The sequence below is a fragment of the Episyrphus balteatus genome, chromosome 1, assembly GCF_945859705.1.
Source record: "Episyrphus balteatus chromosome 1, idEpiBalt1.1, whole genome shotgun sequence".
NCBI lineage: Eukaryota > Metazoa > Arthropoda > Insecta > Diptera > Syrphidae > Episyrphus > Episyrphus balteatus.
The window spans coordinates 161,254,803-161,326,891 of NC_079134.1; the positions used below are offsets into that span (position 1 = coordinate 161,254,803).

At 30.7% G+C, this 72,089-nt stretch overlaps 1 protein-coding gene and 1 non-coding gene across 17 annotated transcripts; one reads left to right on the forward strand and one right to left on the reverse strand.

The window, feature by feature from the left end:
• The first annotated feature begins 926 nt into the window (after positions 1-926).
• On the forward strand, positions 927-53,005 carry LOC129921308 (E3 SUMO-protein ligase PIAS2). Of its 16 annotated transcripts, none has more exons than XM_056003079.1 (18): positions 1,289-1,385; positions 10,659-10,912; positions 12,067-12,233; positions 12,328-12,862; positions 12,927-13,167; positions 13,236-13,470; positions 13,537-13,703; positions 16,956-17,053; positions 17,129-17,270; positions 45,265-45,600; positions 45,667-45,993; positions 46,053-46,265; positions 46,329-46,430; positions 46,494-46,982; positions 47,041-47,382; positions 47,448-47,828; positions 47,901-48,095; positions 48,150-49,070. In XM_056003079.1, the coding sequence occupies exons 2-18, from the start codon at positions 10,679-10,681 to the stop codon at positions 48,245-48,247; spliced, it is 4,302 nt and encodes a 1,433-aa protein (XP_055859054.1). In that variant the 5' UTR covers positions 1,289-1,385; positions 10,659-10,678; the 3' UTR covers positions 48,248-49,070. The 16 variants fall into 16 exon arrangements, with proteins under 16 accessions (XP_055859056.1, XP_055859054.1, XP_055859053.1 ...); XM_056003078.1 differs by lacking the exon at positions 1,289-1,385 and adding an exon at positions 4,563-4,684; XM_056003080.1 differs by lacking the exon at positions 1,289-1,385 and adding an exon at positions 4,563-4,684 and having other exon boundaries at positions 45,667-45,990.
• Positions 15,382-15,505, reverse strand: LOC129907938 (U4atac minor spliceosomal RNA). Its single transcript, XR_008771223.1, has one exon. It is a non-coding gene; the product is annotated as a U4atac minor spliceosomal RNA (small nuclear RNA).
• Positions 53,006-72,089: the final 19,084 nt, after the last annotated feature.

Consider the following 72,089-nt stretch of genomic DNA (forward strand, 5'->3'; position numbering starts at 1 on the left):
TTTCAAACCTCGTTTTCTCCGCTTTTTTTTTTTGTTAATATTTTCAGATATTTTTGTATGAACACAACAAATAAAGTACCTTGGCACTACTGTTTTTATCGAGAGAAAGTAAAATCTGGATAATTATCTGGATTTTTCAAAAATCTATACAGATAAAGTTTTTGTTGTTTTTAACACGTAAATTGTTTTGATTTCAAAAATCTCGATGTCGTTTTTTTGCACAAATCTATATAGATAAACAAAAAAACACACCTAATAACACAGCTTTTACCACTTTTATTTGTATTTTTTAATACTTTATTAATTTTTATAAATGATTATACAATTTTCTCAAAAAAAAAAAAAAAATAAAACAAAACAAAACAAATATAACAACCACCCAAAAATCCTCCTCGTCCTGATCAGTCCACTTGATGAAGGTCCGGCCACCATTAGGAGTGCCAAAAGATTATTTTCAATAAAATAATGCTTATTTTTTATGTATTTTATTCCAAATCACAATTAATAAATGGACGATACATTTTCACGAACTTTGTGCTTTATAAAATAAGGACAACTGACAGTGACATTAGGTAAATATACAGTAAAATTTTCTTGTATATAAACCTGAACTGGGGTTCAGCTGACTCTCACTTGATCCACAACTGTACATACAACCCACTCAAAATTGAACCTGGTTCAAGAGTTAACTCGAGTTCAGCTGATCCATGGGTTAACCCTCAATTTGTACAACTGGCTATTAATAGACCGTCAGATTTTGAAGTATTCCTGAATAAACAAGATAGGTAATTAGAATTTGTTTAAGCCCATTCAAAATATAATAGTGTAATCTTACCTCAGCAAATAATATACTGGGAAATTATTAGAATACAAATTAGAATAATTCCCCTTGCAGTTGGTACAACTGCTGTTTGGATTTTTTGAGTACTACTATTTCTAGAGCAAGAGGACACTTTCGCATTAAAAAAAATCAACTGCCTACGGAATGTAATTCCATTTTTTTTTTCATTCTCAAATGAATTAAAAATATCTCAATTAGAATCAATTTTCCAACAATTGCATCTTTTTGTTGTCTGGCGTGAATATAAAAAAAGTGCGCGTCTTTATATCAGCAGTGCCATAATATTACCTGTTGGAAATTTATTTCTCCAAATACAAATCAAATGAGAAAAACTCGATCCCAGACTCAGGCGGAAAATGGCCCTTCCGCTTCAACCCGAAGTGCTCGTTCTGCTGCCACTGGAACGAAGACATCCTCCTCGTCGTCTGGCAGTTCTAAAGACCATGATAAAACCGACAATGCTTTTGCAGCATCTAATTCAACTACAACAAATAATCAAAGTAGTCGGCAACCGCCAGAACAACTTGATTCAGCTAAGCTAAAGGTGAGTGAGGAAAAATCTAATCGCATTTTTCATTTACACACATACTCCTCTCCTGATTTGGATCTAGAATACCCAAAATTATCGAGCGGCATCGGGTAATAATTTATAACGCGTCCCGTCGTCTTTTTTTTATCAAATCAATTGTCATCCATTTGTCAGAAAATTTCACTTTCAGCTGCTACTGCGCCAAAATTGGGAAATTTTCGGTTTTCCCTTTCTAAATTTTTGGTTCCTAAAAATGGGATTTTTTTTTCTAAATTATAATCGTAGTGTTACCAGAGGTATTAAAAATAAATATCCTCACATAAAGTTTTAAAATATCCCATTTCGTTAATTTTTCCTCACGAAATCAAATTCAATGGGTCTTTTCCACTTCTTTCTCATTGGTGAAGCTGCACTGGTGAAGAGGTAAACATACATTTTTTCCAATGCTAGTTACAACAAAAAAGCTTTTATTCAGTACAATAAACGTTTCTTTACTCCTCACCAACCCAGAAATGACATTCACTGGAAATTCCCCATTCACTTGGTTGGTGGTAGTTTACTCATGAGTAGATAATCTAGTGCATTTACTACTAAAACTACTCACACTTTTCTGCCAAGTTGATAGGAATTGCATTGATTCGTTGAAAGTGCGCTCCAATAAAAATCGCTAGTAAACTACTTTTAGTAACTTTGCCACCTCCCAAAGGAACAGGGCTATAAAAAAGGGTCGGTTTGTCAAAGCATTCTCAAATTAATTCCTTCTTTGTAACGACAGAGGCTAAACGCGGTCCAATTCCGAAGTGAGTGAGATTTTGGCCCTTGTTGCGATTGTCGTTTGTCTATCGATAAAAGACTCTTGTCGATCATCGAAAATGACTTTTGGTATTGTGAATGAATTGTGGTGTTATGACATTCTGTTGTGAGTGAAATTTTTCGTTTTATCGTTCGATCTTTTTCGTTCACAATTTTGCTATCGACTCAAATCAAGTTCATAGTTCACAATAGCAAATATTTATGTTGAAAGAGGTACACAATACCAAAATAGATATTTATCTTTTCGATCGACTTTTATCGCATCGAGTTTTTCGGTATCTTGTTCGGAAGGCAATTTACACTTTTTTCGTGTTCACAGAAAAACTCAGTCTTGCAGAATTGGACCCCAGAAAGCGGTGCCATGCAATATTGTTCTAACTAAGTGCTGGGCCTTCACACATTCAGAAAAGTGGTTGAAAAATTTTTGTTGACAAACTTCATTTGACAGCTAAAAATAGATTTTCTAGATGAATCTGCGCACCAATCGGCTAAAATTCGTAAATAATTTTTTTTTAGCACGGCCATTTTTTTGGGAGATTTTATGAATTAAGCCCTTAAGGCACTGGTTTTTTGAATTAGCTTGTATCAGAATTTGGTGGACTTCTTCATACTTCGTGATCGCTCTTACTGACTAGCTGTCAAACATTTTAAAATTTTGCCAGACGCCAAAAATCAACTCGTAAAAAGGCTTAATTAAATTGTATTCCACACCAACAACCACTGATGACAAAAAAGTTACCGTCAGCGTTTTTGTATGAAAAATAATCGAATTCGGTCTTCGTTTGTGTGGGACAGCCTTAAAAGCCCGCGGGCAGCTTTTTTATATGAACCAAATTCCACACCTCAACGTCGACGGTCATATTAGGTTTGTTCGTTATGAGCTCTGGGTCGCTCCGAATTCGTTGTCAAGCGTTTTTTGTAGCTCCTTTTTCAACCAGAGTTTTTTCCTCTGTGTTCGATGTTCGCTCTGAAAGCACCCTGAACAACTCTGGGTATTTTGTCAGAGCGTAGAATTCAGAGTTATCAAAATCAAATCAGCTGTTGTCATTTAAGTAAAAAAAATTGTTTAAAGTGCGAAAAGTGATTTGTCGTTTGTGGATACAAAAATTGTGTGGTAAATATGAGATTTTTCACGAAATTCATGAAATAAGAAACTAAATATAGAAAAAAATGTCAAAACAGAAATCAGCTGATGAAACTAAACCTCTGAGGTGTTCGATGTAAAATAAAACCCGAGAAATTCTGGTTTTTTTGATTGGCATGGCTCAGAGTGGCCTGGAGCGGGAAAACAACGAACAGACCTATTTAAATCTTAATCACATAATTAAAAATAATGATGCAGAAAGCTTATTTTTTGGTTTAAAAAATATTTTTTGTAGTTTTTTTCAAAAACAAATAGCGCTAGAAAGAAATAAAAAAAAATTACTTTTGTAAATTGCCCACTTTTTAAGCCTTAACTACATTGGTTCAAAAAGTGAAAAAGTACAAAAGTGAAAATTTTCAAACGCATTTTTGTATGTTTTTTCGGGCTAGAAAATTAAAAGAAATGATGCAGAAAGCTTATTTTTTCGTCCAAAAATCAATGTGTAAACTCTTTTATGCAAAAAATTCCGCAAGCGAGAAAAAAAATATTTTCACTTTTGTACTTTTTCAAAAAGTGGTGAATGTAGTTAAGCCTTTAGACATAACTACAATAGGTGTGTTTTTTATTACCACCGGTCTTAACTGGACAAAAAAAACGCCTCGGGGCTTAACCTGAAATATTGGCAGCACTGTATATTGAATGTTCCGAAAACAGCAGACACAACAAAAATTTAGAGTTGTCATATTTTTCGCTTTCGTCATTTTCTTGTATTTTTCATGTATGTTTTACAAAGAGATACAAAAATGTATGCTAGCAAAACTATTTTAATACATTTTGTCCTTCCAATCGTGAGTTTTCACGTTTTTAAACAAATTCTAAACAATTTATGAAAAAATTAGTTTGGTAGCACAGATTTAAAACTGTTCAAAAAGTTAAGCCCAGACAAATCTCCGGGCTAAACAACTAAGCCCACGGGGCTAAAGTGTTGTTGTATTTAACATGTAAATTGCTTAGCCCCGACTGCGTTTTTTTTGTGCAGTTAAGACCGGTGGTAATAAAAAACACACCTAATGACCTAAAAAGTGAAAAAATAAAATAAGTGTGGCATGGTCTTTAGAAAAAATTTTCCAAAAAAGAATCAAAATGTCATAACCACCTTAGAAAAAAAATCTGACATCAAAACAAATTTCCCATTATTCTACATGGGACATTGCGGCGCATTGGGCTCTATTACCCCAACCCAAACTATCCGCCATGTTCTTTTATTAAAAAAATTTGGTTTACTTTTGCAACAGACAGAGGCACTTCTTTTTCATAAATTCTTTTATTAATGCGGCTGTGTTGTTTAATTTAATTATTATATCAAAGTGAATGAAATTTAAAAATTTTTATAAATGAAACTCGCCAATAAATTGAGGTAAATTGTTGTGATAAAACTATATAAATTTAATGACTTGTTTCAGAGAAATGGTGATTTTTTGTGTGCCTGCTCAGAGCTCAGTCGCTCAGTCTGTGTCTCGTAGAAGTTGTCTCCTTTTGTTATGTGGTTTTTTTGGGGGCTTTCTTTTGATATATCGTTTTTTTTCTCTACTAGGCAGGGTTTTCTTTTTCTTGTGATGGATTCTCCATCCTTTTGATCGAATCGCAGAAGTCGATTGGGAAGATCTTTCTTTGTTTTTTCATAAAATTGTTTTGAAGATAAAAATCTTAGTTTTTTTGTTTCACCGGTATTATTATTTTCTTTTTTTTTTATAATTTTGAAAAATTTGATTTTTTTTATATTTTAGTATTTTTTTTTTTGGTATGTGCTCTAACCTTAAATTTGTTTTTTAAGTGGGAGTCTGAGAAACTTTCTTTAGAACTTCTAACTCGATCAATAAGGTGGGAATTTTCTTTTTATGCTTGTCATTTTTTTTAATTGAATGGTGGATTTCGTTTTATGTGTTTTTTACAAATGAAATTCTTTTTTGGTGGAATCTTGTTTTTCCAAAGATGTCTGCTGCTATGGTTACTTGGTTTGACTGACCTACAACAATTATAAACTGAACTGATGCAATTATTAGTAGATATGCTTTTTTTTGTGCCAAGTACTAACTTCTGCTTGGAGTTGTATTATATTTACTTTTTTTCGGTGGTCGAAGTACTGAAAAGTACTTCAAAAGACTTTTCACAAAAAAAAAAAAAAAAACACTGCACTACAAAGATGCATTCATAGTATATTGTAAATAATGCACCCCCGCTTGTTGGTGTATGTATACCGGAGCAATCCCGTGTTGGAAATACCTACTTGGCCAAAGCTTTTTTTATGTGCTCTAAATGGGCGAGTTATAGCTATCATTTGGCGCATTAACGAATCTAGTGGCTAGTCAAAACAGGTACCATTGTTTTTGGTCTAAAAAAATTAATTCCAAAAACACCTCTGGAGAGTCTCCAAGAAATGCTACATACCAAGTTTAAAATCAATCGGTCCAACCGTTTAAGTTAAGGAGCTACACCTTATAAAGACAGACAGACTGATAGTCAAACAGACAGACGGACTTCCGGGACCCACTTTTTTGGAATTCTCTATTATCGTAATGTCATGGAAAATTGTTATCTCAACTTTTTTTTTTTGTACGAATGCAAGTAAAAAATTAGTTAAAATTTCCGCTCCGCCGCCGCACAATTGGGCAAAACTTAAAAAAGCTGGCATTTAATCAAATCACGAAGTTGAGCTTTGTTTTAAATAACCTAACTAGGTATTTCTCTTCGAAATAATATATAGAGAATTAAAAATGAGAGCGAGAAAATAAATTTAAATCTCGGGGTATTCAAGAGATTATCTCAAAGGAAGAGAAAGATAAATTTTGGGTAGAGTTTTTACGACTTTTTATCAGTTTGGGTTGCTTCAATAAATTGTGTACTGTTTATTATTTATTACTTGTATTAAGTTGAAATTTAAATAGGATCAGAAAGCTATAGTACGTTCTAATAAATTTTCTTTTTATGAAAAATATGCATTCAAAATATTTTAATTCCTAGTCAAAAATGAAAAATAACATGAAAATGATGTGTAAGTTTTATATGTCATTTTGTTCTGCGTTTTGTCTAGTTTTAGAATATGAAAAGTTTTCTTGCTACTTTTTGCTACCCTGTGAGAATTGTTCATTTTTGGTCGGTGACGTCGTTTTCTATAAAATGCTCGTTTTTTAGTAAAAATTTAGAGTGAAAAAGACATCTAAATTATTAAATTCGTTCATTTATTAAATGTGTACCTATTTATTGTTACTTTAGTCACCTGCGGCTTACGTTCACACGAATCAAAAGGCTTTGCCGCAGGGCAAAAATCGACTCGGCATGATTGAGGATTTTCCGAGAAATTTCGAAAATCTAAAAAAGTGTATGGGTGGTAACCCTAAAAATGGGCGTGGCCATTATAAATTTTGACTATGAACTAACATTTGTATCAATAAGATTTGTTCCAAATTTCAAGTGTCTAGCTCCTTTGCTTGATTTATTGCTAGCTTTTTGCCATTATGCTTCAAAGTTAGTTGACATTTCTCAGTCAGCTGTTTGATGGGAACAATTCTGTTTTAATTTTAAATTTTTGGTGGAAAAAAGCATATGAAATAAAATTATTTGTGCAATATTTAAATATAAATTATTAAATTGAGGAATTACAAGGAAAAAAGCTCTTTAAACCACTCAAAACACATTTTTTAAAATTTCATCTGTCAAATATGATATTTTGCGTTTAACTAGCTTTGTAGTGCAAATTCGCATTCCAAGAGCTAGTTGAAATTCGACAACGTAGTCACTACATTCGTGAATGCGCACATCCGTTTTCATTGAAACCAATCATTGGAATTTTTTGACAGGTCGTTTGTAAGTAGCAATCATCGAAAATGTCTGTCACTGAAAATTTCAAGTTTTCCTGGTTGAAATTCAGCCGATAAATTTTATCTAACAGAAATGTATCATTGAAATTGTAACACAAATCAGGAAAATGAATTTCAGCCCGGGAAAAAAGTAATTGTTCAATTAAACATTTTTTCTCAAATCAATTCTTAGGGCCAGTTTGTTCGCAGTCGATTATCTTTTAACCCCTTGTAGCCCCATGTGACATATCGTCGGTCTCATGAGAAAACCTCGTAACTCCACTTTTTTTCAAAAATTTTGGGTCATTCCGAAAACTCTAAATAGACTTAAATTCAAATTTTGCACAGCGCGTTTCTTCCCAACTACTCTGTTGTTTGTTTACTCTTTCGTCTCTCCTGTAAAATTTTGATTTTGGGAGTTACGAGGTTTGCTCATGAGACCGACGATATCTGTTAAAAACAAACAAAGATCCCACAAAAGTTGCAAAAACTATATTTTTCTTCTTTTGAAGCTTATAACATATTTTTTAGATATTGCTATTGCGAATAATAAATGGCACCAATAGTTTTTAATTGGCAGTTAAAGTTGAAAGTTCGTTTTTTTTTAAACAAGCAAATTTGTGTAAAAACGACGACATTCAGAAAAAAATATTTTTCCTGCATAAACTAACGGGGATTTATTTTTGGATTTAATAAATGCGCCTAAAATACGTGTTTTATTTTAGCTAAAGGCAAGTCAATTGACATTATTAATTTTAAAGATAATCGAGTGTGAACAAACCGGCCAACAACTTTTGAAGTGATTTCAAGATGTTTCGGACCTACAGATCTGTGGTTGCGTTCAAATTATACGAAATTTTATCATATTTTACTAGTTCCTCGAAACAATTTTTCATGATATGCATAACATCCCAAAAAATCTGCAGTGCAGTTATTACTTACACTTTTCCAAATAGTTTTGTTTAAAACTCCTTGGCGTGTTATATCGATTTGTACGATTAACTTTTCGTTGGTCGTTTCTTGGAAAAGAATTTTAGGCCGTTGAAAAGAGTTCGTATTATTTCATTTCATTTATTTTTCATTTATTTATTAAATCAACTTAATTTTAAGATTTACATCTTATTTATAATTAAGTGCTAATTAAGGAAAATTACAAAAGGCATCTTCAATTAAATTTTTTAAAAAAAGATATAAATAAAAGTTAAAAAAAAAAATAATAGAAGCAATTTATAATATTTACATCCCCTAAAAATTACATGAATAAAGTTAATAGCAAAAGAAAACAAGTTAACAGAACAGCAGCAACATCAACAGCAATCATTAAACTGGGGCCCCATCTAGGACATAGAGTAATATAAAAATAAGTTTTTCTTAAATTTCCGTACTGTGTCCACATTCCTAACATGTGTTGGAAGGGAATTCCACAAACGAGCTGCATTAACAAGAAACTGTCGCTCGGACGTAAGGCATGAGAAGCGAGGAATAATGATTTGATTTGATCGTCTTGAAAGCGAGAACTGGAATGTATCATAAAGGTATGAAGGCTGGCGCCTTCTATTCTATGTTCTATGCTATAATCCAAGTCTAATGACAAAATCGATCACAAAGCCATAAGGATGCGATTTTTTTTTTTTTGTCATTATAAGTTTATATTTGTACTCAATCCCTCGAGTTTCATTTACTTTAAAAGTCTAAAACATCATATTATAAGTATGTATATTATTTCTGCTGTCGTGGTCCTTTTCCCGGATCTCCCACTGAACAGATAACAAATGATATCTTAAAAAACGCGAAATTTATGTCGCCCTGAACTTATTTTTAATTAAAATATAAATGTGTTAATGTTAATAATTTTTGAAAAATTTTGATTTGTTTAAAAAATAAAATTCCAGTGAAAGTGAATTTTTAAAATGAATTTTTATGTATCAAAAAAATAAAGGAAAAAATTGAAAGTAAGCCAAATAGTAAAACAATTTTTAGTAAAATAAATGTAAGTATCAAAAAGAGATATTGTTTGATGTTATTTTTTAATGATTTGAACCATTTAAAAGCTTTCAGACATTTTTTTCAAAGCAAGCGAAAGCCAATGGAAAGCAGCATAAAACATCAAAATTTACTAGAATGCTAAAGTGAGAGAAAATTTAAATTAACAGGTTTGTTTTTTGTTATATTATAATAATAACCATGCTATGTCGAATTCATTTAAAAAAATCAAATTTAAAGGGATCTTACAGCGATTTTTTTTTTAAAACTTTGTGGCGAATAATGATTTATTGAAAAAAAAAAATGGCTTTAGATTCGATTTTTCTTAAAAAGAATCCGACATTAATTTTGTTTTCAATAATTTATTGTTTACTTTATCATTATTTACTTAGTTATAAAACTAATTGGAGATAACGGATGAATTCATAAACGCATTAATTTTTTTTAATAGCAACTTTTTGTATGGCACTAAAACACTACTAACTTACTTGCAAAGCATCACCTTGAAATATTTTTGATATAAAAGCATCAATGCGTTAATGAATTCAGCCAACAGTCAAACATGGTCATGATTTTACAATTCATGATTTAAACAAGGTATATGTCCATTTCCTGTGAAAAGACATATGCTTAAACGTAGCCTACCACTAATACTTTTCGAGTATGCATTATATTTAAAAAAATAATATTTAACTACTACGAAAAATACAAATTCAGTTCTGAGAGGGTACAAAAATCAAATAATATGGAAGACTTACCTAATAAAAAAAAGTCGAATTTAAAAAAAAAAAAACATATTTGTTTCCGTTATTTATGGAATATTATCAATTTCATGCCATTTAAAAAAATAAAAACAATTTTTTTACACTACGGTTCATTAAATTAGGATCATGTGATATTTTTGAGTACTTAGTTGGGCAAAAAAGTGATATTTTCTTTAAAGCTGATGCAGCTGAATTAAAATTTTTGAATGCATTTGTTGGCAGGGTTATTCAAAGTTCCAAAACAAAAGAAAAATATTGAAAAAACTTATAATTTGTATTCACGGCACATGAAAGACCGTCACAATATGATAATTTTTTCGTTTTTTTCGAATGCCCATAACTCACCAAATTAATGGCTACGATTTAAAAAAATTATTTTTCTGATAACTGTCACCACCTTTCGTTTGGACGTTGACTTTTGGGACACCTTGTATACATAATTTATTCCCAGCTATGTATTAGTATATACAGTAGATATGCTGCTTTTACCATTGTAACCATCAAAAATATACCAAATGAATTTTCAGCTGAAAATTTCAAATTTCACTAAAAACTTGAAGCATTGTTTGTACAACTGAGCTCTTAAATTTAACTAAGGAGATTTTTTTGTAGCGCGAAGGTAGGTTTTATTTGCTTACATTAACAAAAAATACTTAGTTAGGGGTCTCGTATTTTAAACATAATAATCCAAAATCGTTGCGCTTTTTGAAAAAAGACATAACTTGTGAAATTTCATTTAAAGTTGTAACATTGAAATACAGACTTACTAAATCGCTCTACCATTTAGTTTAATTTTAGATACTCAACATGCCTTACAAAAGATCTCTGAACCCAAGTGTAGAAAGACGTAGAAGACAACAGGCGAAAAAAAAACGGCTAGCTCGCATGGAAAACAACAGCCTACTTCCTTCTACATCCCTGCAAGAAGAACATACACAACAGCCATCTACATCAGAGCCGATACCACAGCCATCTACAACAGAGCCGATACCAGAGCCATCTGCATCTGCTAATCACAATTCATCACAGGACAAATTAGCAGTAAGTTATTGTTGTGCATGGAAGTACAAACGGTATTTGTTGGCTCCATGAATATTACCTGTACCTGTATTTACTGTAGCGCAAAGTTATTTCCATTGGAAGAAGTTATTTGCTGTCACAAGGGAAAAGCTACGCTGACTGACGAGACTGCTCGGGAATATTTTTATCAACAAATACCAGAGCAGCAGTGAGTTTTGTTCACCAAGCAATGTCTTACAGCTGTGGACAACTTTTGAAAAATATAATACCGAATCAAGTACTACTCGAGCTTTGAATGAACTGGAACTTATATTTCGGCAACATGTGAGAACAATTTGGTTTACCGAAACCAACTCACAGAGTAGAACAAGCAGAAGATACTTACAAAACCGAAGAACAAAGCGCTGAAGGTCAACTCTTTTATGAAATGCTCAACGAGATTGAAAAAATGTATATTTATAAAATGATAAATTTGAAAATGAAATAATCATTAACTTTGTAAAAAAAATCTATTATTTTAAAAATTACAAAACTGAAAACAAAATTATCATTAATTTATGTGTTCACATAAAAAATATTACTTTTTTGATTTGAATGCATGCAAATGCAAGAGTTCTTGCATGGTTAAGATAGTAAAAAGAAATGCGAGTTTAAGAGCATTGCTATTCGACGGTTTAATTTCATAACTTCGTAAGTCGTTTTTGTAGGTTTTTCAGAAAACGAAAAAAAACTGCTTACGAGGTTCTAGACTAAACGAAGAGGTTTTTTTGATTCCTGAAAAAACTTAAAAAAACACTTATGAGGTTATGAAGTTTAACCGTCGTATTGTTTCTTTTTTTTTAATTTGTTTTGTATTAAAGATGATATTCGAATACTGGCCAAATTCTTGCACTGTCTATAATGTTTTTGAACAAGATTTGATATTTATTTATTAGCTGTTAGTTAGAGTAAAACGTACAAAATACAGTATGTTCTCTAATTTTCTGAAAGCATAATTATTGTGGTTTTGAAAGTTTTTACTAAACTTAAGACTTAACATTTTTCCCAAAATATCATTGACTGCGAACACGATACGTATTTTGTTTGACCTGTCCTCTTTTTCGATACACGAAACACCCAAAAACAGTTTCAAATCTAATTTCTGTTTTATAATTTTTGTTCTTTTTAATTTACAGGAGTTCCAGGATATGATCCAGATCTTTCGAGTTGTCGATCTACATAAAGTTCTACAATTTCTAAATCAATCAGTAGCTGGCAGAAAACACGAACTCCAACAGAGAGTACTTGACTTATTAAAAGGAAATTTTGAATTAGTTTCAGCAAAACTTCGCGAAATCTACAGGTACACAATAAAATAAAAATCCATTTTAAAACTTTTAAAAACAAACGTATAAATGTTTCCACTGAAATAAAAAAAATAACTAAATTCCTTACAGAACTGATTATTATTCTGATAGAAACACTCAATACGGACCACCAGATCCTAAAAGAATGTTTTCACACATGCAGATGCCAACTGTTCAATCAACGGCAGACGTTCGCTCTGCCATGGTCAGTGTTGGCAATGTAGGTGGTCCCGGTGTTAATACAAACCCTGGCAACGGTGGTGCTGGCGCAGTTCCTGGTACTATGGGTGTTCCATTTCAACATGCAATTGCATCAATGCCCATACATCCGGATGTACGTCTTAAAAAGCTGGCATTCTACGATGTACTTGCTACCCTCATCAAACCATCGTCACTATTGCCGCGAACAAATCAACGCATCCAAGAATTGCCATTCTATTTTACATTAACACCACAGCAAGCCACAGAAATTGCAACAAACCGTGACATTCGTAATGGTTCAAAAGTGGAACATTCCATTCAAGTTCAATTGAGGTTCTGTTTGTTAGAAACTTCATGCGAGCAAGAAGATTGTTTCCCTTCGAATGTTATTGTCAAAGTTAATAATAAACTTTGTCCCTTACCTGTAAGATCATAATACTGGAACAATAAGATCGATGTTATAATGTTACTTTATTTTGTTTTTTAAGAATCCAATTCCAACAAATAGGCCAAATGTAGAGCCAAAGAGACCACCTCGTCCGGTCAATGTTACATCAAATGTTAAATTATCGCCCACCGTTACAAACACAGTTACTGTCCAATGGTGTCCGGATTTTTCACGAGGCTATTGCATTGCTGCTTATTTAGTAAAGAAACTAACATCGTCACAGTTGTTGCATCGTATGAAGACCAAAGGTATCAAACCTGCTGATTATACCAGAGGGCTGAGTAAGTTTTATTTTGTATTTTTTGTTGATATTTAATATAATCTATAATCAATGTCTTTTCTTATACAGTTAAAGAAAAACTAACAGAAGATGCTGATTGCGAAATAGCCACAACAATGTTAAAAGTTTCATTAAATTGTCCGCTGGGTAAAATGAAAATGTCCATACCATGTCGTGCATCGACTTGTTCACATTTGCAATGTTTCGATGCTAATTTATATTTGCAAATGAATGAACGTAAGCCAACATGGAATTGTCCGGTTTGTGATAAGGCGGCAATTTATGATCATTTGGTTATTGATGGGTAAGTGTGTGTGGAGTACTCAAACGTGACCGAAAGTTGATTATTATATTTATATTTTGTTTGTAGTTACTTCCAAGAAGTTCTTGCCTCATCATTATTAGGTTCAGAGGATACAGAAATTCAACTACACAAAGATGGATCATGGAGCACACATAATTTAAGAAATGAAACACAATTGGTTGATACGCCATCTAAGCCTGTTGAGAAAGTCGAGCTTATCTCCGATGATATTGGTAAGTTTATATTATTTAAGTAATACAATACGCAATACGCATTATGGTGTCGAACAAATTGGGTTAGATTGGCGTTCCAGATATTATTTTGACATTATAATATATAGCGATCTAAAATAACGATGAAATACGAGAAAAAGAATAAATTCTGCACTAAAAAATTATAAAAAATACAAATTTGACGAAAATCCTCCCATCCTTTAATGCTCTTATTCGTATGCAGATTGGTTCACAGACGCACCAAGAATTGAGTGCTTTCCAATCCTAGTTTTTAAACATGATCTCATGTTCATTGTCAATTCTCTGTATCAGCTTGAATTTTTTTTAGTTAAAAAAAAAAAATACCTAAAATTAGAAATAAACTTCAACATTTTTATAAAAAGAGTACATTATACGTTTTCTGTGGAAGTCTGCATTTGAGATTAATTTGGCATAATTGCAGATTTCTTAAATTATTTTCTTCTCAACACTCGTCACACTCGGATACTTCTAAATGTTTAAATAAAAAAGAAAATGGATTTTATTTATCTGCCGGAGCTTTTCTTGAGCTTATTTTTAAACTCACTATTCCAAACAAAATTTGTATCTTTGCTCTTAAATATAAATCCATAGTTTTACAAGACTCAGAAAGTTTGAGGTAAAAGTCTTGTAGCAGGATAAAATTCCATTTAAAATTTGTCTCAAGATGACATTATCATTAAACCAACCTATCGTGTCTCACAATAAGTCAATTGATGAGTCCAAGTGAGGTTCACCGGGAAAAAACCGCCATATTTTTGTATGGTCTAAAAAGCCGTAAAAAACTATATTAAATCAATAACTTTTTAACAAGTCCAATGAATATAGTGCTAAGTCTTCTACTTGGATGATTTTTTCAGTAGAATATAGAATTTGTATTATAAAAGCAACCTTCATTTTTATCCTATCCATTCAACACAAATATGGGAAAAGTCTGTCAAGTGTCATATTCATACCCGTCTTCTTTTCTATCTTTGAGATCTCTTAACTTTATCACCACCAACTTATCTTTCGCTCTCTAATGTCGTTTTCTATTGACGAGATTCAGAATCAGATTTGTGAATCTGACAGATGAAAAAGGGGTTGAAGAGGGAAAAAATCTCAGATTTCATGATCTACTTGCGACTTGAGATTCATAAAAATGAATCTGAGATTCAAAAATCTGTATCTGGGTTTTTATCAAGATTTACGCATACAAGCTCAAGCACTTTAACACACACTCTTCTGTTTGACATTTGTTTGAACATTTGTTGTTGTTTTATTTTTTTTATACGCACAGATTTCGTACACAATTACAAAACTAGATTTCATATTCTATTTGCAGTGAAAAATCTGAGATTTTTACACAAAAATCTCAAAAGCAAATAGAAAAAGACATAAGATCTTTTTCAAGGAACAAAATTTAACTGTTTAGTTGATGTTATTGTTGATCCTCAACGGACATGAACTTTAACCATCTTTGGTTTGACAATCCAAAACCGATTTGTTAATCTCCTTTCATCCCCAAACTTCTGGTTGAATTCGTTAAAATTTAAAAGAAATAAAATTTTTACAAACTCGGCAATAAATTATAATAATTACTTAATTATAACTAAGTTAATTTGAACATTTACAAGTTCATAATTGTTGATTGATTAAAACCCCCTATAAAGTAAGAGGGTTATCCAAAAATTCCGACCGACAGAACTGAATCATCGGCCGGGGGTTTATATTATAATGGGTGTCAGCATCAATGCCCTCACTAAACGTTCATTGGACATTATGCTCCCCAGAACAAGGAAGGAAGATTGCTTAACAATTTTTTACCTTATAAATATTATTGCCAAAACTAACTGTGAATTGTATGATTGTAGAAAAAACATTGCATTGCTAAGGGTAGAGAAAAAAAGCACCCCTTTTGAAAAGAAACTATCCTTTTGCAATGCTTTTTTTTTCGTGTTGAATAATAAAATCAGGATTTTTGCATATTTTTGATCTATAAACAACTCGGTGCTGGTAGATGATGATCATTGTATGTAAATTCCTAACATCGTAAATTGAAAAGTGAATATGGGCAAAGAATCTGTCCATGAACTTACTAGCTCTTATTTGAGAATACATATCAATCGGGTTATTGCATCTCAAATTTATTTTTTTTTTCTCTTTTATTTAGTTTTTAATCGGAATAGTTTGTCGGCTTCTATGGTTTTGTTGCATATTCCTACCACCAGTATGTTATTCTTCTTCTTTGAGGCAAAACGTGTGAAGAATGATGCAGGAACTCCAAACAAAAAATCGACTTAATAATCAAACAATAAAGTTCATATCAAGGAAGCTTCTTGCTTGTATTTTTTTGCTTATTCGAACGTCAACTTTTCGTGTTCAAGGAGCAATTCAGATAGATTTTTTTTTTTTTTTTTTGAAAAATCCAATTCAACCTGCTCCGAAAGTTTGGACGAACTATGCTTTGATTTGGGCAGTTGGATTTTGTTAAAAAAACAATCGGGATTTTTTCGGAAAATTGTATGGTAATCTCGCAAAATGTTGAATTTTATTCAAGTTCAATTAGAAATCGTATCTATCTACACGTTTTATACATAAGTAATCACTGATATCGTGTTTTTTTTTTCTTCACGTGACAACTTCCAACAATGGTAAGAGTAATGTCGGTTGTCCACTTGATGCTCAATGCTTTCAACGCGAAATTTAGAAATTAATTTTATGAAAGTACAATGCCACTTTTTAATCAAATCGTTCAGGAAGGATCTCATAAACTCGAGTTGAGTGAGTTGAGGGCCAAGTGGACGCCGGCATTAGTTAAAGGGTTTAAACAAGCAGATAGTCGACTTTAATTAAGTTTCAAGTCTTTTCCTTAAAATTATATGGTATGGTCCGTGGAGTTAAATAAAAGCCAAATTAATACAAATCTATCGCGCAATATCTAGATTTTTTGTTGGTTATCGTTCCTTTGTTCCCTATTTAAGATTACAGGACGGCACATCCCTGATTAAAAGCAAATGATGATAAACTTTAAATCAAAGTAGACGGTTTGAAATATAGATAAAGTTAAAAATGTTCCATGCTTGTATACTAGACTCATTTTTCAGTCATCAGTTAGGTTAGACTAGACAAATAACGTCAATATAAAAGAAAGGAACAAGATCCCTCTGAGGTTAAACTGACTATTAAAAAATTAGCTCTGAATGAACTTACATCTTAAACATGTCTTAATCTGAAATAATTTTTTTTTTGTAGAATTAATCACAGATGACGTCAAACCATTAGCAGCAAAATCAGCACCTCCACCACCAGTGATTTCCAACGAACCAACATCAACTACCAACAGTGAAACCGTAAGTTTTTTCTTTTTTATTATTTTCCCTCATAAAATGATTTTTTTTAAACACAATTTGTTTTTCTTTATAAAGGTGGATCTTACATTAAGTGATTCAGATGATGATATGCCATTGGCTAAAAGAAAGACAGCTACATCTAAAAATGCAGCCGCTTCAGCTGCCGCCGTATCTACAAGTAATGGACAGAGGTCAGCAACGGCACAATCCAAAGGCGGTACGTCCTATAAAAATGCGTATTAAGTGTTTTATTATTATAATTTTTTTTATTTATTTAAGTTTGCATCATATCTATTTTTTTTTTAATTTCATATTAATTTCCATTAGAAGTTTGTAGTTAGTTTATATATGGTTTTTTTTTTTTAGATATATATTTTATCATTTAGTTTGGATTATTTTTTTTTTAAGTGAAAGCCCAAGAATTTTAGTTTTTAATGCAAAAAGTGAAAAAGGCAAGACAAATGAAGAAAATCATATCTATTTTTTTTAAGGATTTATGATAGCACCCTTCATATTCTTCTATCCACAATTCTTGTATAAATTGCTTGTTATTTTAAGATTTTTTTAAACAGGCAATGAAATTGAAACTCGTTTACAATGCCCAAATAGAGAACGTTGAATACGGTAGAATTGTACAAATCTTTGCGTATCAATATTGATATTGATATTCTGAAATATTTGAATTAGTAGATACCCATACTTTATGATTTTAAACTTAAATTGATATAAGTTTCATTGCATTGAATGTTTTTTAACCCTTTCATCAAAAAATTGTTAAAAATTAAACATTCATTGAATTGAAGTGTTTTAAGTGCAGAACCTCGCAAAAATCAGTAATATTTCATTGTTTTTTTTTTTTTTTTTTTTAATGCATGAACTTAATTAAGGTTTTCTAATAGATCCCCAAAACATTATGTTTCACAAAACTGATAATATAATAATTCTACTTCATTTCATTGTAATTCAATTTAGCTTAAACAAAAAAATATAAAAAAAAATCATCATTGTTTAACTGACTTTATACAATTGTGTAAATGTATGTCTTATGGACAAGTAATGACCTTAAGACAAATGCAAACATTTTGTATTGCCTTCTGAACAATAACAGAGTTATAAGAATCTAAATATTTATTTACTAAAAACGAAGAACAAGTTTAAAGAAGTATTGGGATCTTGTGGACAAAGTGCGTTAAAATCAATGACAAACATCAAAATAAGAGGTTAATACGAGTAAATTGAAACGAAGAATATTTTACAAAAATCGTGTGTGGTGATTTTGAGATGTATTTTCCAGAAAATGCGTTAAGGGAATATTGTCGGCCTGATAAGCAGAACTCGAAACTAATAAATTTCATGTCATCTGAAAAGAATTGAATTCTTTAAAATGTGTCTTATAAACCGATTATATGCCATCTTCATTTCTTTTCCATTTCTTTAGTTTACAAATTATTCCATGCTTCCATACAATTATCAAAGGCATTTTTTTGTTCTCATTTTGTTTCGAACAATTTTTTCACATCTTCGTATGAATTAAAGGGATGCAAGTAAGTGACTTATTTTTTGCGCTTGCCTACATACTTTGTATTGCGAAAGGCACTGTTCTTTAAAAGCTTTCATGCAAACTATTGCTAATAAGTTGAACCGTATTTAATGTCTCAGCGTTTTTAGCGTGCTTCTTGAAACGCGAATAGTTTTGAGATTTCTTCTTTTCGTTCTCGATGTATTGGAAGATCTTAGAAACGTTCTAGTAGTTTGATGAGTTTTTATATGAATTCAATGCTGTAAAAGCACTTTGGTAAGAGCGATGGTATATGAATTCAGAGGTCTGGGTTCGAATCCTAACTTCCAGTACCTATACATTTTTTTTCATGATAAAGTGAATCTCTGTTCAGACTCGGCGGTAAATTTGAAAATTTATTTTTAATGCTGTCGAGTCACCTGTTATTTTGTATACAATTCTATTTCAATTTGAATACAAAATTATTTCAGTCAAATATTCATTTTAATTTCAATCAAGAGATTTTTCGTTTTATCTTTTTTTCTTTCAAAAATATACTTTCGGCCCGAAATCTTTAAATTTATTCTGAACATTTTTTTTATCGCGAAAAATATGGACACATTTGGAAATATATTAAAGACCATTATCATTGTTGGAAGTGGAATTTACATGCACTCAAACCGCATCAGTATTATCGATCTTAAGCAAACAAATTTACCAAATCTTAAACCAAATTATGCTTCAACAATGTTTGTCTTTTCGACGCTCTGCGTTTTTTCAAAATTGCGAACTTTTTGGTGGCCCGAAAATCTCAAGAAACCAACAAGATTATTTTCATTCTTTATTGATTTGAGTTTGTCATTGTATGGAACTGATTTTCTAGTTCGACAATTATGGATTCCTATGGTTGAATTTTTGCATTACTTTTGCTTATTGGTTGAACGATATATTTTGATGGCAAATGAAAAGTTTTTATCAAAAAATGCATCAGTTATAGCAAATTGGATAACAACAGATGGATATTTTTGTGGTCGTTTTATGTTGGCATTGTTTGCTTTCTTCTTTATGATTCAAGTTACTGGAATTGGTGAGATATTTAAAAAAGATACGTCATCAACAAAGAATTTAACAACATTCAGTTTGATGGATGATTTTAATATAAATGATGTGTTGATGGAAAATGTTGTTGACAATGATAAAAGAAGACAAGAAAAACCAAGTTCAAGTAAGAAGAGTAATAATACCAAAAGAATAAAATCTGCGAGAGGAAAAATTTCATTAAATTCAAAGACAATAAATGAATATCATTGTTGAAAAGAGAAAAATAAATAAATTTTCCAAATTGTTTTTTTTTTTTTTCAAATTTAAGTGTTTTAATATGAGTTCAGGCATACCAGGCAGTGTGACAGGTTGTAAATAAGATTTACGTGAGCGTCCGCAAGTTAATGCTTACCTCACGATGGACTTGACCACATTCAGGGTCAATTCAGGCCTTGAACGCCTTGACATAAAAAGCTGCTAGAAAAATCGTAATATGAAACCGCATGTCCTCACTCCTTTTTTGAGGAGGGAGGCCACGTTTGCAACGTGGAGGTCAGTTAGCACCATCTGGAGGGAGTCTGAAAGTTTTCAAGTACAAAAAGCCACGTATTCTAGAAGCAACACGCCTTTCTTAATGTACAATTTGTTTTTCTGAAGAATCAATTCTAGCTTGCAGAGCCAATGATATTCTTGTAGTTTAAGTAAACGAATTTGATGATAGGGTAACGTTTACTTTTAACATTGATGTCCAGGTTTTAACAACTTGCATTATTCTATTTTGTTGGATGTTTTTTGTGATTTATCACGACCCCATTCAAATAAATCTGAAATTGAAAACATGTTTTGAAATTTACTTTGCACATTATCGATGTAATGGCTTAATAATTTCCATGACTTCAATTCACTTAGCTGGACCATTTTAAGCGCAGTCTGTCTTAAGTCGATCTGAAAGCAAAGGCAATAGTTACAGGGTTGTAAGATGAGGAAGATTTAGGGATCCTAACAATAAAACTTTATTTACTCAAACAAATGCCGTATTGGAAATACACTTTTCGGTTTCGGTGAAAGCGATTTCTAACTCAGCGTTTAAAAAGATTTATAGTGCTTTTTGAGAAACAATATCCATACATCATGGAATTAGAAACTGATCCAGAAACACCCCATTCGAGCGAATTAGCATGAAAATTGCTTACTAAGCAACCGCTGCAAATGTAACCATAATCCTATGAAAAAAAGAAGGGATAATTTGTATACAGCTAAAACTTAAGCTTCAGCCTCGTAAATGGTTATTACGAATTTTTATAGTTTCTAAACTTGGCGAAGCACTCACCTTAAAAATAAGAACCCTCAGATCCATTTTTTTTGTTGACAAAGTTTATTAAATGTTTGATATTCGATTCCGAAAGTATTCTGAGGAGAGCAAAGGTTGAAATACATTTGCACCACCAAAAGTTTCAAACAACGAATTGTTTGGGTCTCTCGTATTACTTTTTAGAACTCCTTAACTATTTAACCACAAAATATACAATAATAGTGCACTTACAGATAATGGATGTACAAATAAGCAAAAGGACAGCAACAAAATAGAAAAGCTTGCTTTAAGAAAGTGCTATGGGAAAGTCCTAGCTTCGCCGAATGTTCTACTATTGTACTCATGGAATCAATGAAGATTGCAACGATCTTGGCCATCTCTTGTCTGGATTTGATTTATCTACGTTTTCATGCTGTTCCTAGATTAAAAATTTCTTGCCAACATAACTCTAAACAAAATATTTGAGGAGTGACTTTTCAAGAGGCGATAAAAACAATTTTTGTCATTTCTCAGAAAATGGGGAAAAAAAGGAAAAGCAAAACTGTGATTTTTCACAATACAGTTTTATTTGATTTTCAGAGCCCGATTTGTTGGGGAACGAAATACTTAGTTTTTAAAAATGAAAAGTGATCAAAATGGGATTGCCTTTTGAAAAGTCACTTACCATTTGGTTTGTTGTAACTGAAATATGAATTGCAACTCTTTGTTAATTCTTCCGACTATTCGTTTATTCCAAAAGTTGCTATGAGCCAGATCCTAGTTCATAGAATAGAGTGATCCTATGACTAGATTTGAAGGTTTTATATCAGCTCGGCAATGCTGAAAAAAAACCACATAGTTTTCATTTAATCAATTAGCCCTTTTCGGAATACTTTCTCATATTAGTTTTTTTTCAAGTAATACTCGTTATTAATTTTTATTTAAAATCCAAACAGGCCAGACAATAATAAATGATGTAGTTATAAAATAGACTGTAACGTCCGTCATTAGATTGAAAGTAATTAAAGTCCAACGTCTCGTGTACTAGTAAAGTGAACTTGTCTCTTAGTTTTAAATGTTTCTGTCTCAACGAGGATGCTAACTTCTTGTTTTTATTTTCATTTCATTTTCCCTGACTAGCAGAAGACTTCAAACTATTGAGATCATTTTTAAATAAAAAATGATTTATAACTTCAAAGCTCTCTGGTAACAGAAAAATTAACAACTACAAGAATTTAGTAACACAAAAAAAAATCGTGCCCCAAATTGACAAGAAATTCCATTTTGAGTTTAAAAAATATAATATTGTGAATTTTATGCGATTTTAAAATAAATTCCTTTACACTTTCTTTTGGAAGATCTATAAAAAATAATTTACCCATTGTCCTTAAAGAAATAATTTCTTGTTAACCTTTTGTGGTCCCGAGTCCCAATGTGTGTCTTTGTAAAAAGTTGTTTGTTTGTTTCTGTATAGCGTGTTCTAGTCTAGCCTATATACCAACCAACAACAATTTCAATTTTTTACTTCTTGAAACCTCTCTCTTCCTCGCAGTGGTCCTACGACGAGCCATTATTAATTTAAACAGAATAGACTCTAAACTCGATATGCTTGCAAAATCAATTGGTGTACTCGAAAGAGCAAGAAAACAACAAAAAACCTTAATTGTAAAAGGAATTAATTAATTTGAAAAACAAACTATTTAGGTGCCTTGGCATAACATTTGTATATTAATTTTTTTTTGTTGTTTTTTTATTTAAATTTATTTATTTTTTTGTTTGTTTTTCTCCATTTTGTTAAAATTAATTTATTTATTTCTTCTTCTTTTTTTTCTTTGAGAATGTTTCTTCTTATTATTTTTTTTTTGTAATAATTCGCATGTAGTTATGAGATTAAATTAAAATTTTTAGAATCGAATAAAATTTACAATTAAATTTATACAAATTTCCTCTTGTTTCGGCTGTTATTTTCTTGGTCAAAATAACAAAATTAAAAAAAAAAACAATTTTTTTTAAAAACACACACAACTTTAGTGGATGATAATAAAGTGGAAGAATGTGAAGAGGGTGTACAATTCATGGAGCATGATTCAGCTAGTAATAATTAGTATTAATTATATATATAAATTAAGCAAATTTTTTTTCTTCGTTTTTTTAAAATCCTCTTTCTAAAAATCTATAAATATTTTGTTGTTGTCTTTTAGAGAAGAAAAAGAAAGAACAATGAACGACAAAATAAGCGTTTTTATATTTTTAAGTATATAATTTTAAATCACAGAAATGTGCGAAAGGAATCAGAGAAGGTTTTTTTACTTCTATTAAGTTTTATTTTTCTATCCACCAAAAATTACAAAGTGTATTTTAATTTAAACAAATTAATGAAAACGAAAAAAAAAAAACAAAACAGAAAATAATTCCCAAATGAAATCTCATTCGAAAATATTTTTTAATTAACAAAATGAAAATAGATCAATTGTTTATTCTTTCCTTTGAAATTATTTATTATACCATAATGTTCCTCGAAAATAGATTAAAAAGCAAAAAAAAAAAAAAACCAACAACTGTAAATAGTTCATTACTTTTTTTTCCATAAAACTTATGTTTTTTTTATTTTTTTTGTAAGGATTTAAACTGTAATGAAATCATTTCTGTAACTGCATATACAAGTATTGAAAAAAAAAAATTGAATATTTTGTGTAAGAGAAGCTTGTATTGCAATTATATAAAGATAAAAAGAAAAAACATTTATACTAAGTAGCGATTATATTTAAATTAAATTAAAAAAAAATATATATATACATATTTTATATGTTTTTTGTGTAAATAGTTTTTGTTTTTGAAAAAGCGCATTGAATAAAATAAAATTAATTAATAAATAAATAATTAATTAAAAAAAAAAGAAATAATAATTTTACCTTAAACAAAAAAAAAATTGTTGTTTTATTTATTTTTGATGAAGAGAAGGAGTGAGGAAAAAATAGAGAGACACACACTACTGAAATGGTTTCTTACAGTTTAATTTGATACAAATTATTAAATTACATAATATTATTGTTAACTTTATTCATTGAATAATCTAAATTTTTGTTTTATTTGTTTTTTCTTCTATAAAAAAAGGAATTAATTATGGTTATTTACAAAAAAAAAGAAGAAATTAAGAATTAAAAAGAAAGATTTAACAATATTGTTTTATATTTATTTTGATAATTGAGTATTTAATTTTTGAAATTGAAAGAATCCATTTTCATGTGGTGTCCTACAAGGACTTTTGTCTCTTTTTGTAAGATAATATGTGTAACGTACAGTGACAAGCAAAAGTGGTAAAATGTTTTGCCTTCTTTTTGAAAAAGTTGTTTAAACTTAGTGTTGTTTACATAAAAGAAATCGTTTTAATTTTTTTTAGTTTTTCTATACTATACCACCATTTGTTTTCCTCATTTAAATTTGAAAAAAATTCTCCATTGTACAAAAATGGCCAGTGTCAAATTTGTTGTTTGGACTTGAGCTTTTCATTTTGCCAACATGAAAATAATAAATTAATTTTCGAACATAATTTGTGAATGATTTGACAGATTTTAGTGAAAAAAATTGCTTTTTCTAATCCGGAATTAAAAAATAAAAGAATATCGTTTTTTATTATTAATGGATGAAATACAGCGAATACAACGATACAAAAGGCGAAGTTCAAGAGATAATTCAAATCCATTATAACTGATAGAAAAAAAATGATTTTATCTTTTTCTTCTACAGATTCCATCGCTGTTATAGAGTAAGCAAACAATTGTTTAAACATTTTTGCTTGATATGCTATCTGATCTCATACCTCAAACCAAGAAACCAATATAGCCATTCATCCTTTAGTCAAGCTAAGCGCATGGATGCAAAACATCATGGTTATCAATATTTATCACCTACTTTTTTTGCATTCAGAAATAGATTTTGTTGGTGGGCCCAAACTGTAAAGTTCTTTTTCTACTTCTTTTCAAGATTTTTGCTATACATCTTCTTCAAATTGATTTGTTGTGAAACCATCAATATCTGTTACATTGTTTGTTCCGCTTTCAATTCCGACAACTAAATAACGGTGAAATATTCACACAGAAAAAGATTTTCCATAAACAAAGAGATAGCTATTGAATTTTTTTTCCCAATTTCGAAAAGTTCTGGATACCAATTTTTCGAATATGGGAAAAAATCCATGGGAAAAAAAGTTCCCGATAAATCCAAATGTCTAAAATTTCTGATTTCCGACGCGTTATTTGAACATTTTATAGAATTTGGTTGGGTTTTCATCTAGTTAAAAAAAAAAACGATATCAGACAACACGTATGTACACTGAAAAAAAAATTTGATAATAACAGCTATCAAATTAACATTTTTCAGTGACAAAAGTCGTCCAATAATTAAAATATCAATTTTGATTTATTTTATCATTATCATTTTGACATTTTTTAATTTCAGGTGGGATAGTGAAAATTTCACTTTTACAATCAAAATATCATTTTGACATTTTTTTAAGTTTAAGTGGATAGTGAAAATTTCACTTTGACAATTAAAAATCAATGTTGACTAAATTTTACCTTTTAGTTTATTATAAACCTATTTCTTTCCTTTTCTTTTTTATTATTTTTATTATTTTAAGAATTTTCTTTCTTTTTTCAAAACATTACTGAAAGGGAATATTCTTTACAAAATAGTGATGATATTATTTTTACTTGCTCTATAGGGCAAGTATTGGTTTCGTGTTTTAATTTTGAGGTTTTAATCAAAACCAACATTACGATGATGGAGAATTCCGAAAAAGTGGGTCCCGCAATTCCGTCCGTGCATCTGTGCGTCCATCTCTACACATTTCCACAGCCTAAACGGGTGGATGGATTTTCTTCAAATTTGGTACAGATGATTTTTATGGAATTCTGAAAGTTGTTTTTTTTTTGGTTTTTTTATATCTCGTTTAGAACGTATACCTCCCAAACGAAAAAATACGATATTACGAATTTCTCGAAAACGGCTCTAACGATTTTGATTAAACTTTGTATATGTAATATTTAAAGCAGTGGCAATAAAACTGCATTTTTATTTTTTCTCAAAAAAGTCAAATAACAAAAAAAAATTTTCAGTTAACAAAATTTTGCCCTAAATGTCGGCTCTTCCCCAATATCAATTTTTTTAAAATTTAGATCCAGCTTTTAAAATCTACAAGTAGACTAACATAAAAGTGCTTTGAACTGCAAGAGCAAGTACGTGCGACCCCAGTCGTGCATTTTATTTCTATTATAGGTGATATAATTGTTTTGTTATTTTCTCCCAAACTATGTGAAGTAAAATCTTAGTGCCGATCAAATTTTCTCAGTAAATCATACATTTTACTTCGAAATACAAAATGTACTTTTGATTTTTTTCATTTTTATATGCAAATTGCGGTATTAGATTTAGGGCGTTTTTATTCATTTTTATTATTAGTTGGTCAAATTGCTGTTTCAAAAATATCCTTGGGAAATTTGTGACGTTTAATGAAAATGCCTTCAATTTCCAATGTAATTTTGAACGTTTTGTTATTCTAAATGAAATTTCTGACTTTCTTTTTTTTTTATTCATGATTTCAGAGGGTGGAACATTTTTAACGGTTGCATTACTGCCGTTTGAGAACAATATTTTCTTTTAGCTGTGCCTATTTGCAACGGGAATAAAATACATAATGATTCCCGAAAAACAGGAACCCAAAGAAAGCACGAGGCAAACCTGTTTTTTTTTTCATAGAAAAAATCCACTAGAAAATAAACATACATTTTTGAAACACACATTTTTTATTAGCATTTATAAACAACGATGTTCTCGAGCTTGGCGTCGCAGAATATTATTTTTATTCTTTTAATACTCAAAAAATCTTGAGACATCTTTATTTTTTTAACAATCATGACCAATTTTCCAAAAGAATTAATTTTTGTATGACAATATTATATCTTCTATATTTCCTAATAATAATTTAAACAAGCTTTTGAGTTTTGACACAAAAATAAAAATAAAAATCTGACATTTAGAACTAGAATCTCAAGTTTGCTTGGCAAACTTCTCATATTTTCGGGAGTTGAAAAAATCTAAAGTTAATAAACTCTAGATTTGAAAATTGACAGTTGAAATCGTAAACTTTCAGTAAATGAAAACAAATTCTAAAGTTGAAACTAAAAATCCTCAAGTTCAGTTCAACTTTAAGTGAATAAAATCGCAGTTAGTGTTTCGCTCTATAACTCAGAAGTAAGAAAAATGTAGTTAGGGCCTTTACTTTATTATGGGCAGTATACTTTTACTTCTTATTATAAAATTTCGAAAAAGAAAAGCCAATTTCGTCGAAACATTCGAAATGAGCCTTCTTATATCTTTATCTCTTTTTTTTTGGTATCGTTTTTTAACGATAGTCGATTTACACAATCGCAATTTGACAAATACGCAAATTGCGTTTTACGCAATTTTTACTTTTCTTTTGTTATTTAATAATTCTATTAAAAAAAATAATAAAATTGAAATTATGGACATATTTTTCTTGATTTTGACTATTTATTTTATGAGTCTAATGAAGAAAATCATCTTTCCGAGAATTTTATCTCTGCCATTGCCAATTGAAGATTGAGATCAATTGTTTGTTTTATCGTTTTGTTGTGTTGTGGTGGTTTAATAATAATATTGGAGTATATTTATATTTTTTATGTTCATTGCAATCAGTGGAAATAAAATTGGCTTCGAAGTTTGCCAAATTGTTTTTCTAAGCAAGTAAAACGAAAGTCAAACGATAGGCAAATGACAGCTGTAAGCATTAACGAGTATCGTTGAAATAAAACGATTATCGTAATACCTAATAGCAATTTAACAAGAACGACGAACAACGATAATCGTTTTACAAAATAGGGCCCCTGGGGCCCTATCCATCGCGGATGTGTTTTAGGAAATGTCTGAATTATCCATATTATTATTTAAAATAATGTGAACAATACCTATCTGTCTTGTGAATTTAAATTTCCGTTCATAAACGATTAATAAAATTTTTAATGATCGTTAATTTATGTTTATGACACAATAATTTTATAATCCGCCCCAAAAGATAATTTCTATGTCAAAGGAATACGTGTTTTTCTTTATTTTAGAACTCACAATTAGTGAAGACACTATTCCTTTTGGGATAACATCGTCGCTTATAAGCCCTTACAACGATGATATGCTTGGCGAAAAAACAACTGCCGCAAATGCTTACAAGCGAGGGAATTGTGACCAAAAAGAACACTTGTATCAGCAAACAAAAAATTCCATCAGGGCCATAAAAATGCAAAAAACTGTTAAAGCTGCGAATATCAGACTAAAAAGTTTCCAAAATATATCCGAAATGCAAACAGTACCAGAACCAGAAACGCTTATAAGCAGAAATTCATATAAAACACCTAAAGTAGAGGCATTCTTAAGTTCTTCAACTTCTGCCACAGTAGTAGAACCAACAATTTTTTATAAACCGACACAATCAGAACCGCTTATAAGTCTAACACCTTTTACAGTGCCAACATCAGAACCACTTACAAGTGTAAGGGAAGAGAGAAAAAAGTCAGAAAAGTATACTATAGCAAATTCTAAGAAAACGACAAAAACAAAAACTGCAGAAATACTTGCTGAAAGAGCCGAGTACATGAAAGAGTATCGTGCTCGAAGAAAACAACGTATAGCCCTTTTAAGTTTAACTTCGCACAGAACGCTCATTGAAGAGGACCTTAAACAAAAGAAAACTTGGCCACGAAAAAAATCCAAAAAGTTTAGTTTAACAAATTCCGACAAGGCGACCGAAACAGCTACAAAAAAACTTGCAAGAGCCAAGTACATGCGGGAGTATCGTGCCCGACATAAAAAAAAACAAAAACGAAATATACGTTCCTACGGACCGTTCAGTAAAGAAGAGCTCCAGCAAAGAGAAACCAAAAATTGAATGATGATGGATGGATTGAAAAATGAAATTCCTTTCAATGTAATGAAGTGAAAGTAAACTATGTTGAAGAATATAAATTTTCATTTTTCTTCTACTTGCCAAATATCATTTTTAAAACATAATCTTTATAATAAAGCTAAACTTTTGGGCCATAACATTTAACTATATGCGATTTATTTATTCTTAAAAACTACACGTAAAAAAGCACCCTTTACTTTACCGCTGATGGTTTCAAATTTTGATTATGTGGCTTACCCACGGAAAAACTACCAAAGTTTTGTGTGGAATTATTTTGTATTAGTTTCAAGGGAACTTCTAGTTCAAAATTAAAAGAATAGCATCAATTAATTTCACGTAAAGCTTTTTAACACCATTCGTCAGCTTTGAAGTTCTTATTTGAGATAACTTGAAGACTTTGAAGGCTTGTTGATAAATTTTTTTTACAGATTTGGGTTCAGTTAGCTCAAAAATCATATTGGTTTCTTTCTAGCAGCTCTAGTTTTTGAAATTTCGACTATGTTTATTTTTTTGGTAGCTGAATCTGAATCCGAAGTCCGTTTTACTAGATCACGTCAGGTTTTCTAGATAAACTCAAAAAGAGGTCACAGACAACCTGACTCAAACACCTTTTTTGGGGTTATCTCGAAAACCTGACGTGCTGGGGCAAATTTGACTTCGAATTCGGTTTCAGCGACCCAAAAAACATATAAAGATTAACATAGTCGCACACCCAAGTCAGAACTTTTTTTAAATTTTTGTGTGGCTGTGTTATTATTTCTATCTTCGTGACGTTTTTATGAATATATATTGAATCCTAAGCGGGCTTTAGGTCGTTATTTAATATTCTAAAATTACTGTCAACGTTTCAAACGTGTTTACGTTCTTCGTCAGGACTCTATAAATTGGAAAATATAAAAAAAAGAGTTTTCTTAAAATTGTCGGTTTTGGTTTTTTATGCTTTTTTTTAATTTCAAATATGTATTTCAAAATTCTAATATTAAAGTCTTCAAAAAGACTTAAATTTTCAAAATTTCAAAATATAAAAAAATTTTATTTAATTATTTGATAAGAAATTCAAAATTTGTTATCAAATCTAATTTACAAGTTGAATAAAAAGTTTAACCCAAAATGCCTCTTTTACAAACCAAATTCTCTACTAAAGTGTTCTTATTTTTTGATATTTTGAAACGTTGACAGTAATTTTATGGTGTTTTCGTTTGGTAAAAAAATCAATTTATTTTTTGATCTAAATCTGTCAAAAAACTGTTGTCGCGACTACTTTATTGTAGTTGAACAAATCAAAAATTGTTTTTTTTTTTGACAGATTTAGATAAAAAAATTAATTGATTTTTTTACCAAACGAAAACACCATTAGAATACTCAATAACGACCTAAAAGCCGCTTAGGATACAATATAAAAAAAAATTAACAAACAAAAATTTCGGTCAAATAAAATAAGTTTTGTGAAAAAAATTGTATTGCAATAAGAAAAAAAAGTTTATTTTCAAATGTCAGTGAATAATTTCGTCGATAGAATTATTTTTTGGAGAGAACGAAAATGATGAAGAAATTCGATTTAAGGAAGCCATTATAAGAAACAAAAAATACGGGATGCTTCAAATCCATTGGACTTAGGAGAAGATATGAGTGTTTTTTAATTACAACTCACTGTCCGCGAATCGTTTTCTTTAGTTTTTTACTGCATTTCTGACTTTCTAAAAAAGCATTCGAATTCTAACTATTCTAGTCCTAAATCAAGTACCTAAATATTTTGTTTAAAAAATTTTAATTAGGTTTTTTTTATTTAATAAAACAAACCTAATTAAAAAAAAAATACATACACTTTCTTTGGAATAGCAATCCTCACGTTAAAAAACCAAGGCCAGCAACAAGAAATAAACTTAAAACAAATGAAACGTGATAACAAAAATAGCCCATTCCCAATTGTATTTTGATCAATGTTCACAATAGAGAAAAATTTATCAATTGACAACCGTAATACCAAAATGTCCATCAATTGATAAGTTTATCGTTTATCTATTGTATACGCAATTTCACGAATACGCGGTTTTAAAAACGATAATCCTTTTACGCAATAGGGGCTATGATAACGATCTATTCAAGGATAAATCGTTTTAAAGAATAGGGTACTGATACTGCCCTAGTAGTACCAGCGGTCTAGAAATTAAAACTTTCCGATTTTATACACTATGGCCAGAGATACCCAAAAGAGATGAGAAACTTCTGACGTCATACGGGTTTGCCTACAAGCTGCTTTAGACATTTTTGGATAAGTATGCGTGAAAAAATATACATTTTTGGCTAAGTATACGTGAAAAATCGTAGATTTTTGCTTAGGTGTGCGTAAAAACACCGTGGCTACACTATGTGTGTTTTTCACATTTATTCACGAATACAAAAGAGATTACAACAACACGAAATAAACAAATGGGTTTTGGGGGGTAAAACGTACGAAAGTTTCCCATCTCCTTTGGGTATCTCTGCTATGGCTATCGCTATGGCTGATTAGCAAGTGAAGTGTATCGGTGGAAAATGATGATTAAGGTTCAGTTAAAAAAAAAAAAAAAGTTAAATACAAAACATGTTTTTTAAGCCAAAGCTAAGTTTTACGTCAGTTAAATTAAGCCTAGTTTGCGATACAACATGTTTTCAATGTGAAATCATCGATTGATTGTCGTCAACATATATGTAGTTTAGGCCATTTGGAATAAATAATTCGTGGATTATTTTCTACAAAAATCTCGTTTATTTTTCATCGCAGATAAATGTTTTGAGAAATGTCGGAATTATCCATATTATTCTTTAAAATAATATAAACAATTGTCTATTACCTTACTGTCTTTTCGTGAATTTAAATTTCCGTTCATAAACGATTAATAACTTTTAATGATCGTTAATTTATGTTTATAACACAATATAAATTTATAATCCGCATCACAAGTTAATTTCTATGACAAAGGAATACGTGTTTTTCTTTATTTTAGAACTCACAATTAGTGAAGACACTATTCCTTTTGGGATAACATCGTCGCTTATAAGCCTTTACAACGAAGATATGCCTGGCGAAAGAACAACTGCCGCAAAAGTACCAGAACCAGAAACGCTTATAAGTAGAAATTCTTATAAAACACCTAAAGTGGAGGCGTTCCTAAGTGCCACTTCTGCCACAATACCCGAACCAACAAATTTTTATAAACCGACAGAACCAGAACCGCTTATAAGTCTAACCGCTTTTACAGTGCCAACATCAGAAACACTTACAAGTTTAATTTCTGAAAGATCGCTCAGGGAAGAGGAAGAGCTTCAGCAAATAAAAACTGTCAGGGCCGAATACAATCATGAGTATTATAAACTTAAAAATTCAGAAAAGTATACTGTAGCAAATTCTAAGAAAACGACAAAAACAAAATCTGCAGAAAAAAATGCTGCAAAAGCCAGGCGCGAGAGAGAGTATAAAGCTAAAAAAAAAATAAAAGCTATTTTAACTTTAACTTCGCTCAGAACGATTATTGAACAAATGCCGACGAGGCGACCGAAACCAGATCACTTTTAAGTCCACCTTACGTACCACCAAAATCAGGAAAAACCACTTATAAGTTCAACTTATTTAACAGCTTTTTCATACGGAAAAGTTGAATCAAAGAATAAAAACTGATACAGCTGCGAAAAAACTTGCAAGAGCCAAGTACATGCGGGAGTATCGTGCCCGACATATAAAAAAAAATAAACAAAATACGTTCCTACGGACCGTTCAGTAATAAAGAGGAGCTCCAGGAAAGAGAAACCAAAAATTGAATGATGATGGGTGGATTGAAAAAAAAAAAAAATTGCTTTAAATGTAATGAAGTAAAAGTAAATATAAAGAAGTAAAAGTTGCTAACTAAATTTTTATTTTTCTACTTCAAAAACATTTTAAAAACATAATGGAAAACAATTATCTTTAAAATAAAGCTTAATTTTGGCCATTATGTAAAAATATTTGTGATTTATTTCTTCTTGAAAACTACATGTAAAAAAACATCCTTTCAAATTTTGATTATGTGGTTTACCACGGAGAAACTTTACCAAAGTTTTGTGTGGAATCATTTTGTATTAGTTACCAGGGAACTTCTGGTTCAAAATTAAAAGAATAACATCAATGAAAAAAGCTTTTGAACACCAGCTTGTCAGCTTTGAAATACTTATTGAGATAATTGTCGGGATCGTACAGCATCACCGAAGGCTTGTTGACAAACAGTATTTTTGGAAGTTCTTAAATTTATAAAATGTACATTTTTTCCCAAATCACATGTTTTCTACATTATTGGAAAGGTCTTTTTAAAGTAATACATATAAAATAGGTCAAAATAGCTGAGTTCCAAAAAAAAATATTTTGGCCATGTAATCAGGTTAAACATAATCCTTCCAGTCAAATGAATCTTCAACTAGCTGTATCAAATTTTGCATCTTAAGTTTTTTACCTGGTCTCTCCATCCATTCACTGGAGATAGGGTTTATTCTCTTCCAAGTAACCCCTTGTACCCTGGTCTTGAAGACTACGTGCTGAAGTGGTGATGTTCATTTTCTCATGTTACAATTAATGATGTCATCTTATGGTATAGTTCTTGGTTATTTTCGCAATTATAATAAAATCAAGTCCTTGAATCTCTAATCTATAGCTGCAACATTTTGTTAAGAAACATTAAAAAAGTTGACGAAAGTTGATTATATTGGTTTCTTTTTAGTTGCTCTAGTTTTTGAAATATATTTGGGGAATATTCACACTGATTTTTAAGTTTTCCTTATTTTGAGCGTTTACTAAAATTTTCCAGAAAAAAATTATACTAAACTGAATGTATTTGCGGTCAGTAAATTTAAAAATCACATTAATTTATTTCTTCGAGCTCTATTTTTTGAAATATTTTTGCTATCCACATTTTGAAGGTTATTTCGTACTTATTTTAAAATCATGCTTATTTTGACTGTTTGTTAACATTTTCCAGAAATTTTTGCATTTATAATTTGATCCAGCAGTTTGTACCACCCCCAATTTTTTTTTTTGCTTATTCGATAGAAAATTAGGAAAATATCATAACCCTGAACTCTCGACTTCTGTTCATTTTAGGTAAAAGTTGGTTACACAAAAAAAAACGTAGAAAATTAAATTTCGCGTTTTTATGTCGAAAATATTTCTTCGATATTCTAAATATTAAAAAAGTTACAAGCCAAAAAAGTAAATAAAAAAACGAAAAAAATAAAAAAAACTTCTGGGTAAAATTATAAATGCACTGGACTATTTCGGAATCAAGTCCTTGGATCCTTGTTGACAAGCATTTAATAAAGTTGAAGTTATTTATCAAAATGTAGTATATTTCTGCTTTTTGATATCCGTTTTAATTTTTGTCCATTTATAAGCATTATTAATTAAGACCATTATGATTATTTGCCAAAACATTTCGACAATGCTCATAATGATGTCCTAATAATTGTGCTTGGTAAATCATTTTTGTTATCTCTCTTTTTGTTGCAGCTTCGGAGGGATCCTTAGTAAATAATGAGGAGCAATCCCTCACACCATCATCATGTGATATCTCGAATAAAATTCGATTATATTTAAAGAACTCTCACATCCCGTCAATAATTCCCACAGTATCTCAGTCAGTCGAACAGGCAAAGGATAAAAACCAAAAACAACAACAAACAACAACACAATCACTGTCCAGTTTGACAGTAGTTGCAGTGGGTTCGAATTCTATCAATGACGCTGATCAATCGAATATTATTTCATCGTCTCATCAAAAAGAAACAAACCCCCTTGAAGATCAATCAATTGTTGTAAATTATTACACCAGAAATACTGATTCAATGGAAATTGATAGCAATGTCTTGGATGAAAGTTTAAGTACAGATGTCGATTCATCATCAGCAAATCAAAAGAATAAGAAAGTCGAACCAATATCGGGAGTACTTATTCCAAGAGATAGGAAACCCAAAAGCCTAAGAAATAGAAGAAGAGACAGAGCAAGAAGATTAGCCCATAGAAGTAGATGGCAAGCTGATGTGGTGCCCTTTGAACGAATTCTAGAAACTACTCTTGGTCCTGGTAGTGACAAATCTGATATAAATAAAAGTGACAAAAATAAGTTACGCAAAATGTGGGCGATAGAAAATCGGTTACAAGGTACAAGTAGCGCTACCGTAACCAAATCATCTACTAGAAACCGAAATGACAATGATGTACAAACATCAGATGAAGTTCGAGGCTATTGTCCTCCACCTTCAACAAGTAGTCAAAATGTGGGTAGGGTGATTACCACAATTGGCAGTCATACAATGGAATTTCCTTCAGAACAATCAGCTGAAAACCAATATGCCATGAATCACGATGGTATGAATATGCCATTTCCTAAAGTTGACAGTCAACAGATGGCGCCAAATTTCAGGGATGGTCAATTTGGTGATCCAAATATGAACTTTGGCCCACCACCACCTCATGAAAGATTGGTTTCCGATAGGGGACCACCTTCAACCATGAGTAACAGCCAATGGAACAAGTTGCGTTCCTCAGAAAGAATTGCAAATCTTTTATCCCGTCGCGATGTGCACGTATCTCTTGTAAGTAATATACCTAAGGATTTTAAACCTCCACCAGACGCTCCTCCAACTGTGTATCTTAGAGATCTGTTACATCTAGTCAGTTTCAATATTGACAATATAATTGAATTGGATGACTTTAGAAGATATCATTTGAAAGAAAAACAAAATTATGCTCGCCATTTACTTCAGCCATGTAAGCAATGGCGAAAGCCACCAGGGAGTGTACGGAATGCCATCATGAAAGGATATTTTTAAATGATTAGGTATATAAATATTTGTTGTATACTACCTTCTGTAGTTTGCATGCATTATAGAAAGCATGCAACTTTTGTTACTCATATAAAATTAATTATTTTGATGAATTTTCTAAAATTAAGAAAATAAGATACTATTTATAAGATAGTTGTTAAGGACTAAGTTCTTGTAAAAAATAAAAATATTAATACCTTGTTCAACATTTTTGTCAATGTTATTTAAGTGAATTATTAAACATTAATAAAAAGAACAAATTATTAAATGGTTATCGTCTTTTAGTGTATTTTATTTAAAGATACAAAATATTTTTGATTATGTATACGATTCGAAAGCTTTATCCCATCCCAAAAACAAAAATTAGAACTTTGTCAAAAATTTAATTAAAGTTAATTTATTACTGGAAAGTGAAAACTGAAATTTTTCTAAATAGCGGAAGGAAAAATTGGACAAAAATTATTTTTCACGTGCTAATTTGGTAATATTTGTGACCAAAATATAATTAATTTGTGAAATCTTTTAAATTCAGTAAAAAAAAAAAAACACCAGACATTTCGAAATTATTTCAGTCCTAGCGGTCGTGTAAAACGTCTAAGAACTGAACTATAAAGATAAACGTTTTATTTGTCATCAAAACCAACAATAAAATGAATCATTTTCTTTTTGGGACCAATTACAGATTTAAGTGTGTCTTCGAAAAAAACACCCTTTCACCAAAATTTTTTTTATGAAAACTCTTTATTTTTGCTTTCTATCCCAAATTCAATGTTTTTACCAAATTTCATTAGGGTGACCCATCATTTTTGTTTCCATTAAAAAAAAAAACATGATATTTTTATAGACACTTTAGATTCTTGTTTCTTATTATAAAAGTAACATAATTGCTGAATTTCAATAGGGTACTAATATTACTCTAGTATTACAGACTTTTTCAAATACACCCATATTTTCTCTACCTCTAAAAAAAACACCCTTTCACATGAAAAAAATTTAAAGATTTCCTTTATTCGTAATTCCTATGGGAAAGAGTACATATTAATGATTTTTGTAAGGATACCTTTTATACATACCATTGATTTTATCGGACTTATCGCGAGTTTTCCCTATTTCCCAAAAAAAAACACCCTTTCACCTAAAATATTTGTATAGACTGTTTGTGTTCTTGGTTTCCGTTATAAATAAAACAGTTTTATTAATCTTCAGTGGTGTAACAATTTTTTCCCAGTTCTTGTGGTACAAATTCCAAATTTCATTATTCCTTAAAAAAAAAACTTAATTCTTATACCAACTATAACTTTTCCACCAATTAATAAAATTTAAGTCAGCTGTTATGATACCTTTCTCACACATAACTCAACCCATAAAAAAAAAACACCATTTCAACAAAAATATTTTTAAGAACTTTTTGAATCCTTCGTCCCTACTTTATTTAAAATCTCCATCCCGAATTTTATCAGTGTATGTAGCATGTTTTTCACATGGGTTTCGGTTATATTTAACCTGTTGAGGTCAAAAAATGAGGACCCTTGTTTTTAATCTGCAATAATCTTAGAGCAATCGTATTGACTTTATTTTTATGTCATTAGATTCAGCATCAAAAAATACCTGAAAAACATGTGTCATATGATGATATTTCACAAACAATTTGTTTCACTATTTTTTTGAGCTTCACCCCCTCCCTCTTGTCTGAGCAAAACACCCTTCCACACATCTTTTTTTTTATAGACTTTTTATCCTTGGTTCTTATCCCAAAAGCAAACTTCATGAGTGTAACAATTTTTTTTTTCATTTGTTGATTTTGTATACTATTTTACCTGTACTAATTAATCTGGAAACAATGAAAATGGTTTGATAAATAGTTAAAATTCTCGCTTTTCAACATTTTCCAAATCTGTAGATTTATTAAAAATTGTATTCTCAATTTGTTTGGAATATTGTTTTCAATTTCGAATTTTATTTGGAAAAAGTTTTGAACCATTCCCGAAATTAGTATTTTTTAACCGATATTGATGTTTCATCCGATTGAAGAGATTTTGAATCTCGATTTTGACAATTTGTTTAATACAAAATATAATTCTTTTAATATAATAATACGATAAAACGTAATGAAAATTGTATATAAAAGGTTTTGAAATTATGGGCGATATTTTATTATTTATGTTGTTATTTTGATTGTAGGTATTTCATGTTTTATCCTAACCATATGATCAATATGTATGTAAATGTGACACAATTGATTAACGACTTAGCTAACACTAATAGAAGTTCTTAAGTGTCTTTTAACAATTATTTAATAACATAAAATTTATTTATGTTAAAAAATATTTAAGAAAAAACATGCCCTTATTGCGAGTGTAGTTTGTACTTTTACATTACTTACATTGTATTAATAAACTTCGAAAGTGTTTTTTTGGCATGTTATGAAAGTGAACATAGGATATGTGTCAATATTTCAAATAACTTTTAGTTCAGTCTTTAACAGATTTTGTAATTAAAATTAACAAAACAAAAAGTTACAAACAAAAATTTAATTTAACTTGATTCGAAAACTTTTGGCCAATATGGCCCACCAGGCGGTAAATTGGTCCACCCTGTCCAATGATTTTTGGGGAACAGCTAAATTAATATACAAAATACTCCATCATATGCTTCTTCCACTCATTCTTTCGTGGTTTGAAATATTTTAGCCTTCAAAATTCAAAAAAGAGAAAACGTACCATCTTCCCCATCACTTAAGACTGAGGCTAAACTGATTTGGAGTTTTTTGCAATAAACAATGGAAAATACACTGGTGGTCCATATTACCCAAGTGGGCCATATTTGCCACACTAATCATATTTACATAACAAATTATGAATTTTGTTTTGTGTTTAATGCACTGTACAGCGTACATAAAATTTTTACTAAACATGCATGTATTGCTTTGAATTTTGTTATTGAAATTTATGTAGACATGGCAATGATGACATTTCAATGAAAGCTGCTTACCATGCGAAAACAGTTTAAAAAGTAATCGAAATCGAACTCGAAATATTAATACAAGATGAAACAATGACCAATTGCTCATTATTTAACTTCATTTTGCTTGAAAAGAAGACATTTGACCTATCTAGGACACTCATGCAAATACTACTAAGGACCATATGATAAATTAGAGATTCATTCAAAATAAAAAAACTCGTCTATTGTTCACAGTTTAAAATATTTATGTAATTATTTCCATTGAAATACTCGATCAGGTTCATTCCTTCTCTTCAGAGGCACTCGCAATAAGGGTCATCATTTGCTCCATATAGCTGTTAATATAATTCCATGCAATTTTACAGAAAATCCGATGGTGTCCTCAACAACTACTCAAACGAGTGTACCTCACTCATCGATAAAACAAACGAGTGTACCTCACTCATCGATAAAACAAGAAAAGAAATTGAATAAGATGCCAACTGTTTCAAGTGCTAAACCTACAGTGACTTCAGTGAACAAGAACAAGAAAACTAATTTAAATTTATTGCACAACCTTAATAATGCACATAGTCTTCTGTGCAATCTTTATTTTATAGAAAGTATCGCACAAAATGTTTGTATGACTCATTTGACCATTAATGAACGTCCACAACTCAAATCTTTGACTTATCTTTTGAAATTAGTCGAAACAAAAATTGACAACGTTCAAGGATTGAGCTATAAAAAGAAAGTAGATTTGAAAAGAAGTCAAATGTTTGCACGTCAAATTCTTGAAAAGGCCAGAGAATGGAAATTCATACCAATAAATTTAAAGGCAGCAATCAGGAGTGGAATTATATAATTAATGTTGTATCTAGTTTTTTTTTTAATATAAAATTATCTTGCATATATACATGTTCCTACTGTACAATGTATATTACATTAATTTTTATACTATTATGAAAACTTTATTTGATATAACTTTGAAGTCTGAATTCATCTGTGAAAAGAAATTTATTGTTAAAGTTTTAGAGTTTTATAAAAAAAATGGTGAAAAAAAATCGGTTCCATTTTTATAACAAATGTTATTGAATTACAAAAATAAAAAAAAATTTGAATAGAAAATATTTCTATATATTTTTCTTTTGTGAGAGACGATTTTTTTTTGGATCGAAAAATAAAAAAAATACTTATCAATTGTTAGAGTAATGTGCACAGTTTAAAGACCCTCCATAACAAACACCCCATTCCTCCATCCAGATCTGGGTTATGTATCAAAGTTTTTCGAAAATATGCATTTTTTCTTCATATTTCGACCTCCAATCCAACCTTCCCTCCCCATTCTCTTTTTTACCAAATGCCTTAAACTATTTTTCGCAGGAAAATACTTATTCTAAGTAAATATTCAACTTAATTGTAATGTAAAGTTTCATAGCTCAATTTAGCATTTTCTAGCTTCTTTAATCTTTTATGTATTTATAAATTGTTAAAAATTTTCATTATTTTATCTTTATTATTTTTTTTTTTTTCAATTTAGAAATAACTTTTTTTTTGTACTTAGTCGCCAAAACTTTGATTAAAAAACTCATTTCAGTAAAATTTCTTACTACCATAATCCAACATCTAAAAATGATTTGTTAGTCACAAAAAGCATTGCAATATCACTCGTTCTTAAATTAAACATAATCCCGGTTGGTAAGTCTGAAAAGTATAAAAATTTTAATAATGCCAGAAAACTGCAAAGTCTATAAGCTAAGTTGTTGACCTCTGTAGGTACTTATTTATCGAATAAAAGGATCAAATTAAAGTAAAAACGTTTCGGTGTTGGTTTATTTTGCTACAAATGATAAAATCGGCACACATAAAAAAGTGGCGTGTACAACGACCTAGAATCTTAATACGAGGTCTGTTTGGGTCAATCAGGTCTTGGTTTTCAGAAAAGTGTAAAAAAAAAAAAAACAATAAAATACATTGTTCGGCGGTTTTTGCACTCCATTCAAAACATGGACCTTTACGGGACAAACGGACTTTTAAATTATCCCACGCCTCTTTCCCCCCCAGATACCGCACGCGCTGGGGTCCATTTACACCGAGTATGATGGCACTTGCGGTGGCAAGTCATATCGGCACTTAAATTAGAGTTTTTTGAAGAAAAAAAATAAACACGAGATAAGAGCGGGGCTGCTTATTACAAGCAGATACAAAATGTAAAAATAAATATGTAACTATATGGGAGCATGGGGAAACATACAACCATATAGAAAAAGAATTAAAATAAAGTATTAAATAAAGTTAAAATTTAAAAATAAGTAAAAAAAATTAAAAAAGTGTAGAAAAAAAAACAATAAATAAAATAAAAAAGCATGCTTATGCACTTGTTAGATCAGTAAAAAAAATAAAAAGTCCAGTTTCAGTTTCTCTTTTACTATTTCACTATTTACTAATCTTTACTAATCTTTAGGTCCAAGAGGGCTATGAAATACCATATAGTAGGTTTTTTTGTGTGATCTTGCTGTTATTACAATCAAAAATATTACAATTTTTATTAACATTCCTTAACATTCTCGTAATCGGTTCATTTTTGCCATAATCAGTTCTATGAAGAGCTTGATGAAATTGCGGGGTCGTTCTGAGAGAATAGGAACTTACGTTAAAACTAATTTGCTCGAGGAGGGTGGAGTTTTCAATTACATTACATAAAACTTGGTGTATGAAAATAACATCGGCAACTTCGCGACGTTTTTCTAAAGATTGTAAGTTAATGAGTTGCAAACGTTCTTGATAAGGGGGCAAGTTGAAATTATCAACCCACGGAAGTCCTCTTAAGGCAAAACGGAGGAATCTACGCTGTACTGCTTCAATTCTCTTGATGTGGACTTGGTGATAAGGGGACCAGACTTGGCTAGCATATTCAAGTAAAGGCCTCACAAACGTGGTATAAAGTGATTTCGTAACGTAAGGGTCAGAAAACTCTTTAGACCAGCGCTTGACGAAACCTAAAGCAGAATTAGCCCTAGATATAATATTGTCATAGTGGGATCTGAAGTTAAGTTCATTATCACAAATTACACCCAAATCCTTAATGGTTGTTACTCTTGAAACAATACATTCATTGATAAAATAGTCACGTGGTGGAGGACGGAGTCGTTTGCGGGAATATGTGATTGCTTGGCATTTTTCAACATTAAGATCTAAATTATTTTTCTGACACCAAACAAAGAAATTGTCTAAATCAATTTGCAAAAGCAAAGGGTCGTTTGACGATGAAATTGTCCTAAAGATTTTCATATCATCTGCGTACGTAGAGACTTCACAATGCTGAATGACTGATTCTACGTCATTGATTGTCAAAATAAAAATTATGGGGCCTAAATGACTTCCTTGTGGGACGCCCGACTTTGCAATAAATGGATCTGAGATTGAAGATCTAAAAAGTACTTGATATTTACGATTATAAAGGTATGAATTCATCCATTGAATAAAACCGGGAGGAAATCCTAGAGCTTTAAGTTTAAACGATATAATTTTATGTGATATTCTATCAAACGCCTTGCTAAAGTCTGTAGCAATGACATCAACTTCGTTCTTATTTTCTAATGATTTCAAAGTGTACGATACAAACTCGGTTAAATTAGTGGTCGTAGATTTGCCTTTCAGAAAACCGTGTTGTCTGGCTGAAAACAATGATTTACAATTAAAATATAGTGTGTCGAAGATAATACTTTCAAAAAGTTTTGGGATGCACGATAATTTGGCAATTGGTCTATAGTTAGCAATATCATTTTTGCATCCCTTTTTGTGAATAGGGATGATGAATGAATCCTTCCAGATTGATGGAAAAAACCCTAGAGTTATGGATTTTTGAAACAGAGTGGCAATAGGTGAGGCTAAATGGGCTACACAATTTTTTAGTACAATCGCGGGCAAGCCATCAGGACCCGATGAGAAATCATTCTTAAGTTTATGAATTTTTTGTATCACGTCTTCAACAGTAATATTAATTGATACTAAAGATGTTTGGTTACAGTTATTCATGTAGGTGAAATAGTTACTATCAGGCACAAAGTTACTATCAGAAAACGCAAGACTGAAAAAATTGGCAAATAAATTAGTTATAACTTTAGAATCACTAGAAGAGTGATTTAAATAATTTAAGGTATTAGGATAACCGTCTGACTTTCTTTTTAGATTAATAAATTGCCAAAAACGCTTAGGGTTTGAAATTAAATCAATTTGCATTTGATTGATGTAGTCATCGTAGAGAAGTTTTGAAAGGCTCGAAAATTCATTGCTTACATCCATATAAAGAGAAAAATCCATGTCTGATCTAGATCTTAAATATTTCTTCCATAGAGCGTTTCGGGAGTTGCGTAGAGAACGAAGCTCCTTTGAATACCATGGGGGTGAAGAAGACATATTTTTCTTTTGTGAATATGGTACTGACTGGTAAAAACATTCGAAAATGGCTACGTAAAAATTGGTGGTTAAACTATCGATACTATCGTTGACACTATTTAAAATAAGATCAAAATTTATATTACTTAGAAGCTCATTCAGTTTGTTAAAGTTAGCCTTCCGGAAATTAAAACAATATTGTTTTTCAGACTCTACTTCTGAGTTACAATGTTCATAGGCGAAACTTAAGCATAGTGGTGGATGATACAGGTCAATAGTTGAGAGAATAAGGTTACTTTCCTTTACGATGCAGTTATGAGCATCATTGGAGAAGATCAGATCGAGTTGCCTATTCAAGTTATTTTTTATATCGCTAATCTGAAGTAAGCCGCAATCAGACAGATTATCAGTGAATAAAATTTCTTTTTCGGTTGTTGCGTTAGTTGCAATAAAATGTGAGTCATCATCGGACTTTGACCACGACAGATTAGGAAGATTAAAATCACCTAGGACCAATAAGTTATCATGAACTTCAATAGTGTCATCCAAGAAGTCAACTGCATTAATGAGATTTTGATAAGTTTCGATGGGGCTGCAAGGTCGCAAATAGCAGCACATAATATAAATGTTTTTTCGCATAAGTTTAATTTTTACACAAATCATTTCAATGTTTTCGGTATTAGGAATTTCAATCAGAGAACTGTCGTAACTAGTGTTAACAGCAATAAGAACCCCTCTTCCAGACCTATTCCCTAATTCTAACTGACCATCTTTACGGTAAACATTATAGTCTGATGAAAAAAATTCATTACTATTAAAATCATTAGTTAAATTAGTTTCGCTTAAAGCAAAAACATCAAAAGGAAGCTCTTGCGACTTTAAGAATACATCAGAAGCTTTGGAGCGGAGTCCCCTTACATTTTGATAATAAAGGGACAAGCATATTAGTTTTTTGGAGCTGCATTTAAATGGATTTTTGACCCTTGTGTGTTTTTGTTTACAAATTCTTGAATAAATGTGTTATCAGGCCATGATGAAGGGTGCATCAACAAATTAAACATAGGTTCGGGAACTGAAACTTTAAATGATGCTACTCTTCCATTAGACCTAGTAATGTTTTTACATTTCACTAAGTTTAGGTCATTAGAAACGTTATTTTTAATAAGGACAGACTTAATGTGATCTAAAATGTCTGTATGAGATGTTGAAATATCAAATTTAGAGATAAATATATTTTTGGGACAGGGTACAACTCTAGGTTGAAATATGTTTACTGGAGAATTAGTATTAGCAATAGGCAAAGTGATGTTGGTTGGGTTTTGAGTTTGAATTGAGTTTACATTGATGTTATTATTAGATAAACTTTCAGTGTTTATTGTAAGATTATTGTTGTGAACATGAAACTGCATTTCTTCCTGAATAGACATTGAAACAGGGTTTTCAAGAGCATTGACCGAAGTTTGGTTGGTAGTGGGAATCGTGGAATTAGAAATTTCAATATTGATCAATTTATTTAAACTATCTTTGGTACTTTTTAACTCATTCTCTTCTTACTCTAATTCAGCGCATCGAAACACAACCCTAAGTGAGTTTGATCAAATGTACGCATAACATTCTGAGTGCTGTGCCCCAGTTCTGTAACTTTTTCACTGGCGATAAACGTTTTTCAACATCTCTAAAATCCATTCTTTCAAATTCAGAATTTATGAATTAATAAATTATGACTTTGAACGTTTTTATTTTTATTTTGATGAGATAAAATGGATTTAAAAGTCATTCAAATATTCTATCGTCAGTGGTAAAAGTTACAGAACATGGGCACTGGTGACACAAAAAGAAATACAAACATAAAGTAAATTTGACCAGACCCACCTAAGGTTATGTATTGCGTTTGACCCTTGAAACTCCAGATTTTGAGAGAAGTGTAAAAAAAAACATCAAAAAACATTTAATTTAGCAATTTACTCAGAAACCGGGACCTGATGGGTTCAAAAACGGACCTTATACTCGGATTCAGCGCATCAAACTACATAACCCATGATGGGTCTAGTTCGTTGTTCACGCCACGTTTTCTTTTTTGTGTGCCTAACTTCCAAGCTTTATCTGCAAAATTGAAATTTTCGTCTCGCTATAATTATAAATTTTTAATCTTTTTATCAATTTTACTTACATAAATTCTACTTCGACAGTTCAAAAATATTTTAGCTCCATATGCAATTGTATCTCTATTTTAGTATTCGAAATGTCAATGAGTGTTGCTGAAAAATATTGTTTGCGTGTACAGGCAGCAAAAGATGCTAGAGAGGAAAAACATGAATTACGAAGGAAAAAACGTATGGCAATAGAGGAACGCCTTCGAAAGATAAGAGAACAAGGACGAAAATTAAGAACACAAGCGAATAAAAATCCAATATCTTCAAGAGCCTTAATGACTCCTGATGTAGATTTTTCGAAATCACCAACTCAATCAGAAAACGATTCTGATGATTATGTGGATCCTTTAAGTTCAAATTCTAATGATGATCAATCTAATCAATCAAATAATGAATCTGCTCCTCTTTCTGATCCTGGTAGTATTTGCTTGAACAAAAATTATGACTCCGCTAATATGTACTTTTATTATTTCTCCTTTTAAGTTGAAAAAGTTGCAAATTCTACTGAGGAAAGAAGATATCCAATGGTAATCAGATTAATGGAACGAATTCGGCAACATAGAGAAAAGCAGAAGAAACTAAAAACAATGTCATCATCTTTACGGAATTCAATTGAGCAAATTGGTCCTTCTGACAATGTCGATAGTTCAAAACCAATGGAAGTCGAGACGTCTGAACAAAATTCTAACCAATCTGGTAATTCATCTTCAACTACTATCGAAATGGAACAAGAACTTCTCGAACCTGTATCTTCACTTCACAGCAATATGGAAGTTGAGAGGCAAGAAGAAAATTCTTCCAAACCTGGTAGTTTTATCCAAATAATTTGGACCCCCCGCTAATGATTAAATTATATTTCTCTATTTAAGAACTAGACAACGAGAGATGTCAGAATCTTAAATTAAGGAAGAAACCACCACATCCAAGTGCTGAAGCTCAAAAACAAGAAGTTGCAATGAATTCATCATCTTTGGACAGTACAGATAAGGACAAAAAGGATCAACTTAAGTCAAATTCTCACGTGGAGCAGGCTAGTGAGGATATGCAAGTTGAGATGTTAGAAAAAAATTCCTTTGACAACGGTAGTTTAACCCAATCAAATATAGGTTGGCCGCCACTAATATAAGTTCATTTTTCTGTTTAAGAATGCTTATCGAAGGGAATGTCATTAAGGAATGTACACAGTTCAACTTTTTCTTCTAGAGATTTAGAAGAGGAAAGTCTTGAACAAAATTCTCCTCATGATGGTACTTTTATAAAAAAAATATGCTTCGGACTTTTCTAATACGTAATTAATTTCTATATTCAAGAACTTGTGGAGTCGACTAAACACAAAAGAAGTTCGATAAATACTTCAACTGAAGCTCAAAAACACAATGAGACAGTTAAAAAAACAATGACATCATTGAATCGTTGTATATATTATACAAAACCAGGCCACCAATTAGAATCAGAGGCGGTGGTTACAACTCCTCCGGGACCTCAAAAACAGGAGGAACCAGTGCAAAAAGCAATGACGGTATTGAACCGTTGCATAGTTTATACAAAACCAGGACCAGTGTACACAAAGGAAGTCGAAAACCCAAAACCAATAACGAAATCCCAACCATCATCTTCATTGGGTCCAGTTCTAGATATGAATTCGATAATTTCTGGACCTTCTGTTGAAGCTTTTTTGAATGATACAAATGATTCAAAATCATCTAAGGTGTCTAGTCCTATAGTGGATCAATTAAGATCAACTAATTCAGCTGTTGATGTGAAAAGTAAAATGCCAGAACAAGTTTCTTCCGAGTCTGGTAATATCTATTATAAAAATCAGTTGGGACCTCGCTAATATGTAATTGTTAATTTTAGATATGAAGCCGGTAAAGACCAAAGGTGAAAAAATCCGAGATTTCTTTTTGCGAATAAAAGAGAAAGTTAAACAGCAACAGCAAAATGGAGAAATAATAACGAATCAGAATCCATCATCGTCAAAGACTCTAATAACCTCTGATTCGGAAATGTGTGAAGCTTTTCCTGAATCACAAATTGAATCACTGAATGTTACTACCAAGTTGGATCCTTCAAAATCATCTAAAACTAGCAAATCTTTTGCGGATCAAAACAAAGTACTCATGAGTGGTTCAACATCATCTGCGATTGATGATGGAAAAGTTCAAAAACCTATCCTTCAAAATCCTCCTCAAGCTGATGGTATTTTTATGAAAATAATTTTAAAAGTCGTTAACAGCAAACAAAAATATATTTTTCTTTTTAAGGATGGAGACCAATTCCTAATGCCAAAAAATGCGGAAAAAGGTATAAAAAGAGAATGGCCTTTTTGGCTGCAATGACACCTGATTTGCCTATTGCTGAACAATATAAAGAACGATATAAAAAAAGAATGAAAGAACCACCAAAAGAAACAGCGAACTGTTCAACGACAAATACTAATGTTAAATTGCATGATTTGTTTTCGCGTATAAATCCTACAAAATATACTGAAACTGAGGAAAAGGGACAAATTCTTAATTCAAAATCACTGACGTGTTCTGATTCAATTGTTTCAAATAATTCGACTGGTGAACAAAATAATAAAAGCATAAGTGAATCAACTTCAGCTGCTATTGAATATCTTGACAAAAAATCTCCGGATTCTGGTATTTTAATTGAAAAAAAAAAATATTTTTTTAGACCTCGCTTATCTTAAATTGTATTTTTAATTATTTAAGGACAAGTGCCAAACGCTAATAACAAACCTAACAATTGGGAAAAGCCTATGCCCACTGCTGAAGAATATAGAAAACAAACAAACACTTTGAAACATTCAAAATTTCCTAAGGCGGATATTTTAAGGAGAAATACTAATGTTAAGCTCCAGGATTTGTTTTCGCGTATAAATGATACGAAAAGTACAAATGATGCTGGTATTTTATTGTTTTTCATTCATTGGGGTCTAACTAATATGTATTTTTTTAAAGAATTGATCCCAAAGGCTTGTGTTAGATATACTCAAGAAATTCAAAATCATCCATTAAGGAAAAAGGCGAGAGTAGAAACTGATACGAATTCTAAATGAAACTGAAGATCTCAACAAAATGCAAAACTCTAGCATAGATAAAACCAAACGATCAAAATTAATAATTTGTGAATATGTCTCAGTGGCAATGAAAGTAAACAAGACTTTCGAAAATTGTTGTATTTATTTTTTGGCGTTTGAAGTTGTTACTTCAGAGACAAATGAGATTGTTCATCTGCCGCTTAGATTGTAAAATTGAAATTGTTAATTATGTAGATCATGTTTGTAGTTCTGGCAAGTTGCAATCTATATGAAATTTGAAAAAAAAAAATATAAAACAAAATTGTGAAGGTTTTCTTTGGTTGAAGTTTATGTACATATATTAGATTTCTTTTACATTTTTGGTAGTAGTTATTGCTTCAAAATAACATCACTTACAAATCAGTTTAACTTCTGATAGTCACCACCAAAGAACACCTACAAAATATAAATATAAATTTCTATCAGAGAAATCCTTGCTCATTTTTTTTAGATCATTTCAGTAGAAACAAAATAGATAGATACCAATACGCCATAGTGAACCACTTCCAAAATTTAAAAATATAGTTAAAATATAGTTTCTCATAAATGTCTTCTTTCATTTGATAACTTATTGTAAAAATAAAACATTATTGTCCTATATAAGGTCCATTGTAAAGGAATAATTATAATCGAAGTTGGACACTGTGGCGTATGTGTAACATTTTTTTGTTGGAACCATTTTTTTAAAACATTTATCGTTTTAAATCAAGTTGTTCTATATTTATAAATCCATGTCAGAATTCGGTTTGAGGTCCAATGCGTTTATTGCGCGAAATATTTTTTGTTGATGCACTACAAAATTGTTATTTTTTTTTTTGTTATTTTTTGTTTACTGAATTTAATAATAAATGACATAAGTCTCATAAGACCATTTGGAATTTGTTTTCATTAATTGTTTAGCTTTCTCGAGAAGAAAATATGGGCAAAAAGCATTATCGATTTAAAACGGTTGAGGAGAAATTAGTATCAGTATTATATTATGAAAGGCTTTCTAATTAAACAAAAAATAAAATAACAAATTAACTCATTCATTCATTCCATTAACATCAAAAATACCTATACCAAACATTTGTGCATTACTATTACAACTTTTTTTTTGTTTGCCTGTCTGTAACTAAAGTCCGATAAAAATTTTATAGAAATGGCCAATTACAAGTGTTACGTGCCATTGGCAAGACGATTTGATGGTTTAATTGGAAACAATGGAAGACGATCTAATCAACAAAATGATAATCGACGGAATCCACGGCTTAGAAGGCGACGACGTTATTGGCATTGATCTCTTAATAATATAATATAGATTAAAAGATTATTATTATTTTTTTTTTCTACTAAATAATGTTACCATTTCATTATAAAACAAAATGTCATTTACCTAAAAGTTACTTTGTTGTAACACAAATTTTGTAAATAAATTTAAAATCTGCATTAAAAAATGATTTTCTTTTCTACAAAATTTCCTTAGTCGGATGCGTTTGGAAGTTTTATTTCTTAAATGGAATTGAAGTAGAGTTTAAATATACTAAAAAAAAAATTGCAAGTCTAGTTTGTTTAAAGTTCTAGTGACAAACAGTGACTTTATTGTTTCCATTTTTTTTGTGACTTTCATTGCGAAATTTTATCACGATTTTGACACGTGTTCGAATAAAGTACAGATACAATTTTTGTGAGTTAAAAAAAAAGTGAGTTATGACGTCAGTTAAGCGTTTCATTGGGACTGATTATTGATTAATTTAACAAAATAATTGTGTTTATTATTCAATTAACAAATCTTTGGTATATAATTGGTTTTAAAGATATTTTTTGGGAAAAGATACAAAATAAATGTTTTCTTAGCTTTGATGGAAAAAGAAATAAAGAGGTTAAAAATTATGTTATTATAACGAAGGAAATCATAGGCAAGCGCATGATTCCAAGTTCAACTGTAAGGTGTGTTATGGACTCCAAACCAAGACAGATGCTTTATTGGACTGCATTTTTATTTTTGTTGCAGAAAATATCTAACTTAGCTTCAATGACGATATCCTGACCGATTTATCACAAAAAAAAGGGAGTTATTCTGTAGTCTGATGGGTCAACATTCTGTATATATAAAAAAAAAATGCGTGAACTTAGTTATGTTTTTCATTATTCACTAATTCGGAACCAAAATTCGGACCCTAATTCGGACCCCAAATTTTGTAAACCTTATATTCTGTATTTAAAAGTTCTATAATTAAAAAATTACGTAGAATGTAACTTAATTACTGATTTTTTTAATGTACTCTAATACTTCAAAAAGGTGATTGAATTCTGTATTTATGAGACTGGATTCAAATTCAGGACCTTAAAAGCCTTTCCAAAGTATATGTAGACTTAGGCTTAGGTTAGAGAAATTAATTAAAAACATGTATTTAAAACTTTCTTAGTCTTAGTTCTTAAATATTTTTCTTTTCAATTTCTCATAATACGTAGACATTTAAATATTATTTTATACTTTTAAATTTTAATATGTTTTAGTTTATTATTTATTTATTTATCACACTGTTATAATTAATATTTTTAATATGTAAATAATATTAATTATTGTATATAATAATATATCAAACGTGAGTTACAATTTTAAGTTTTTAAAAATTCTCTTAAAATTGGTTTATATTTAATTTCTTTTCACAGAATCATCAATAATATCACTGGACTCACCATCACCGCCATCAAGTCCACTACAAACATCTGATGAAAATACAGGTAAAATCCTTAACATTAAAATTATAACTTAATTTAAAATTCTGTTCTCTAACACACAGGTGTGTCATCAACAACAACATCATCAAGTTCATCTGGACCACTGACGGTGAATTCTAGCGAAAGTGCTGGATCTGGGATGTTATTGAATCCTTTGGCATTGAACAAGTAATAAAAAAAATTCTTACATCTTCAATGCAAAATATAATTTAATTAATTTTTTTTTATTTATTTTTAATTTACAGCAAAAACAAAAGATTAAAACTGCACAGGAATCAGAAGTAAGCTGCCAAATGGACGAATTTTTGTTTTACCTATATGTTAAGTTATACATCCTTGGTTATGAACAAGAGTGTTAACTTCCTACTTTTCGTTTAAATCTTTTTTTTGTTTTGCATAGTTTTATAACGTTTTTAAAATACAAACACTTGAAAATATAATTTTGCGAAATAAATATTTGCTCCATTTAGACTAGGATCCATGACAACAATTTTTTTGGTGAAAGGTAGAGCAAAAATTTATTGGGTTTTTGGATAGGTTTTTAAAAACTGAGAAGAAAAAAAATGTAATTCAAAGACATATCCAAAAACACCCATTTAATTATTTGCTATCACTCATGTCCAAAAAATTGATGTGTTATCTTGGTTAAACAATTAAATAGATTTAATTATGAGTAAATATTCACATTATCTCTAACATTTTGAATATTATTTTTGTACGTATATTTTAATGTGCTTACCTATTTCCTAACATTTTGACTATTATCTTTAATTATTTGTTAAACTTTTGTTATAAAAAGTTTTTCTTTGTTACATAAAACACTGTTAAATAAAAGAAAAAAAAAAAAACATTTGAATTACTAAGCCAAAAAACCTGATGAAAAAAAATTCAAAGTACAATGATTTATCTAAAACAAATTATTAAAAAAAAAAATCCCTTTAAAATATTGACAAAAACAAAGATAACTAACTTGAATCTTTCGAATTATGGATAAATAATTACTAAAAAATTTTGAATTCATGACTTGGTTAAGTTATAACCGGATAAAGATATTTTTGCTGACAAAATTGATTTATGTTTAAAGAACAAAAAAATACAATTTAAAGAAAAGTAAAAGCTGAATAAAATTTTTCCTATAATAAAAACAAGAAAAACAAAAAAGATGTAATTTTAATTAATTTTCTTTTCATTTATAAAAACTTTACACCAACTCATTGTAAATACATATAAACAGAAACAAAAACAATTGTTAAATTCATAACAAAAATTGATTCTAAATTTTGTGGACTAAGTAAAAAATCATCAATATACAAAGGATCAAAGAATTTTGTGAAAAAAAATTGAGGAGAAAAATAAAGAAAAAAATTATTGTTCTTTATGATCTCTGGCACTATTATAACGATTTTGTATAAGTTCAGTTAAAGTCAAAGATTAAAAAAAAATAAAAAAAAGAATTCATTGATATAACAAATATTTTTTCTATGATGAAAATAGTTGAAAAATATTGAAATCTTGATGGAATATCTATTCCATTCTTACACCATTTAATCGAAGAACTTAAAATGTACGCTTAGTTTCATCACTGAAATGGTCCCGACCCAAATATTTGACAACAAGTCGAAATAAAACTGGACCCTGTTTGGCTTCTGACAAAAAAAAAAATCTCGTACAAATTTTATTTCTTAAAAAAAAAATTAATTGTAAAACATGAATAAAAACGTAGTAGATGTTAGTTTTTAAATTTGTCTAATCAAAATCAGCTTAAAGTAAAAATATCGATTTGAAATAAAATTTAAAAAAATAGAAAAAAGAATTAACATATTTTTATATATACAAAATTGAAGAAAATAACAAATATATTCCAATATTTTAAGAAAGTTTCGAAAACACTTGAATTATTTGCCTAAACAAAATTGAATATTTTGAAAAATTAACAAATGAAATTCTAAAATAATTATTTTTATAAATTTTAATTTACATCAATGTATAAAAATAAATATATGTAACTCCTTATACAGGCATTATAAATAACCGAAGAAAATTTTTGCTGTTATTTTTTGTTGTGCTTAATATCTGAGCAGGAAGATGTATTCGTCGTTATAGTTCGTGGTAAGTTTTTTTTTTGGACAAATTCAGTGCAGTGTAGTAAGTTGAAAATTAATTTAGCTGCAATTTACTCAAGATGTAAATTGCTATCAAAATGAAGAGAATCCCATCAAATGGAAGAGAATCCTAAAATCTTGGAGAGTTGATCATCAGATAAAGTTTAATCAATTGATTAAAAAAGTTGAATTAATTCGGGGCAGTTTTTCGAAAAAAACTGAACCTAACTGTGCTACAGGGGTTATGTATGAGGGTTTTTAGTGCCCACTTTGAAATCTTCCCGTAATTTTTTAAACTTACTTGAAAAATATTTGGAACTCAGTAGGTAAACATATTTTTAAAAAACTTTCGAAAATCCTTGAAGTTAGGCAGCCATATCTCATTGTTAGCTAAGATTATTCCTAACTTATAAAAATTGATTCTATAAGAGCATTTATAAATTGAAAAATGATGAAAAAGTAGTAAAAGCGTAGATTGATTCACGACGGTTGTCAAAAGTCACATACAAAAGTTGAAATAGTTTTTCAAAATAATCTTGAACTTTGCAGACAATTTATTTGCTCAGGTTTGGACAGCCACCAAAAACCGCAAAAAAAAAAATAATTTAACAAATTTTCGACTTTCGTCACCACTATTAATATTATTAATGCAAACAATTCAGAAAATTCAGAGCTATCTTTTGGTATATTCAGTTTAACAATGTTGTTTTTAACATTTTTCAGGAATGACGAAATTCAAAAGCTCGTATTGATATATCCCATACAAAAACAAGAAACACAACATATTGTTTTTTGATTTCTGAAAAACTTGCAAAAACGACTTACGAGGTTATGAAGTTTAACCGTCGATTTGTTCTTTAAATCCCATAAAATACCGTTAATTTAAAAAAAAATTCCTGATCCGTTTTCCTGATCGCTATAGCCGCCCCTAAGAAAAATAAAAAAGAAACACAAAATATCGTTAGAGCCGTTTTCGAGATATTTCAATTTTACTTAAATCGGTATATGATAAGTACCGTTATTTTTGGTCCAAAAAAATTAATTCCAAAAACCATTCTGGAGAGTCTCCAAATAACGCTACATACCAAGTTTGACATTAATCGGTCCATCCGTTTAGGCTGTAGCTCCTTATACAGACAGACTGACAGACAGACTGACAGACAGACAGACTGACAGACAGACTGACAGACAGACTGACAGACAGACTGACAGACAGACTGACAGACAGACAGACAGACTGACAGACGGACTTCCGGGACCCACTTTTTGGCATTGTCTACCATCGTAATGTCATGGAAAAATGTTATCTCAACTTTTTTTTTGTACAAATGCATAACTTGATATATAGTACCTATATCGCAAGTAAAAATTAAAGGCCCAAAATACGCACTTTGGGGCTGTCCAAACCTCAGCAGACAAATTGACTGCAAAGTTCAGGATCATAAAAAAAAAGATTGAAATAAAAATTATAAGTGAGACACTTGAAATTTGACTCTTATAAACATACGAGCCCTTTCCGACATTGCGTTTTTTGTTTCAGATATGAATTTGTGGGGAACAAGACCAACCATTCATTTCGGCACAAAAAAAAAAATAAAATTAGGTAAATTAACAAATTTAATTAATATATTTCGTTTTTTGTATTGCTGGATTAAGTACTTATAATTCTTATTTTACCTTTTTTTTTTGCTTCTTTAAATTTAATTAAATTTTTTTTCTACAAAAAAAAAAAAAAAAAATACAAAAGGTACCTTATGCATTTAAAAATATGTCTCCATGGAGTTAAAATTGTCGAAATGCGTTTAAAAAAAAAGTTAGAACACCAGTTGTGTTCAATATGAATTTTGTTCTTGCTTTCTTTTTAACTCGTTTTAACTTTATAGCAATTCAAATAAATTGATTTTAAATGATGAAATATTTCGAAAAGAACTGCAAGTCTAAAGTCTTGTTAATGAATTATTTACTGTTATTTTTGAGGGTTACTTACAGTTAAATAAAACTCATTACAATACTCTTAAGGAGAATTCAACCAAAATTAATCACTCAAGGGAATTGTAACCACGCAACAATAAAACTTTAATCATCTTTTACTATCTAACCTAAAACAGTGGTATTCCCCCAAAATGAAGGGATCTCGATTTTAAGAGTTATTCTAACAGAATAGGTAAGGTAAGCTAACGTCGTCATCGGTCGTAGTGTACCACAAACACCCTAGTCACAGAGTGTAATTACACCCCATTTTATCATATAGATTCCATATTTAAGGAGAATTTCTAGAATAAAATGTACACACACGTGAGCAGCATAATTAATGATTCGTTTACATAAAAATATTATAGAAAAAAAGAATCTATTTTGAATTTGCATGAACTTTAAAAGTGTGCGAGGAACACACAATTTTTTCAATTTTTTTCAAATCCCCCATTTTTCCTTTTCTTTTGAAAGTGAAGTATGCGTTGAGGGTATATTCTTAAAACTTGAATGCATGTCTAGTTGGGGTGTTTTTACTTGGTTACAACAAATACTGCATTTAGAAATAAATCAAGTGAATTATATTTACATTCGTGAGTGGTGTTGAATGTGTTTTATTAAATTTGAATTGTTCCATCAGGAAATAATTCCCCACTTGACATAACCTTAATGAAATAAAAAATAACTGTTTTTTAAGATTTCAGTTTTGAACACTTTTTTTTTTCAAATAAGCCATTTAAACATAGTCATTTATTTCTTTTAGAGCCAATTTTTCAATCTTCTAATAAACAGTCAGTTAACTGTTCGACGAATAAAGTTATTAGGCTCATAAACAATCAGATAAAAACATTGAATTTTTCAATCAAGAATAATTTATTCTACAGAATAACAAAAAAAATTGTCAAATTCAAAAATATTTAAAATTAAACGTCATGATTGTTTTTGTTTTCTTGTGTTCCACTGTATTTTTTTTTTAAATTCTTTCAAAACAGCTTTGACAACTGACACAATATTTTTGTTGAGATTATTCCTTAGAATAATTTTTATTCGTCTCTGAAAGAAGCAGATAGTTTTATTCATAGGAATAAGCTATATCTGCCTGTTGAAAAATTGTTTTTTACTCTATCCTCAGGAATAAGTACTAACTGACTGTTTATCTGACTATTGAAAAATTGACCCTTAATAAAAAAAAAGAAATAAATAATACATAATTTAGAAAAAAATAGTACGTATACGCCACAGTGCACAAAGTTATGAAAATGCGTTTTTGATATATTTTCTCATCCGACGATATTAAAAACTTAATCAAGTGTGATAGAATAATAAAATCTTTTGAGTCCCTAATCGATTGGAATTTCAATAAATCTTCATTGGCTTTGAGAAACAAAAAAAAAAAAAAAATACAAAAAAAGAATAAATTTAAATGGCAATCATTCATATCATTTCTAACTCTTCTCAACCTGAACTAAACTACTATATTTCAAAAAGAAAATCCATTTTCCACACAAGACTTCCTCTTAACCTTCTTCAAAGTAAACAAAAAAAAAAAAACTCAGCCAACGAAAAAAAAAAAACAAAAATTGTATTTTCTTTTACTTAATCAGTTCCGCACCCAGCCAATTTTCTTTCATTGCCTTTCCATCCTCCATTTCATACAAATATATAAATATTAAAATATCTTTTTCTCTATTCCTTGGGTAAGTTAAATACAAAAACAAAAAAAAGAAGGAAAAGCGAAAAAAAATCCAAACTCAGCATAACAGAATTTTATTCGAATGGCCAAAGGATATTATTTGTTTCCCTGTCAGTGCTTCTTGGTCCAATATTTTCTATGAAGAAGTTAAACTAAAAAAAAAAAAAAATAAAATTATTTTCCTACTTTTATTTTTGCCTTACAGCTTTATTCATTTTTTTTTCTATTAGGTAGGTATTTTGAGCAGCATATTTGGGTTTTTCGTTTTATTATTTTTTTCTCTGCAAAGGAAAGAAGTATTTTTGTTGTTGTTGTTGTGTTTCTTCTTATCCTTAGCCTGTAAGTAGATATACTTTGTGTAACAATACGATCTGCAATGTAATTTTCTACCTTAAACGATTTGAAAAACTTTGAACCTCAAAACACCCAAACGCAAGATTAAGTCTATGTGGTAGTTGAATGTAGCAGCTCATAAAATTTTTCAAAGGATTCGAAGTAATTTGCAAACAAGTAATTGTCAAACTCTTATCCTATATGTTGATAGACTCCAATCCACAAGACATCCATGTGGATGAAAAATGTTGATAGTTGATTTGTTATCGGGGAAAGACTGAAAAAAAAGTTGTTAGTTTCCGCGTTGGCCCCGAGAACGAATTCAAGACAAAATCCTATTAAAACCTATTAAAACCAAATGAAATAAATGCACACATTTCATTGAATTTTTTTTTCAACTTGTAGAACTTTTTGTACTTGCCATACATTTATTTTTTTATTCTAAATATTTTTATTTGCAATAAAAATTTTAGTTTCAACGCAAATATTTTTCACTTGCAATAACATTTTGTTTTTCAATGCAAAATATTTTAAGTTGCAACAAATATTTTTCAGTTCATTTTTTCTAGTTATTTTTTTTTTTTATTTTCAATAAATATTTTTTTTTCAAATGTAATGGAAAACAAATGCATTTAAAAAAATGATGTTTTGCGATCCTGATCCAGCTGTGAAAATTTGAAAAGATGGATGTATTCAGAACAAAAGTATAGTTTTTTTACGTAATCTAAAATCTAAATCTAAATCTAATCTAAATAACTGCATATCAAAAAATCAATACATTTTTCGGTAACTTTTTTGATTGAAAAATAGTTTTTTTTTTAATTAAATTCATCAAAAATGCAAAAATTAACTTTTTGCTCAAAAAACATTAAAAATAGTTTAAAAATATAACAAAGTAACTTTTAGCAAGGTTTTGTTAAAATCTAGCTTTTTTGTGAAAGATAAAAATAAAAAAGCAAAAAATCGTATTTGTGAATTTTTTCAATATTTTTGAAGTTATCTATATAAAAAAATGGTTTGATTAAAAGTTGTAGCCATTTTTACTACCTACAACTTTTGCATAACTTTTTTCTACACCCATCCAACTTTTTCGGCCACCCACCTTCTTTCCCCCAATTTGTTTGTATACAATTTATTTTTCCCCTTTCATTTACGATTTATTGTTCGCCCCGAATTTTAAGGGCGAAATTCTGAGATGAGTTTTCTGAGTGTTTGCTGTCGCACTAACCTCAAAATTTCCTCAGTTGGTATTTATAAGCTAAAATCAAAGAAACCCTTAAGTTTTCTGAACGTGAGAAGCTTAAGTGGAGCAAACGCAAGAGCAAATGTTCACTTGAGTAAAATTTTTACTTGAGTGACGACTCTGAAAAAGCTATTGCGAGTTTCACTCGAAGGGAATTTACATTTTCCGCTAAACTAAACTGTCGATTATCTCTAATATTGGCTGTAAAAATTTCAAAACACCAAGAGTTTTCCGAATGTGAGCAGCTTTGCACCCGGAACTCACAACAGGTGAAAAGCGAAATTTGAATTTTCCAGGTGCAATCTTGTTCACGTGAAATCTACTCACAATAGGACTGAATATGAAAAAAAAAAAATGTTTCAAGTTTGGTTGAAAAAGGGCATAGGAGAGTATACGTGGCTCAAAAAGACCACCTACAGAAAAGCGGGTTCGACATTAAATTAAGCGGATTTCTGCATGGTTTTTTGCCAAGGAGACTGCCGTCTTAAATTAAGCGGATTAATCTTCTTAATATCTTGAATGCCCTAATTTAAAAGAAATCCACATAATTTAAGCGGAAAATGTTCTTATTTTTATGTGGAAACGTTTTAATACAAAAAAAAACTGGGGATCGCACCTAAAACTGTTGGTCACTAGGCGAGTGCTTTACCGTCAGGCTATTTCACTGTTTAAAATAAGTATAATTTAAGTGCTGGATTCCACTTATTTTAAACGGAAATTGTATTAATTTAATAGGATGGGATTTAAGGTGGGCATAATTTTATTTTAAGGTACCCTTTTTTTCTTCGTGTACCTACATTTTACGTGTACGTTTCTGTTTTTCGTGTAGTGTTTTTGGGCTAGGTCCTACTGATTTGAAAAAAGCTTTCCGTGTATACCAATTAAAATAAAAAACAGCAAAATTCAGCGCCGGTTTTTTTTTTTTAATTGATAGCTTAAAATGGGGACGCCTTTGCAAAAATAAAAAATATTAAATAATGAAAAAATACAGTTTCTTAAAATTTAATTCAAAGTAAGCAAATAACTTGCAAACAGTTTTCATTAAGCTTGCATACAAATTGCAAACTATGGATGCAGTTTGCTTACAGATCCCATTAGGCTTACAAAAGTAGAATTTGGAAGCACTTGCGCTTTGTAATAAAACTGAAAAGTGTACGGATAGTTAATATACATTCCCATTCAGTTTCAGTAAGCAAATATTTTAGCGGGAGAAAGTTTGTACGGAAGCTTAAATTAAGCTCCGTTTGCAAGCGTGTGGACAAGTTTATTAAAAGGCAATCAGTACCAGAAAACTACATGTATAAATTTAAAAAAATTCTTATTCTTTTTGAATCCAATACAAAAACTTAACAAAAAACAATCTTAAAAGAAAAACAAAAAAAAGCAAACACGACTTGCCTTTGATTTTCCAAAGTACCTTTCTACATTATAGAAAAAAAAAGAAAAAAAAGGAGAAGAAGGAAACAAAAATGATTTTTGTATGATTTTCTTTTCTTGGCTCTGCCGACGTGGAAAGTATGATAGTAAACTTTTCTTTTCAAAGTGAAAAGCATCCTTATCAACAAACAGAAAGAGGTCCTGTGTGTGTGCTATAGAATAAGTGTATGAGAGTTTGTATATGTCTCTTACTTAAACTTAAAATTCTATCTTTTTAAAATAGGTTCACATCCTTTTGCATTTTATTTTCTTATTTGCTTTTTTTTTTGTTTTTTTTTTTTTTTTTGTTATGTTCATCTTTTTATCCTTTTCCATAGACAAGACATTGACGACGACGCTCTTTCTCTAGCTGGATATCCTCATTTCTAGTGTGTGCGCCACCCTAGAAGACTTTTGCCTTTGGTGTTTCTTTTGTCTATTTTCTAACCAAAAAACGGATGTGGTGATGTGCGGGACACGTTTAAAATTCACTTTTATGAAAGTGATATGTATGTTTGTGTATATTTGTGTGTAGGTAATAGAATAGTGTATATATACGTTTGTGTCCTTAGATGTCTAAAAAAAAGGATATACGTGCTACTTTTTGGGTGTGTGAATGAATGTGTATGGAGCCGTGTGGGTGTGGCATTTAGATCAATATCAGAGTTTTCTTGTTAAAAGCACACAAGAAAAGTCCTTACACAGGGTTTACTTTTGGGAAAGGTAAGAGTAAGAGATATTAAGTTGCTTTGTGGGGTGAATTTAATTTTTTTTTGTATTAAAGGATTTTTGTGCTTTAGTGGGAATAAAGATGTGCGGGGTTGAAAAAAACAATTTTTTTTGCTAAGTGGAAGTTTATTGTAAAAAATCACTTAAGCCATCTTGACTGGAAGGTAATTAAGAGGATGATTTAGCAATTTTACATGAAAATAATCTACATGGAACATAGTCATGTGGGAGTAGCAATATACCGAAAAAAGTACGATGTATGTGTTGTGTTTATAGAAGTAGTTTTGTAATAGATGAAAAATCTAATCAGAGAAAACATTAAAATATTTGTACAGACTAGAATCGGATGTCCTTTTCTATAAAGACATTATAGGTATCGAAGGTTACTGGATTGGAAGAGTTTTCAAGAATTTGCAGACTTTTATCGGTTTGGAGATTATATCTTTCAATTTGTAGGAATTTTGCTTCCTCGTAGCGACTCTTGTTGTTCTGATTACTTGTTTTTTCGTAGTTTCGCAAGAACTTTCTTTCTACGATTGACAGATGAATATTTTACATGCCGTGGAGCTGAAACAATACCGGCAATACTAATGACATCGTTCTTTTCGCTGAATCGCCTACACAACTCCAAGTGCACACATGAGTTTTTTGCCGCCAATTTATTCCGTAAGAATCATACGCAAAGTTTCGTCAATTTATTAAGTTAATAGTAAGTGTTTTTCTACAAGGTTGTTTTTTTTATAAGAATTAACAAAAAGTAATATAGGTACCTACTAGTCTTTGGTAAAAAACTAAGTATTACTACATGAGTTAGTAGGTAAAAAATACTTTACCCATTTTTACTTGCGATACTTATTTAAGGGGTCTGGCCGCCCTGGGATTATGTTTGTTAATTGTTTTAAAATTTATTTTTAACTAACCCTTAAACAGTTATGAACATTTAAAAATCAAAATTGGGTAAGTTAAAGGCATTTTCGACAGGAATATTGACCCACTGCGGGCGTACTACTTTTGCGATTATTAACCTGGTACCATCGAAATCTAGCAAACTACTCATCTGATTGCTGTCAAATTTTTACTCAATATTCTTGAATATATTATCTAAAATCTTAGTCACACTAATTAAGAATAACCTGATTTTTTATTTTTTGCTCAGATGTGCCATTACCCGATGGGACAAGGACCGCGGGTGGTGTCGTGTCTAGGCCCTCCACAGCAACATAACGGCGCCATTTTTTAATTTTTTAAAATAAAATTTTACAATGTTATTCTTGAAACCTAAACATCAAACTCAGTTATAAACTGAAAATATTCTGGTCCATAGACCCCTTAATGGCTCCGAAATCCAAGCGTCCCATATATAAAATTTTGACTTTATTGAATGGTTAACAAAGGTGAACTGGTATAATTGTTTAGTCATCTGCAAAGGAGGATGGACATTTTGGACGTTTCGCTGCCATTAAAGAAAAAATGACTCAAAAATGTTGTTTTAAAAAGGCTATGGTTTAGTGTCTTTTGGTCGAAAATTCAAGATTGGGGTCTTCAAACTCATGACAGAGCATCAGCATTCACCATTTAAAATGCACTTTAAAGTTCCAATAATGACAAAATGACGATAAAAAGTGTTAAATCCATTTGGTAGGTACCTACGTCACATTGAAAAAACTTCTGCACAATACAATTAAGGCTTAACTACATCAATACATTTCAAAATCATTCTTTTCCGGGCAATATCCAGGTTCCTTACAAATTTTCCCATGCTCCTTTGTTTTAATTATTTTGTTTACGTCCTAAATGCGGGTCACTTTTTTATATTGAAATATCTTATTAGTTAATAGGTACAAATTGTCCTTTTCTTGATTAATCAATCAGACCAGTTTAACTTTGTTGACCATTCAGATAATATCACCCTAGTATTCGAGCGACCATACCATATAGCAAAAAGTTTGAGTAGTAAAAAACGTAAAAAACCTTTATGTAGGTAAAAAAAAATTGAAAAATAATAAACCAGAGTTTTACCTACATCTTTTGCTTTTTTGTATGATTTTTCTTAAAAATAGTGCAAATTTGTTTGATATGAGGCTCATTCCAAAAGTTTTGAAAACGATTGTGATATTTGGGTCCATGATAGAAAAATTTGTGTCTTGTCTCTAAACCAGACATGTCAAACTCAATGGCTTTCGCGGGCCAAAAAAACAGGATATAAATTTCTATGGGCCGCAAAAAAAAGAAACAATTAGAATTTTTATGAAACAGATTTATTTTTATAAAAGAACAAGAACAATATGTAGTAATATTAGTGTTTTCTGCCTGACACTTGGCATTTCTTTTCTGCTACCATCTTCTCTACTTGTTTGGAAAATTTATTAGAAGTTATTACTTTTAAAACACCCCAAGTGTAGATCTGTAATTCTGGATCTAACAGGTGACTTAATTCCATTCATTAGTGAAAACAGCTGCTCGCATCGAAAAGTGCTTCTAAATATACCTACAAATTATTTCATATGCCAATTTTCGAGTGCTCTCCAATCTGCTTAGTAGATACTTTTATAATAATTTTTATCAAAAAAACTAAACCGACTTCCATGGTTCAAAACTGGGTTTTATGGTTTTTCTCATAGTTTCCATACCCATAACTGGACAATTTTTAAATGGAACCACACTGCAGGGCCCAGCTTTCCAATACAAAAATTATTTTAAAAATTGGTTAACTCAGTCCAAAGTTAAGAGGTAACAAACGTATAAAAAAAATACAGGCGAATTGAATACCTCCTCCTTTTTGGAAGTTAGTAAAAATTCAGGCATCCCAAATTCATCGATTTTAGATCTTAAAACGGAGTCACACTGGATTTCGATTACCTCCATTTGCAAATGATTAGGTACTAACTCTATATTTATAAATCCGTCTCAAAAAAGAGATTTAAAAAGCATCGATTTTTCGGGAAAAAGTAGCGAATTTTTTTCATTGGAATTCATTTCAGAAAAAGTAGCGACAATAAGTCGATTGCAGATCGAATTATTGGTTGTTTGGAATTCGACATAAATCATTTTTCACAAATAAACAAATTAAGAGCTTTTTCCCAAAAGTTCACCTAGGTTGAAACAAACCGTGTGGGGCTTTTTCGCTTCTTTCCCATCTGCACTGGAGAAAAGATAAACAATTATTTTCTCCAATGCTAATTTCAGCAAAAAAAGGTTTTTTTCAACACAAAAAATGTTTGCTTACCTTTTCACCAACTGACAACATCGTTTTGAAATGTTTGTTTGTGTTCATTATAGACATTTAAATTTTATTTTTTTAAACAGAAATTGAATGTACAAAAATTGAAAATACAAGTTGTACCTAAATTAAGCTTTGGCCGCAAGTTTGACATGCCTGCTCTAAACGGATATTCCGAACTCATAAGCGATAAAAATACATATGTGTCACTCCAATACTGGGTTGACGATTTTGTAGAAATATTTTTAAGAAACTTATATTCATTAAAAATACCAACTAATAAGTTTGATCATCTTTTTGCCACGGTTGTTTACCCGGTCGTAATTGACTTGTGTTCAAATATTGTAATTATAAATTTATATTTTTATGCCTTACCTAATAAAGTCTAGTCTTAATTCTGGTTTCCAAAATCTTTCTCTAAATCTTAGATAGTGGTTTCAATTTTTAGAGTTGAGAAACATCTTGTTGTCTGCCGGTATGATCATTCGCTTTCCGGATTCTCTTTTTACTTTTGACAAAGAATTAATCCGGTTAAAATGTCAATCTTTAAAGTTATAATCGAATATAAAATGATAACAAAACTTATCTTTAATATTTTTGAGAGTCTTCTTAATTTCCTTAAATAAATTAATTAACACGAAGAAAGAGTAAAAGAAGGGAGACCATCCCAAACCCTTTGAACCATTAAATTTTACAAATTTCAAAAGATATTGTCCCAATATAAAGGTCAGAACACACTGTCACCTCAAACAACTTTCCATAATAATAATAATCCACTCTATCTATAGGTAGGTACTTATTTATAACTTCTATAACAAACCTTCAAAGACACAATTATTTCAATTCATCTCATTATAATGGCGTGTAGACGAGTAAGTAGTATGTATATACAAATTTATCACTTCAATCGCCTGAATGGCCTGTCAGGAACATGTCTCTCTCATGTCAAATAATACGACAAAACATGTTCCACTCAATTCGAAATTATTTCCACATAATACACACAAACATACACACACTCACAAATACATCTGACACACCCCAAAGCAAAAGCAACCATCAGAAGATGCTCCTTACTCAAGGACATTACACACAAAATACAAACTTTCTCTTTAATCCAAAGGGGAGGAAGAGAAAGAGATGAGGGTTTGAGACATGGATTAAACCCAAGGATCCAAAGGACCATTGAAGAAGCTGTAAAAGTACAGAATAAAACGAACAGAAAATAAAAACAACCATGAGGTACCTAGATGAATAAAAATAAAAGTGAACACAGCAACAAGAAAAACAACAACGAATGCAAAAAAAAAAACACATTTATCCTTTTAATCCAGATGAGAAAATTCTTCTGCCATATATACAACACTGAACTGAGCCACGCAATCCTGCCACCCGCCCGTCACCGCACCCATCACCACGCGCCGCACCTCTGCCGCACATTGCTAGAAAACTTCAACCGTGTGATGCGAGAATCCGTGCTTAAGTTAACAGTTGCTTTCAACATTATTGCGCCATATATCACGAATATACACACAAATGTCGACAAGGATGTGCACCGCACCAACGCTAAAGCTATTCTTCCTAAAGAAACTTTGCCCGCTTCATTCTATCCACCACCCGCACATCCTTCCAACACTCCACCTGCCCCACCCGCCCTTAACTATTTCAGGACAGGAGATTTTCATTGCAAGGAAAAAATCCTGTTACACAGAATGTATATTCACTGTGTGTCGTTGTATAGCCGTAGCCGTTGCTGCCGCGGCCAACATAACGTAATCGTTGCAGGAATATTTGGGCGCCCCCAGTCAGTTGAATGTTGTAAGACAAATTTATTACGGCATGAGTGGAGTGGAGAATGTTGAGTGCGGAGGTGGAAAATATACTGAAAAATATTATTTCCCAGTTCCTGTTTGTGTCCTTATATAACCCTACTGATACTATATACGGTTCGAGTCGACTACACCGCACAAAGTGGATGTATCCCTTAGTTCGAATACTCTGCAAAATTTACATTTTTTCCACTGAAGTGAGGGATGGATAAAATGTGAAATTTTTGTAGAATAAAGTAATTTTTTGTGGGGGAACAGAAGAGGAAAAAAAAAGAGGATTTTCATTTTTAAAGTAACATCAAAAATTTTATTTCATATTATCATGTACTTAAGTTACAATACGCAAATGTGTTTATATTTATTTGATTTAAATTATATGTATATGAAATAACTCCAGAGGGATTAAGATGTCTTAAGAAGACTCGTATGTTTCTTTGAGTATAAGCTTTATTAAGATGAGAACAATAAGTTCGACATTTTAAGAGATCATTTTTTCAAGACATTTTGTTAAATTTTTGAAATATTCAACCTTATTAAGGGGGGAAATCCCTCAGGACGACACCTTTTTCACTATTTTTTTATGAAAAACTGAAAGCACTTATTGAAATTTGGAAAAAGACAAGATATTACTGACATTATCAAGAATTGAAAAAATTTTTTTTGAAATGAAAAAAATAACAAAATGGCGGCTCTGGAGCCTTTCAAAGTTGGCGCCTCTAGTTTGCGCCGTGCAATGTACAGGTCCAGGAAATCATCTTAAATCAAAAAGGAAATTTTTTTCCGTTAGATGATATTAGTACGCATTGCATGAACCTAAATTTATTTTTTTTAAATGAAAAATAAAAATTAGAAATCAAAAAAACGAAAAAAACATGTTTTTTTTTTACAAAGAAGTAGTTAAAAAAAATATTTACTGTACAAATTTTATTCAACTTTTAGGTTCATGTTGTGGCCAATGATTTAAGGAGTAATTTGCTTCAAATTTCAAGTCGATAGCCTCATTAGTTTTTGAGTTACATTGCACAGCGCGGAAAAAAACTAGTTTCGAAAAAAATGCGTTTAAAGTTTTCGTTTTCGTACTATGGTAGGTTCGGAGCGCATTGGTTTCGGGACTATCTAGGCACTTTTGAGGCTTCATTTAAGGCTACGACCACTGAAAATAGTTTCTTCGGTTGATAAATAAATTTATTACGCAAAAAAAAAAATAATGCAAAAATAAAAAATTCCGAACGGATTTCCCCCCTTAAAGAAAACCAAAAGAAAAAAAAATCATGAGCGTTAAAGATAAGTATTTATTTCATAAATACAGGGTGTCCCACAGTCACCGCCCCAAACGAAAACCATGGATTCCTGAGGTCATTTTAAGTCGAAAAACTTAAGAGGTAATTTTTGTCGTTTTCGTCCCGTTTTTGAGTTATGACGGTTTTAATGATTCTTTCCCTTAACTGGCTTTATCTTTGCCAAAATACTTCTGATTTACAGCCAATCAAGAATTTGTTACAGTTTAAGTTTGTTCTAATTTTTTTTTCTGCGTACAACCATTTCTCCGCCATTTTGCATCAAACCCAATTTTCTTCGTTTTTTAAGTTGTTTCTTGCACTTTCATATTATTTTATTCAAAAAAATACGTAAATGAGTATTAATTTTGTTCACTAATTACATATATTAAAACTCAGTATATTTTCTTAAAAAAATAACTTTTTTTTTCATAAAATAAGTTTTATATTGTTTTATTAATTTTTGAATAAATTAGTTAAATAAATTAAAAAAATTTTTATTTATTGTTTATCTTCTTTAAAAATAACTTAATTTGTTAACATTGTCAAAGCGCATAAAGCATTGTAGACCTAACATTTGTATACGCGGTAAATCGTTGTTCAAAGCAGTGAAAAGTGTTCAAACACATGTAAGTTCTACAATGCATTGATTCGCTTTAACAATTGTTAACCACTTAAATATTGGGTGAGCCCTATTTTGTTTTAGTAAATTTACAAGCACGAGCGACCTCTTTGTGCATTTTATATATTATTTTGAGGGGAGTTGCAACATAACTTATTTCCAACGCCTGCCTAAATGTTTTTTTCTTTTCTGCTGGTATAGAAACTGGTTGAAATGGAACTATGTTTCAAACAGCCACGGTTTATTGTCAAACATCGCCCTAATGTTAAGTTTAAAGATATATAAAACTGCCTTTGTTGTACACATTTGAGCTGATCTTTTAAGGTTCATTTGTTATTTATAATAATTTTGTTTTAATTTCTATTTTGATTACTCTATAGTAGCTTGTATTTTGAATTAAAAAAAAAGTTGCGCATACACCCCAGTGACCTTCTGAGTTTAATTGAATTGGGTATAGTTATAATAATATTATAAATTATAGAATGTATTGCTGGATCTCTTAACTAAATAAATTGAAATACAAAAATAAATGCGGGCATGTTGCAATACCAACAAATTAGCTTTAAAAAAGGTAAATACCATAATATTCCAAAATAAAAAAAAATTGCTTTGCGATTTTTGTTATTCAAATTAATTGAATTTTTGTAAACTTACCCGTTACCACGACTAGTGGAATCTTGTCGAAACGTCGGGCATCAATATTCAATTTATTTCAATAACAAAAATCGCGAAAGGTCCGTTAAGTAAATTAAAATAATCAATTTAATTTTTAATTAATAATTTAAAAAAAATAAAAAAGAGTGTGTGTACCTGTACATGTACACGCGACTGAAGTTATACTTCTCATTCAGTATATATAAATGAATTTCATTTGATAATTTTAATTTCTATTATTAAATTAATTAATCCACACTTCGTTTTTTACATTTTTATCAAGTGAACAATAAATTAATTCTTTCATCCTCCTTGCGTCCATGTAGTTTTCAATTTAATCTCTGAAATTTACTCATGTTGTGCGGTTCAGAACGTACGGTATATGCTTAACGAAAGTAAACAAATTGCGCATAAAATATGCTATATGGTAATTTTATGAGGATTGTGTGTGCTTCAGCACTAGTAGTAGCAATATGCAACTTGCAGGGTTGCTAAAAAGCTCAAAAGTGAGCTGAGCTCAGCTCGCAGCTCAGCTCAAATTTTGAGCTAGCTCACTTTTGAGCTATGTACCATAGCTCAGCTCATTTGAGCTAAGCTGAAAGTGAGCTGAGCTGAAGGTTGAGCTGAGCTATCGGTGAGGTGAGCTGAGCTGTTGGGTGAGCTAAGGTAAAGTGAGCTGAGCTGAGCTGTGATGGGTGATAGGATACATTGCTTTTTATTTGGAAAGTATAATGAAATATGAAGATATTTTAAACTTTTATATAACACCATAGCTTAAGATGTTTGGTTCTAGTTATTAATGGAATTATTTTAACACATAGATATTTTTATAAATAAGACAGATAATTTTTCGTGATCTTTTCTCTTGATGTTTTTGATAGTAAATATATTTCTATTTTTTTAGTAAAATATTTCTATTTTTATCATAAAAAATAAATTCCGGTACAATCCGGTTTTTCGACTTTTTTCAAAATTCCGAGAAAATCGGTTTTGAAAGTTGGGGTAAATTTTGTTTTTCGAAAAATCCCCGAATCTTTAAACGCTCCTGGAAGCTAAACCGCTTTAGAGCAATTTTTGGGAGTGATGCCAAATGATAGCTTGTGTCATGGGCCTACGCTTTGCACATTATCAGATTTTTAAAAAATCGTCTTCCATGTTAAACCGCCACATCATGCCTATTTTATCAGAATCGTGACTAATTTTTTTTTATTTTTAAGTTCTCCCGGTTTGAGAACGCGTGGACCTACAGGGATGAGAGTTGTACCCAAATGTAGGTTAGAGTCCCCGCTACCTTTTGGCATCAAAAATTTTTTTTTTCATTTTTCTCAAAATTCCGAGATATAGGCTTTGGAACGCTTTGATCTAGAGACAGGGGAGTGGTACCATATGAAAGCTTATATTCTCAGCTAGCCGATAGTGGTATAATCCGGTTTTTCGATTTTTTTCAAAATTCCGAGAAAATCGCCTTTGAAAGTTGGGGCAAAATTTTTTTTCGAAAAATCCCCGAATCTTTGAACGCTCCTAGAAGCTAAACCGCTTGAGAGCAATTTTTGGGAGTGATGCCAAATGATAGCTTGTGTCATGGGCCTACGCTTTGCACATTATCAGATTTTTAAAAAATCGTCTTCCATGTTAAACCGCCACATCATGCCTATTTTATCAGAATCGTGACTAATTTTTTTTTACTTTTAAGTTCTCCCGGTTTGAGAACGCGTGGACCTACAGGGATGAGAGTTGTACCCAAATGTAGGTTAGAGTCCCCGCTACCTTTTGGCATCAAAAATTTTTTTTTCATTTTTTTCAAAATTCCGAGATATAGGCGTTGGAAGTTGGGGCGCTCACTTTCAGGTCAGCTCACTTTCAGCTCAGCTCAAATGAGTTAAGCTATGGTACCTAGCTCAAATTTGAGCTGAGCTGTCAGCTGAGCTGAAATGTGAGCTTTTTGCAACCCTGGCAACTCACCACATGCAACTTGCCACATGTAACTTGCCACATGCAACTTGCCACACGCAACTTGCCACATGCAACTTGCCACACGCAACTTGCCGCATGCAACTTGCCACATACAACTTGCCACATACAACTTGCCACATGCAACTTGCCACATGAAACATGTAACTTGCAACGTGTTGTGTGTTTTATGTTTGCCGTACTGCGGCGTACTGCATTTTTAAATACTAAAGTACTGCCTACTCTAAAGGTGAAACGACAGCCCTGCTACCCAGGGTGATCACGTCATAATCCCTTTGACATTCTTGTCAAAAAGTAAATTTTCATACCCACCCTCCCATAAGAAGTATAACTTCAAAAAAATCGATCTGAACAGTTATTAAAAAAATTATGATAGTTTCATCCTTTTAATCTTACGTGATTCAAGTCTTGAAATTTAAAAAAAATTAGTTGAATATTACTTGAAAAAATGCCAAATAAATTAATTTCGAGTTTTTTTATGGAAAATAAATTTTTATTTCTGAATGTTAAATGGATATAATTTAAAACATAAAATCAAAATTTTTGAACTTATCTTCAGTAATTTTTTTTTTAAATCTTCATTTTCCATTAGAAGTTCTCAGCTTACATACCTTATTTATTTTTAAAGTAAACTTGATTTCCTTTATGTATCGACAAAAATGTACAAATAATTTTCTTACTGCTCATAATATTAATTTTTATTCAGTTTTAATTTTTTATTATCAAAATAATTCTACCTTAACCTACATTAACAAATTCTTAAAACCTAAAAAAACTTAATTAGCAACTTTCAATGGTCCATTTAAACCGATCATCATTCCCAGCATTCGATTGTGTTGTGAAAACTCTGTTTGACAAATGATCTTGATCAAACTCATCTGCCACATACAAAAGCTCATTGTAAGCTGAATTCCTTAGAAAACAATCATCCCCAATAGGCTCGATATCCCATTCACTTCCAACAACGATATCATTTGAATCTGCAGAAGCTGCAACCAATCGACTTCTTCCATCAGTATTAACATCATCTGCAAATAAATACCCTCCATAGGGAAATTCAAATATAGTTGTGTAATTCAGAGGCTTCGGAATCCATCTCAATTGAGTTCCCGGTGCCATAATTGCATATCGTCGAAGTCTTGGATGACCATGAGCTATGTGTAAATAATCGTGGACATATTTGTTCTTCAAACAAACTCTTTCGTTGAAGACAAGACTACGAATTGACACAGGAAGTCTTTGCTCAAGAGTGAGAAGTTGTGTTTTTTTCTCCGGATTCAATGCTGTCAAATTCGAACGAATCAGTAATTCTCGACAGTAATAGCCCAGTTTTAGGATATAAGGTTTTCCATTGATATCATTGGCTTTAGCCATTTCGTTGTAGATAACATTGAAGCCATCAATCAGCTGCGGAATCAAATGGAACTTTTCCATATTCCTCATCAATTGGTGCTTATCAGTCAAAGGATACACTGCTACAATAACTTTGGTAATAATATTGGTAAAAAGGTCCGGATCAAGAGATGATATTTCATCAGCAATCCTGTGAACATTTATATCTCGCTCGAAGGTGTGATTTATGATGTTGTCAATCCAAAGTTTAGCTACTCCAGTTTCGAAGAGAACCTTGAGATTATCGACCATATTGGTTGCCAGATTTTGAATTTCGTCATTGACCGAATTTCCTTGTACAACTTCGTCATGTACCCCACGAATTATTCGAACAATTTTCAAGGGCTGATCATGTCCTCCACGAATGATTTCCTCAAGAAGATGTTTGTAAATCAAGAACTTGAGTTCTGCATCTCGTACAGCTGTGGCAAAGTCGACTAATACATCGAAGTTTTCAACTCGTTTGTCGTAGACTTCCTGAACTATCAATTGAACATCACTCAAATGTCCTAGAAGATCCCTTTCTGCTGTAAAGAATTTCCTTCTGCGAATAAGATCGGCAATACCTTGATTAGGTTCAACCTGTTGTTGTTGGTATTGATAGGAAGCTGCTCTATGGATTTCTTCATTTCGATAGTTTGTCAA

Bases quoted from the DNA above. Each gene is read 5' to 3' on its own strand.
- LOC129921308 (XM_056003079.1), top strand. From the start codon at position 10,679: ATGCCTTACAAAAGATCTCTGAACCCAAGTGTAGAAAGACGTAGAAGA. The intron at 45,601-45,666 runs GTAGTATTTGCT...TCTCCTTTTAAG, and splicing joins TGCTCCTCTTTCTGATCCTG to TTGAAAAAGTTGCAAATTCT. The intron at 46,983-47,040 runs GTAATATCTATT...TGTTAATTTTAG, and splicing joins ACAAGTTTCTTCCGAGTCTG to ATATGAAGCCGGTAAAGACC.